The sequence below is a fragment of the Nanorana parkeri genome, unplaced genomic scaffold (genome assembly GCF_000935625.1).
Source record: "Nanorana parkeri isolate BGI_ZX_2015 unplaced genomic scaffold, ASM93562v1 scaffold1207, whole genome shotgun sequence".
In the NCBI taxonomy this organism is placed as follows: Eukaryota; Metazoa; Chordata; class Amphibia; order Anura; family Dicroglossidae; genus Nanorana; species Nanorana parkeri.
In genome coordinates this window covers 127,463-199,551 of record NW_017307475.1, presented here as the reverse complement: position 1 = coordinate 199,551, position 72,089 = coordinate 127,463, and the positions used below count along the sequence as shown (strand labels likewise).

Below are 72,089 nucleotides of genomic sequence, written 5' to 3'. Positions count from 1 at the left end.
GTTCTATGTACAATCCTTGTTTTATTGATTGCATGTAATATTCTAAATTTTCTGAGATTGGTGATTTGGGGTTTTCATGAGCTGTAAGCCATAATCATCACAATGATGACAAATCACGGCTTGAACTATCTTGCTTTGCATGTAATGAGTCTATCTCATATATTAGTTTCACCTTTTAAGTTGCATTAGTGAAATAAATGAACTTTGCACGATATTCTAATTATTCGAGTTTCACCTGTAGAATGATGGTGGCACCCGTACGAGGGGAGGGGGGAAGATTCCTGCGGGGACCCACTAGAAAACAAGGAATTAACAACATTTACAGAAAAACAGCAACAGCCTCCAGCAAAGGTGGGTCTCCTTGTAGGACACATTTTTTTTTTTAAAAGGAGGCTTTAATATCACTTTGAAGTATTATTAGACTCTCAAGCTTATTTTGATAATTAATCAAGATCAAACAAACATACATTGCCCAGCAAAGTATTTCTTTACATTTTTGTCAGAGCACTTACAGTCATCATTAGTCCAAACTGCTCCAATTCTCTCAGCTCCACTTTCCTGAACTTCCTGTACAAGACAGAGCAGTCTGCAGCAGCCACACCAATCATCTACTAGCTTGGAGAAGGAAGGAGGAGCAGGGGGAAGGGAGTCTCTTTGTTTGCTGTGCTTGTGTGTTTGTGGAGACAAAGAAAGCTAATTAGTACAAACAAGTGTGGCTCCATAGGATCCTACAAGGGAAAGGAGCCACTCTAAAACAGGATATCAGGGCCAGTGCTCAGGGAACCAGCTGATTCCACAGGAAACTAAAACTTTTAAACATCAGGAGGACGCCAGCATCCTATAAGGGTACCTCTCGTATCAGACATTTCGGTGCACAGTCAGGGGACCCCTGACTCAAGAAGAAAAAAACCGGCAACGATCAAACAAGCGCTGCCTGTATTGCGCTGCTTAATCTAACCCTGGTATATAATTAATCTCCGCAGCTGAGATCCACCGTCATAACCCGTCGGATCGTTACACATCCATTGCAAGTGATTTCATCAGCATTTGAAATGGCTAAAAAAACATTTAACTTTAATACCTCCCTAAAGAGGAACTTTACCCACCAAATTAATGGTCTCTCAAAACAGTTACTTGAATATATGCCAACTGTCAAGGTTGTCTGTGTACTTTCTCTGTAGAATAAAATTGTGTGAGTTGCATTTTGTTAGGTCACATGATATTAGCACAAATGTTTATCAAGCCCAAAGTTTCAGTAAAAAATACTTTTAAATTAATTTTTGTACACATAAACGCAATGGGTGTAATTTATCAGAATCTGGAGAAGTTGCCCATGGCAACCAATCAGCTTCTCTCTTCAGTTTGTTCAGTTGAGCTTTGAATATGAAACAGAGAAGCTGACTGGTTTCTTTGGGCAACTGCTCTAGTTTTTATGAATTCCCCCCAAAAATGTTTACCCAATGTAAAAAATGAGATTGGTTTGAGTAAATAGATATCAAACATGCCAAGCTTCAGAACTGTGTGCACCCAAGAAATGGTGCAAAACTAACATACCCAAATTTACCCATAGGTGACATTTTAAAAACCTTCAGAGCTCATGAGTTTAGTGTTAATCATAAATTATGGCCCTAGAATTATTGCTCCCGCTCTGGCATGCACGTGCAATATGTAGTGCATGGCACACTAAACAATGTAGGATGTAAATTAAATTAAGTTATGAGTTACACTTTTTTACATTTTTAATTCAGTGCACCACAATGTACAGTGTCTGCATTATAGTTTGCTGCAGAGCGGTTGCGTTGACACCTACTATACTTGTGCTTCTAAGTGAATGGCAGCACAACACTCCCCGCAGTCATTTGCAGTAGTGTGTGCTTCTTAGCAATAAGAAAAAAGGAGAAAGAGGGAGAAGTCAATCTTCACTCTACTGTAATATACAGGGGTACAGGTACTCCTAGAATGAGATCCTAATAGGTTGGACTTGATGGACGTATGTCTTTATTCAACCTCAAATACTATGTAACTATGTAAGATGCGCACACCTGAATGGGGATGACTGAAGCATGTAAGATATTGTACAGGAGTGTGAACTGATCCTTCCCCTAACCTCAGGATGTGGGTTTCTCCTGGAAAACGAGCTTGCTTGGGCTGGACTGCTGCAGTAAGGCCTGATGAGTGCTTGAGTTAGATCACTGGTGTATAGTAGTTAGACCAGGCCTGTGTTTTGAGGTGGGTTCCGCCATTAAAGGGGCAAGGTACAGTACAGTGATTCTGCCCTAGGCCTTGAGTACCCCGAGAGCCCCATCCCATAGTATCTCAGGGTTCTGTGCAACAATAGCGGCAGCCAGGCAGGAATGGGTAAATAGGTAACCAAAGAAAAGCCTGGCGTCGCACAGGTGGCGCACGTGCAGAGCATGCAGTCCGGCACCAGCCCGTTACACTACAATATAACTGCCTGCTTAGATCTGAACTTTAAAGTACAGACAAGAAAGATACCTCATACTATGTCTGCAATAGAAACATTGAACGATGATTAGTCTGCTTTCAAAGTAACAAAATCTAAAGTGGGTACAATGGTTTGCTGTGTATTCACTCCTTGGATATACTGTACCCTTTTACTATCAGATCACAATGTCAAATTAATTGTAAATTAAACAGGCCATGCTGATAAAGTAGTGAAGCTACAGAGTTTTTAAAAGTATTTACAAATGAAAAACTGGAAAAAGTCCTAGTACACATATTGGCCCCCAATTTTTGGTGGAACACCTATTTCACCAAATAGGCTGCCAACACACTAGAATGCTTAAAGAAGGACTCCATCTTACAAAATTAGCCCTTGCAGTTGGGCTACACCCCCTTCACTGCAAGGGTTAATTGCTCATTTTGGTCTAGGGGCCCAAATAACCAAAATATACTCACCTGATCCTCGATCCCACTTGGTTGCTAGACCTGTCCCCACAGCCTCTTCATCTCTGTACTCTATGATGCCATCATTTCTTATGCAGTCCATTCATCTGCGTTAGAAGTGAGAGACATACCACAGCTGTGCTCCCAGATTTTGCCATATTGAATATTCAACTGGACTATTTATGTGGTGTCTTTCCACGCTACACGTATGTATCTATGGATGGTAAAGCTCTTCATGAACTCATGAAGTCCCATTAAGGAAGCCATTAAGGCAGCATATAATGACTTGCCACCTGGCTTCCTAATTAGCCGGAATCCCAGTCGGCGTGTAAAGCCTCACCACCCGGTTCCCGATTAGCAGGGAAGCCGTCTCCATGCTCCCTCGTCACCTGGTGACGAGGGAGCATGAAGCCAGCTTTCTGGCCAATCAGAAAGCCGGGGGCAGGTACTGACTCGCTAGCTAAGTGGCGAGTCATTACACGCTGCCCGGCTACCTGATACCAGAAGCTTCGGTATCGGGCTGGCTAGGCATCGGAGCATTTGGGCGAGTATGAATACTCACCCAAATACTTGGCATTGCCACCGATACTGATACTAGTATCGGTGCATCCCTACTCTAAACCATAAGGACGGTGAGGAATTACAAGGAGGATGACATGATAACATTATTGGAATCCTGTTATGCTGGACACCTGTCTAGCCTCACAAAGAATTGAAAAGTGGCGATACAACCTTTCCTTGTTTAAATGAGTTTGACTTTCAGACATTATACTGCAACATACGGTATAAATAAATGAACTTTGCACGATATTCTAATTATTCGAGTTTCACCTGTATGTTCAGTATATGCTATATTAGAGAAGACATGAGTAGTTATCCCCAGACAAAAATGCTATTTGTTGAGTGAGGTTCCGCTATAGTTTTAAATGTGTTTCCCTGTTGAACTGTATGTATAGAGCAATTCAGAATTATTTTCTTTTTTGGTATATAAATCAGGGGTGTAACTAGAAATCACACGGCCCCATAGCAAAACCGCCCCCCACCAAAAAAAACCAGAACATGTTCCCATGCCTGCTCCATCTGCATCTCTTTAGCTCTGACATCAGAGCCAAAGAAGAGATCACTCCGCCGCTCACTGCTGCAGAGCCCACTATAAACCATGCACAGCCCACCAGAGACTCTGCAGAGCCCACCTGACACCCAACAGAGCCTACCATAGACCCCGCACAGCCCACATGAGACCAGCACATACCAGAGACCCTGTAGCCCATCTGAAACCCCACACAGCCCAACTGAGAGCGACCCTGCACAGCTCAACTGAGACCCTGCAGAGCCCACCAAAGACCCCGCAGAGCCCGCCTGAGTCTGCGTCAAGAAGCCGATTCATTTTAAATGGCCCACAACCCACTGAATATGCTGTGTAGCACACTATTAGCGTAACGCACTGCAGCACACTGATCGGTCACACCCATACACGGTTGTGTGTTATAACACATGTGCACTGCGTTATGTTATGTGCTGAGGTACTTGTCAAAATTAATAGCAATGCACTGCAGTACATACATTGCCGTGCATTTATAGAAATGCGAAGTAAAATGCACATTTTACACGGTGCTGCGGCAATGCACACGTGTGTATGGGCCCTAAGTGAAAACTCACTTTGCAAAGTACAACAAATCACTTGGCCACAATGTGACTTCAATCAGCCAATCACATATGAGCAGCAAGGGGTTTGGGCGAGTGGGATTGCTTATTTATTTTCCTTGCATGTGATCGGTTATTGCCCTCCAGCTGTGGTGAGACTACAAATTCCATCATGCCTCTGTCTCTGGAAGGCAAGCCTTCAGCTGTCAGAGCCTTGCAGTGCCTCATGGGACTTGTAGTCCCATCACAGCAGAAGCGCCAAGGTCGCCTACCCCTGAGGTATTCTTTGCAAAGTGAATTGCATTACATGTTCTATTTCAGGGGTATCCAAACCTGGGCACTCCAGCTGTTGTGGAACTACAAGTCCCATGAGGCATTGCAAGACTACAGCTGCAGGCATGACTCCCAGAGGCATGCTGGGATTTGTAGTTTTACCACAGTTGTAGGGTCAAGATTTGGCTACACCTGCTCCTTTTAGTAAACAAACCCCAGTGAGTGTCATTGTATTTAGTAACAGCAGGAGAGATGAAAGCTTTGTCTTCAGTTGCTCTAAATTAGCCCATCATCCAGTATATCTTTTGCCCTGCTCCCTTTAATCCAATGATATCAGTGTACGGTATACTGATCAGCCCCTATGCACCATACCTGTATGTTTCCAGCACACAGCTCTGCTCCTTCCGGTTCCCAGGCTCAGCGTCCTTGTCTCCTAGCAACAGGCTCAAACAATTGAGACTAGGCCCACACAGGCATTCTCCTCTCCGAGCCGCCCGCTCCTGTGCCCTGGCCTCCTCTGCCGCCAGGTCCTAGCCGCCGCCTTCTTTGCTGCCGTGCCAGACCGGCGCTGCTGGGCCCCGGTAAACACCGGCCTACTCCACCTCCACTGCCGGGCCCCGGCCTCCTGACCGGGCCCCCCTCTACCCTGGGCCCCATAGCAACAGCGTGGGTCGCTATGGTGGTAGTTGCGCCACTGATATAAATCAGTAATAAAGGGTTTTGTGTTTATATTTGTATTTATATTTTGTACAATCATTTTGTACAATCATTGTGTAAAGACCCTTCTTTTCCACCGCTATGATTTATATTTACTGGTCTAACTTGACAAATATGTATATTAAGGGTATTTCCACCTTGCGGAGGTATTTAAAAAAAACATATGCCAGCAATGTACACCGAGTGTACATGAAGCAGGCATATGCAGTTGCTGCCCTCTTCATGGCTACTTTGGAAATGGCCTCCTCTGTGCTCTACAAGTAGACTCTGTAAATTAACACCCTTTCTCTGTGCTTTGTCCCCCCATTCATTAATATTCATAATGGCAATCACCCTGGACAGTGTATTGTGACCTGGAAAGGCAGAGCTGGTATGCACTGACCTTGTTACATTAACTCACAGGGAGAGGGTCAGCTGGTTTACAATCTGACTCCAGTGTCAGACTGAGTTTCCTTTGGAGAAAATGTTCAATTTGTAGGACTCGGGCCTACTAAAAAGTCCATAACAATTTTAAAAAGCCAGCAATGAGAGTCATGACAACATGCACACATATACATCATTACGACACCTCTACATTTCCACAATAAATGCTAATCACTTACAAAGGTGGAAATGGGCTAAGTGAAGGCACAGGCAAATATCCAATACTATTATATCTGCTTTTAACTCTGTCTATATGTACATTCATTGTTTTACAAATAATCATATCTTACTTGGCAAAGGAATCCTAGAGCACTATAGTTTAGCTAAAAAGATCACACAGAAGTAGTTATCGTCTTTCAGGCTGGCCCTGTCTGGTTGCAACCTGGGACTAAGCCATCAAGTACAAGTTCACTTTTCTGATTTACTTATTCAGGTTAAACTATTAATCTTTGTGAACAACAGGCTGTGCAACAACTTGGTTACAGTGAACTAATAAACTGTACAGTAACCTCCCTGAAATAAGGTTTTGCAGGTTGGGATGTCTGTGTATGCAATGCAGCGTGTAGAGGCTAATTGGCTAACTACCTATTGGCTAATTTTGTAGTCCTCACCATCTTTAAAGCAGACTTTTATATTAGTGGTCAGTGTAGAATCCCCTATTACATTGGTGGTCAGTGTGGAATGCTCCCTTACATTGGTGACCAGTGTGGAATCTCCCCTACATTGGTGGTCAGTGTGGAATCTCCCCTACATTGGTGGGCAGTGTAAAATCCCCCTTACATTGAAGGCCAATGTAGAATTCCACATTTCATTGGTGGTCAGTGTAGAATTCCCCCTTGCATTGGTGGTCAGTGTAGGATCCCTCTTACATTGGTGATCAGTGTAGGATCCCCTTTACATTGGTGGTCAGTGTAGAATCCCCCTTTACATTGAAGGCCAATGAATTCCACATTATATTGGTGGTCAGTGTAGAATCCCCACTTATATTGGCACTAGATGATTGCACAGGTGAGCACAGCCCTTAAGGGAAGGATGCTGGCTAGGGGAATTAGCTCCTGCTGGGAAATAGGAACAGACCGTGTTCAGGGGTCAGGAGGACTCCCCCAGAAGTCAGAGAGGAGTCAGGTGAGCTCCTACTGGGATAGGAACAGACGGTGTTCAGGGGTCAGGAGGACTCCCCCAGAATTTAGAGTTGTGCAACATAAAAATTTGCAACTGCCACCATTTTATTCTATACGGTCTTGGCTTTCAGGAAATATATAATGTTTGGGGGTTTTAAGTAATTTACAGGCCTAAAATGTGGATTATAACATGGGTGCAAAAAATGAAAACATTTCCTTAAGGGGTTATACAGAAGATATTGCGAGTGGACTGCATCCTTAAAGGAGAACTATGGGGTTAGGGCTTTTCCCCATAGTTCTCCTTAGGGTAACGGGAGGACACAAACTAGCGTCCTCCCGTCACCCTAAGCTCGGTATACCGCGAGCTGCTGCTCGCGGTATACTGAGGCGCTGAAGCGGATCCCGCACAACTATGTCTGGATCCGCTCAGCTGCGTGAGTGACAGCTGGCTCTGCCTATCTAGAGGCAGAGCCAGCTGTACCCGCCCCATCCCCCGTCCGATCCGCCAGTCAGCGCTGGCGGATCGGAGCGGGGAGGGGGTAATCCAGCCCCTCACCTGTCACGGCAGAGAGCTGTGACAGGATCGAGAGGTCAGCGAACACCGGTATGTGTTCGCTCACTTCCCGATCTACTGAGCCGACCTGTGACAGTCTCATTGTCACAGGTCGGCTAGAACTATGAGGTGAGTGAAAAACACTCACCTCATAGTTCTTCTTTAAGCGCTCTCCATATGTGCTAATATCCCCATACATCACAATATTTTATTCCAGATGTGCAGTGTAATTGGTGATTTTTATCACGGGGAGCTGTATGGACTAAGGCCGGCCATACACATGTAGAAGCAAATATGCACAAAACGACTATACAGTGATTTAAAAAAATTGAAAACATATAGTTCAACTATGACTATGTCTACCAAAGCTCATGGTAGACATAGTCTACCATGTCATACTCATACTCAGTATATAGCGGTGCAGCCGGGACGGGTTCCGAAAATATTGTCGGGATCCACCCCGCTACCTGATTGGCAGCTGGCTCTGCCTCTCTTGCTGTGCCCACTCGCTCCCCCATACGTCCGTCCCTCCAGTCAGCGCTTATACCTGCCCTTATAGACTATTAACAGATCAGTACATCCAAACGTACATTTCCATAACATGTTGTTGAGAAGAATAAATGAAACAGTTACACTGATCACTGCCAGAAGTCTCAAGAGCAATGATAGGGTGGCAGATGATTCTGTATTTAAGCATCCACACACAACTTCAATATCTGTTTTGCACGGGCTTGTTATTTAACTGACACGTTTTACAACTATGGTTCACTTTCTTTTAGAGCTCATAAGCACATAGATATAGAGGCCTATAGGAAGGCACAGCCCGATGTCCAGTGCTCCATGGCCATGTACACAAGTCAAATTTCATTAAAATATTTATGCCAGGATAGTAAATGCAGATTTATATTTCTAAGATCATAATATTATGAAGTACGATATTTGAAATAGTAAGAACACAGGTTTTCTGTATGATTAATGGAATCAAAGCTATCACAACAACTCTCAGCACACACAGTACTCTGTAGAAATGTTCAGCTCCAAGTGAAATCATCCCTAAGCCAGGCTCATCTAAACATTATTAATAGTGTTCTAGAAATTGCAGTGTTTATATCGATGGATAGCCTGACCTGGAATGCTCTTTTTAGAGCATTTATAGCTGCAATCTGAAATGTTCCTATGCTGTAACAGGATACAAATATAATGTGGAATTAGCTATCTTCTAAAATGGTGAGTACATTTTTCAAAAGTTTAATCTGCTTCTTATCACCTTGAACCTGGAAAGTACTGTGCACTATTTTTTTTTAACAGAAGTACATCCCATTTGCCCCTGGCCAGCTTTAAATATTTGGGTTAAGCTTTGCAAACAAAGGATCACTATTCCATGTTTAATCCAGCAAGAATGTGCTGCTAAATTTGCATATGAAATGTGAGATTGGATTAACTGTGTATTTAACCACCTAACAGATCTCATTATTTTAGACTAGCAAAAGTGTGCCCGTTGCAGAACAATGTTGGGGATATTGCAAGCAATGATAATAAAAATGTCTTCATTAACAGTATGGAGGGCATGACAGTGAGAAATATGTGCAGGAGACCAGTATGAAGCATATGATGAAAGGCAGTATGTGCAGGGGAGGGGTGTGGAGCATAAGATAGCCGGCAGCATGTGCAGGAGGGAGTGCACAAGATATGACAGTGGTTGTAAATGCAGGAGAGGGATGCAGAAGGTATGACGATGGTATTATGTGCAGGAGAGGAGTGCAGAGAGTATGACAATAGTAGTATGTGCAGGAGAAGGGTGCATAGAGTACAATGATGGTAGTATGTGCAGGAGAGGGGTGCAGAGGGCATGACAATGGTAGTATGTGCTGGAGAAAAGTGCAGAGAATATGGTGATGGTAGTATGTGTAGGAGAGGAGTGCAGAGAGTATGACGATGGTAGTATGTGCAAGAGAGTGATGCAGAGTGTTTGACGATGGTAGTATGTGCAGGAGAGGGGAGCAGAGGGCATGACAATGGTAGTATGTGCAGGAGAAGAGTGCAGAGAGTAAGACAGTTGTAGTATGTGCAGGAGAGGGGTGCAGAGGGTATGAAAATGGTAGTGTGTGCAGGAGAGGAGTGCACAGAGTATTATGATGGTAGTATGTGCAGGAGAGGGGTGCAGAGAGTATGACGATGGTAGTATGTGCAAGAGAGGGGTGCAAAGAGTACCATGATGGTAGTATGTGCAAGAGAGGGGTGCAAAGAGTACCATGATGGTAGTATGTGCAAGAGAGGGGTGCAAAGAGTACCATGATGGTAGTATGTGCAAGAGAGGGGTGCAAAGAGTACCATGATGGTAGTATGTGCAAGAGAGGGGTGCAAAGAGTACCATGATGGTAGTATGTGCAAGAGAGGGGTGCAAAGAGTACCATGATGGTAGTATGTGCAAGAGAGGGGTGCAAAGAGTACCATGATGGTAGTATGTGCAAGAGAGGGGTGCAAAGAGTACCATGATGGTAGTATGTGCAAGAGAGGGGTGCAAAGAGTACCATGATGGTAGTATGTGCAAGAGAGGGGTGCAAAGAGTACCATGATGGTAGTATGTGCAAGAGAGGGGTGCAAAGAGTACCATGATGGTAGTATGTGCAAGAGAGGGGTGCAAAGAGTACCATGATGGTAGTATGTGCAAGAGAGGGGTGCAAAGAGTACCATGATGGTAGTATGTGCAAGAGAGGGGTGCAAAGAGTACCATGATGGTAGTATGTGCAAGAGAGGGGTGCAAAGAGTACCATGATGGTAGTATGTGCAAGAGAGGGGTGCAAAGAGTACCATGATGGTAGTATGTGCAAGAGAGGGGTGCAAAGAGTACCATGATGGTAGTATGTGCAGGAGAGGAGTGCAGAGAGTATGAAGATGGTAGTATGTGCAGGAGAGGGATGCAGAGGGTATATTGGCAGTAGCTTGTGCAGGAAAAGAGTGCGGAAGGTATGACAGCTGTAGTATATGCAGGAGAGGAATGCAGAGAGTATGTTGGTGGAGAGTATGTACAGGGAAAGAGTGCAGAGGGTATGGCAATGTGTAGTATGTGCAGGAGAGGAGTGTAATGGATATGACTGAAGATGTTATATGTAGGAGAGAAGTGTGGAAGATATGACAGAAGACAGTATGTGCATGAGGGGGGTGCAGAGGGTATGACATAAGGCAGTATGTTTATGAGGGAAGTGCAGAGGGTCTGACATAGGGCAGTATGTGTATGAGGGGAGTGCAGAGGGTATGACCAGGACCGGATTCCCCACAATCCGGTCCTGGTCTGGGCGGCAGAGAGCTGATGGGGCGGCAGCGGTGTGGAATCCCCGATGCCCGGAACATGTAGTTCCGGGTGTCGCTGGGCGGTAAGTTGTTTTCTACATTTAGGCCTTGTTCACACCAAATGCAGAGCAGATCCGGTCAGGTTTCTGCACAGGACGCTAGTCTTTTAGATGCGTTTTAGATGCGCTTTTTAGTTTAACATGGGCTTTCAGTGCGTTCTAGGCATTTGCATGCGTTTTTGATGCGTTTGCAGATCCAGAGCAGGTAAAATAGGGCCTGCTGCAGTTTTTTTACCTGTTCTGGATCTGCACGCTGCGATGTGAACTGGAGCTCAAAATACCATAGGAATACATTGGACGCAGTTTTGATCCGGTCTGCACCTGCTCTGCTCTGGATCTGCTCCGCGCTTGGTGTGAACTAGCCCTTACTATGCAGGGTGGGTTGATCATGTGCAGGTAATCACATCATGTGCGATTACATGTGAACAGCTACGGGTGGTAATAGCTGTCAATGTATTGTACAGCATCTCCTACCTGCAACAGATTGCTTGAGTCTTCCAGAGTTATTAGTGAGACGTGTGTGATCAGCCACAGGTAATCGCAGCTGTGTGGTAACAGGCGAATGCCCTGTGAACAGCTACGGGCGATGGCAGCAGTCTTTGAATTGTACAAATCACGTGTCTCACAGAGGAATTCATGATACTCAGTGATCCAGCTCCATCCACAAGGGTGAATGGGGTCTAACAGTTTACTCCTGGACCTGTGACCACACTCTCAAAGCACAAGGAGAGATACAAAAAACAATGAATGTGTGTTGAAAGTACAACTTTAAGGCCTGGTTCACACCTGTGCATTTTACAGCGCTGATCTACGCGTTGTAAAACGCCCAACAAGTGAAATCCCATTATTTCCTATGGGCATGGTTCCCACCTCGGCGCATTTCAGCGCGTAGGAACGCGTTGAAAAATGCCCTGTGCCCAAAGAAGTACAGGAGCTTCTTTGGGGCGTATTTTCCGCGCGTATCTATTAGGATACAGCTGGATAGCCCTCGTAAACGCGCATCTGTCGCGCGTTGTGTTGACCGCAAATCGCGGTAAAAACGTGCGGTCCGAAACGCGCGTCAAACACGCATATTACGAACGCCCAAGTGTGAACCCAGCCTAAGGTTAAATTTTTAAGTTGAATCATGGCCAGGCTAAAGACATTCAAATACTTACGGATTCTTAACAAGCCGTACACAAGCCCTCACTGACCTCTGTAGTTACAACCAATATGAAGCAATTCATCCTTAGAGTAAACAACAGAATCCCTGAGGATAGCTCTCAACACTTTTCTCTCTCCTTCTAACCTGTGAGATTTACTGCATGCGCCCCCACATGTGGAAAGACAAGGCATTCCACAGGGATGGTGAACGCGTCAGGGGAAAGGTGTCTACAATGCAGAGGATGGGCTGATACTGTATGGGTTCATTCTAATTAAACTGAATATATTTTGGCTCAGTTTTCTTCTATAGACAAAGCTTGCATTCCAAAATATATTCAGTTAGCCAGTGAATATATGAAGTGCCATAGAGCTGTATAAGATGTACCCACACGTAGGAAACAATGTAGTAATACCTGGAGAGTAATGCTGGGCACACACCTTACAACCATCGCAAGACTTTTGTCTTGTGATGGTTGTAAGGTAGTTTACAAAACGTACGGTCTGCCTATCTCGGACAGGCAGATCGTACTTGCGATGATCGCAAGCCGCGCCCCCCTGAGGGGCGGGCTTCCGATGACCTCAATGACGAACGGGTAGTGTGCGCTTGCGCATACCGGCCCGTCCGGCTTTTATCTTACGAACATGCTACACACCCGCCGAACATGGTACGATGCTCGGCGGGTTTTCGAACATGTTCGTAAGTTAAAAGTCGTGCGACCTTACAGTAGTAGAGGTCGCAGGGCTTCCACACACCTTACGGGATTTCCCGCGATTATCGTATGATTATCCTAAGGTGTGTGGGCACACTAATGAATATACTGATCTTGAATGTATCTATTTTGCTGTATTCATTGTAACATTTGAATGTCATTGTATTTTTACTTTTTAGTACGGGGACACTGGTGAATGCAACGCATTCATTTTCTCTGTGATACTACGTCAAAATAATTATATAACTATTTATAGGGCACCGTGTGTGGGAAATGTTCTCTGTGAGGGAAATGTACTGTTTCAGTGATTGTGTGCTTGGCCGGCTAGGGCATACGAGGTGATTATCCTGAAGTTCATTCATCTGTGAAGCATAGAAATAAGAGATCCTTCCCATGTTCACTCACTACTCTGCAACTAAGCCTGAGCGACCATCAGGCAGGAAACACAAGATTGGAGTTGACAGGACTTTACAAATAAAGAAGTTCTGCGTGAAGATTGAGAGTGTGAGGCTGTCTTTTTGGATTGGCTTTGCTCTGGCGTATGGCCAGTTCTTCGGACGGCACCTGCGATGAACCCAAGCAATGGAACTGTGATGTGGAGGGAGCGGCGGAGGTCTCTCTTTGTAGCCTAAAGTGAGATTTACAAAGCTGTTTGGACATTTATTAGGAAACTGGAGTCTGGTTTGACCAACATGAGCCTGTGATAACACACAGCCACGCTTACCAGCTTAATGTAGTAATTACAAAGTGAATATTGAACTTTGAAAGATGAATATGAACATGCTGGCTTTGTTTAATGCTTCATTTGTAATAATTTGGTTCTACAACTTGTTATAAAATCACATATTTCTTTATGTTCTACATTTTATCAAATCCTTTGTCCTGACAATTATAAAACAATTTTTGTAACGGGACTATTTTATATGCAGATATCCCACTTTTATTTGTAACTAGTTGCACCAGTTCGGTCCATTTCAGACAGCCTGACAAAGGTCATGAATCTGGGGCTCTGTACTCCACTTGTCAGAGATCTAAGAAAAGTCTTCCTGTAAAGCTTAGCCCCAGTCTTTATGAGTGTGTTATTGTTATTGGATGATGCTGCCCCCTGCTAGTCATAAAGTAACTTTACACTCACAGAAATCCAGACAGAAAAAAAAGCCCACTTTAAAAGAACAAAACACATCCCAAATGCTTTGATGTTTATATCAATAGCGCACATAATGTATTGTTGTATAATAAGAGACTGAAAGACTTGACATCCTACGAGCCAGGATTCTTCATGAGATGACGGAACTATGAGCTTATAACTCTCCTGGGACCTCCATCGAATCGGACAGATAAAACTACATCTCCCAGCATGCACAGTGCGGTGATGTCTCTTGTCATGTGACCAGGAAGTGATGGTGGAGGAACACGTGTGCAGCAGTATATGGTATGCTAGAGCTGATTTAACGCTTCTCTAGGCTTATAAACAGTGATTTGCTTATAACATCTTTATGTTGACCTCAGCTCAATGCAGGGTGTCATTGTTGTGCTTTTTATAGAATTGGCAGGCCCCTCCTAGTTGCAGCATGTACACAGTGGCAGGAAAAAAGGTACAGAGCTTCACAACTTAAAGAAGAACTCCAGTTATTTAAAAAGCCCCCATGCTGCAAGGGTTAACTGGTCGTTTTGGTCTAGGGCAAGGTTGGGCAACTCTGGCCCATTTTGCTCCCTAAAGGTATACACTTTGAAGTAGCAGTATGTAGTGTGTTTTTAAAACAATCCCATGTCATGTATTTTATTGTCTGTCTTGCAATGTCTTGCAATGCCTCAAGGGACTTGTAGTTCCAAAACAGCTGGAGGGTGGAGTTGCCCACCACTGGTCTAGGGAGTGCAATAAAGAAGATACACTCACTTGATCCTCTGCCCTGTGGCAGCTGGCACTCGCCTCTCTGCCCCCTCTGCTCTGGCATGTTCCCCAAAGTCCTCATGTCTGTTGCAGGTGAATGGACCTGCATATGACAAAAGTGGGGCTTAAGCCGCTGGAGACCCGGGTGGACCGGTCAGGCAGCCAGATGGGACCGAGGATCAGGTAAGTATATATTTCTTTTTCATTTGCGCCCCTGGACCTAAATGTGATAAGTCAGTGTATCTTGCTGCACTCCTTTCCGGATCTGTAGTTATCCTGTAAATACAGGTGGGTGCTTGTAGTGACCACGGATGGCGCTGTGAAAAGTATACAGATGTAAAGGATGTCGTCAGCACACCCTTCAAGTTATCAGCAAAAGTCAATTTAATGAAGACTTGAAATTCCATTGCAAGTGCTTTTGGGGCCTCGCAGGGTTCCCTTCATCAGGCTCAGAATGACAGAACACAAAAGTACAAACACCATTAAATAGACATACAATGGAAATGTGACTCTCCGCAACTGATTGGGTTGGGAGGGAGGTGTAGTTAGTGGTCACAGTTTTGAGCAGACATGGGTGGACTGGGTTTGCACCAAGCCCAGCCTCATCATGCTGGTGACATAAATAGAAATGGTGGTGCAGGACTGGATGGATCCGCAGATTAGAGCGGAACAACGCTGGATTCACTGGTGTGTTTGCATGTTTATTGAGCATTAGCCGTCATTCACACTAGAAACAGCCGGCACGTACAGCTCCGTGCTGCGTGCACGGCCGCATCGGGTAGCTCCCGGGAAGGACAGGTGCTGCGTGTGATTAATATGCAGCCCCTGTCCTTCTCTATGGGACTACGCTGCCCTATGCTCACCCGCCCTGCACGTCCATGCGGGTGAGCGTACTCGTACGCTGACAGGATGGATCCTGTCTGCGTCCAAGCCAGGAAACACGCACCTGCACGGAGCTGTACTTGAAGTGAGCACAGGGGCGTATGGCCGCGTAGTCCCAAGGGGGTTGCGTACTAATCACACGCAGCACCTGTCCTTCCCGGGAGCTGCCCGATGCGGCTGTGCACGCAGCATTGAGCTGTACGTGCCCGGCTGTTTATAGTGTGAATGAGGGCTTAGGTCTTCTTGATATTGCTACAGCTTGCCAAACGTGCATGTGTTTATGTGCCCCGGAGTTGCAGCTGTGGCCAGCAGTGGCAATGACAGGCTGGCAGATGCAGTGGCTGTTCACATGCACTTGCGGGATGCAGATTCATACTTTAAATCTGAACAGGGATGGATGCACGACCTCAGATGCAATCTGTTTAGCAATCAAAAACAGAGCGAGGTTCTAACCCTTTGCCACTTTATCCAAAAATATGGCTATACGTAGACTACAATCACACGCTGTTATCCATTTAATTGACTGTCATGTTGTTTTTGTTACAGATGGACACAGAGCTTAAGCTTTTGCCACTAAACTATGAAGACCATGGATCACAGAGATGTAGATTGGGACCTAAAGTTATGTCTCATCTAGGAGTTAAAATAGGTTACCCCATCCTGATATCATTACCAAGGGGTAACTGTCTGTGCACAGCTTGGCCAAGGAAGGACCTTTCTGATGGCTTTCTGCAAGCTGACGCCATGTGCTCTACAATGCCAAAACCTACCATAGACTATACAGATCCAGTTGTTTGTTTAAGTTGTTTGAAAGTTTTAAATCCTATCAAGTTGAAAAGGGTGACCGTAAAAGTGGTCCTGAAGGACATGGAAGTGAAGTCTGCTTTATCGGATACATTGCTCCATGAGGTAGTGAGAGACTTGCTAAGAAATGTGCATGTGTTACCTCATTATGTAGTAAGACTGACCAACGATTCACCGGTTGTGATTGTGGATATCATTGACATGGACCCTATAACTGGTAGTGCTGGTTTAATTACTGCAAAGACAAGCTTGAACATTAAAGAAGCCATAACACTGGAGTGGTACAAACACATAGCTGACAGCACTCCTCAGTACAAGGTTGCTGGTATGGATGAAGTATGTGCCTCTCTCTGTGAGATCATCAATCTACCTTTTCATTACCAAAAGACCTTAACTAAACTAGGTTTATCGTGTCCCAAAGGTCTTCTCTTAGTTGGTCCTCCTGGAGTTGGAAAAACGCTTCTAGTAAAAGCTGTCGCAAGACAAGTCGGTGCTTATCTAATTAGCCTGAGTGGGCCCGCAATTCATGGATCAAGACCCGGAGAGAGTGAGGAGAATTTAAGAAAGCATTTTGAGAAAGCCAGAGAGGTTTCTCGTGGCGGTCCATGCGTCCTGTTTATTGATGAAATTGAGTCCCTGTGTCCTAAACGTGGGGGCTCCAATAATGCTCCTGAAAACCGCATAGTTGCTCAGCTTTTGACACTCATGGACGGGATTCACAGTGATAACAAAATGGTTATTGTTGCTGCCTCTAACCATCCTGATGCCATAGATGCAGCGCTGAGACGACCAGGGAGATTTGACAGGGAGGTAAATACATTCATTATATAACTAATCATTAGGCATTTTTTACATACGATTTCAGTTTGTAAGTACTAGTCTGAAAAGTAGTGTGCACAGCAAGCCTGTACAAAGCATTTGCAAAGCTCTCTGTGACCTTCGAGTAGCTTTTTGAAATTTGTAGTTGACATGATTCAGAAAGGAGAACACAGGAGATACATCCTAGAAGACTTTGTTGAAGCTTTTTAGGATGTTTCTTCTATATTTTAAAGTCCTTAAGTGGTTAAAACAATGTTTGCATGTGGAGGGGAGGAATCAGGGAAGGTAAAAATTGAAGCAGATTAGACCTCGGCTTTTAAATCAGATAATCCAGCAGTGATAAATGTCATGGTAAAGTGGCAGTATTTAGTTACCTGGTGTTGACTTTGCACAGCTGTGCTCCACCATTTGGGTTTATTTAGGTTTTTTCTATATTACTTCTCATTGAGTGGTGTTAAATATTGTTTTTTTTCTGATCAATCCTTTTAACCTAACAGAGTTGTTTTTGCCCTGCAGGTTGTTATTGGAACCCCCACACTTTGCCAGAGAAGAGCTATTCTTGAAGTACTCATATCTAATATGCCTGTGAGCTGTGATGTGGATATTGGTGTCCTGGCTGACATGACGGTGGGTTATGTAGGGGCCGACCTCACTGCACTGTGCCGCGAAGCTGCTATGCAAGTTGTACTCCAGGTAAACCAGGTAAAAGAAGTGGCTACAAGATGTGTCTGGCTAGAATTACATTAAAAGCTGAAGTTTTCACAAAGCAGCTCAATTAGTTAGGCTCCTAGACTGGACGTTTTTAACTATCGTTCCATTTGTGTGGTAAAGGATTACAAAGATGAAAACTGAATTCTTACAGTAGTTATCTAATAAATTTACTCCCAGCAACATATTAGTTACACCTGCTTGTTCATGCAGTTTTCTAATTGTCCAATCGTGTCACAGCAGCGCAGTGTAGATACAGGTCAGGAGCTTAAGTTAATGTTCACATCGAACACAATGAGAAATAACGTGAACTCAGAGATTTTCACCATGGCATGATTGGTGCCAAACAGGCTGGTTTAGGTATTTCTGTAACTGGTCTCCTGAGATTTTCATGCACAATAAAGTTTGCTGACAAAGATCCAAGAAAACATCCATTAAGCGGTGGATTGTGGACAGAAACACCTTGTTGAGGCCAGAGGAGAGTGGCCAGATTGGTTCCAGCTGACATAAAAGCTACAGTAAGCCAGGTGTCCATTCTATATTATGGTGGTGAGCAGAAAAGTGTCTCAGAATGCAAGATGCATCCAACCTTGAGGCAGGTGAGCTACAACCTTGTTGAACCACAGGGTTACAAGGCCAATCGCCAGATCGGAGTCCGGCCTTTGGGATGATGTAGAAAGGGAGATGTGCAGCTGACAAATTTGTAAAGAAAATTGTGTACTAGGCAAGAATCTTAAAGGAATGGTTGTTTCCATCAATATTTAAGAGCAATGGGAGACCCTACCCAGTATTAGTTTAGTGTTAATAATAAATAGCATATAATTTATACAGAAGTCATGCGCGTAAATACAAAATACCCTGACCCCAGTTATGTGTGGCAACCATAGACTGCCCCAATACTAGCCTCATGTAGTTCCCTGTCTGATATCTTTAAAGTGCACAATTTTTAAAAAAAACTGTACATAATGAGCTGGCTGACGGGAGAAGAGGAATGACATAAGATGGCCATGCACGTACACTGCTAAACGGCATGAATGGAGCAATCTTCCTTGCCGGCTATTGAATTTGGATAGCCAGTACACACCAGCTGTCAGAATCCTCGAACAGTGACTTCAGCTAATTGAACATTTGAGGCGGGTGGTGCCAGCAGGGCCACCCGCAGAATTTCGAGCAGAGGTCAGAACCAAGTTGATTGGTTTAAAAATATAGCTGAACAAAATTACACATTTGTCAGGTAACATGATATTTCATCTGTGAATTTAGCGATTTCACTTGACTTCTGCTTTAAAGTGACATTAAAGTCAAAGATATTTTTCCCTCCCTCCAATGTTAGTGAAAGCACTTACCTTAAAGGAGAACTATGAGGTGAGTGCTTTTCACTCACCTCATAGTTCTAGCCGACCTGTGACAATGAGACTGTCACAGGTCGGCTCAGTAGATCGGGAGGTGAGGAACACATACCAGCGTTCGCTCACCTCTCGATCCTGTCACGGCTCTCTGCCCGTGACAGTTGAGGGGCTGGATTCCCCCCCTCCCCGATCCGCCAGCACTGACTGGCGGAACGGACAGGGAAGGGGGCGGGTACAGCTGGCTCTGCCTCTAGATAGGCAGAGCCAGCTGTCAGTCACGCAGCTGGGCGGATCCCGGCACAATTGTCTGGATCCGCTTCAGCTGCGGCGTCTCAGTATACCGCGAGCAGCAGCTAGCGGTATACCGCGAGCGGTATACTGAGCCTAGGGTGAGGAGAGGACGCTAGTTTGTGTACTCCCGTTACCCTAAGGAGAACTATGGGGAAAAGCCCTAACCCCATAGTTCTCCTTTTAAATTATGTTTCTTAATCCGATCTTCTTTCCTGTCCTTTTCATCTGTCCCTCCAGCACTGCTGAGGGTCTCCAATCCAGCGCTGACTCCTCTGTGCTTGCTGGCACTTCCTGTCCCACGGAGTCTGTGTGGGTGCACGCGTCCATAGACTTACCTTGTGCCTCTCCTCGTCTCCCGGCCGAAAATGTGAACTGAGCATGTGCCCGCCCCAAGATGCTTTGCAGCCGCCGGAGAATTTCACATTTTCGGACGGGAGCGCGCATGGAAGACACGGGTAAGTTTAAACTGCTTTTAAAGTGTTTTTTTTTTTTTGCATATATCTACTGCTTGCTAGCACTAGATATATGCAAAATCACCGGAGGGTTTAATAACACTTTAATGCTTTAATGTTAACGTTATACATACTATATGTTGTTATTGGTGATGTGATAGGAGCTACTTTATCAGTATTTCCTGCGCATTAATAGGGTTAATTTGATATGTGTGATTTTAATCTGCGAATTCCGCCACCATGTAGGTAAGGCAAAGAACAAAGTACACAGAGCTCACTGCTGTAAACTATTCTAGTTATATGAGGTTATTGAACTTGACACATTTTTATTATATTTGTTTGTAGACGACATTATCTATTTTCTTCAAATGTTTCTGCAATTGTGTCTGTGAAGGTTCTCATTCATCCAGGTCATGGTATATCTGTAAAAATTAAGGCTACTGGACTTGCTGTATTTTTTTTGAAGACGTTTCACTGGTCATCTAACCAGCTTTCTCAATTCAGAATGACTTGTACAAAACATAATCTGTGAATAAATATGGTGAATGTTGCTCCAATCCACATAACCTGTTAGTCGCAACCAGGTGTTCATTGGAGCTTGGTGTTAATAACCTGCCCAGAGAGAGGTGTTAAAACAGCATTGTATGTGACAGACAATAGATGGAATTGGTTTGATAATACTTCTTAGGCCAACACACAGTAAACATGCATACAAAGTAAATTAGTGCCTGTATTGTGTATAGATTCGATTTGTAGTATGGAGGATTTTGGGTTAAATAGGGTAGACATGTTATTAAAGGAACAATAGAGAGGCGAGGCAAGCTACGTGTTAGGGGCAGGGCCAACCTGGAATTATTTTTCTTTAGAAAATATGAAGATTTGCATATAAATATAACTGCCTATATCTTTGGATCTACTGGTCATTGTGACGTGAGTTTTAGTGAAGCTAACACCTGATTTACCGTATGTATTTTTTTCATCATACATCATTTTTTTTTTAAACAATATTTCTTTATTGATCGCATGGGGCAACAGGTATAAGCTGAGACAGTGTTGACGCATATAAGCAAAATAATACAGTAGATTGCCAGATAATGAAAGTACATCAAGGAACTGAGAAATGAATCCCAACAAAGGAGTAGTCTAAACAACTTGCAATCTCATAACTAAGGAGCTATGTGTCTATAGAAGCCTTGCAAACAAGACAACAGCAAAACAGAACAAAAACATTTATTGTAGAGTTTTGGGGATGTACAATGGGGCCAAGGATTGGGGACTAAGAACTAAGCATACTCTAATTGCTTAAGTTTTTAACAATTTTACTTTAAATAAAGTGCACCTGTGGAGTAATTTCTACGCAGAGTTCACTGCAGAAGCATTGAGGCTGTTCCAGTCTGTTTCTCTGCAGCTTAAAGTAAATTCTCTGTGTTTATATTGGAAGGCAAAGGGGCTGCCAAGGTGATGCTAAAGCAGCTAAACAGAGTGGAACTGACTTTAATGCATCTGTTGTGAACTTCGAGAATATATTTCTCTACAGTGTCTGCAACTGCAGAGGCCAGTGAGTGCTTGCTTAAAGTCACTTTAATGCTTGTTAAGCATGGTAACATTTGAATGTCTATAACCTGGTCACATATTCTCTTTAACGGTGTTAATTGATAAACCCCCTGCAGTAAAAGCTTTGTTTTGTGCATAAACTGATAAATAATAATAAAGAAGCCATTTTAATATATGATATTGTTTTTTTTCAGGACAGTCAGGAGCATCAAGTCACTAGAGCACATTTTTATGAAGCCTTTAAAAAGATTCGGCCTTCAACCGCTCGTAGTGCGATTGGAAAGGTGGAGTTTAGGCCAGTCTACTGGGAAAAAATAGGAGGCCTCGAGAATGTTAAAGTCTTACTGAAACAGGTAAAAAGCAGTGCAATACCTAAATGTATAAGATGTTTTGTATGAGGATTCCTTACGCCTGCAACAATAGAAATGTCATATATTCTGCAACTTATTGTAATTATTATAATACAGATGCTTACTTTACACATTGAAGATGCTTACTTTACACATTTTTTAAAATTACTTTTTTTTTTTATAATGATGATGTTAAAACAAATTGAGACATTAATAGGGATGCACCGATATATCGGCTGCCGAAACTTATCGCCTGAAAATGGCACTTTTGGCATAATGCCGAAAGTGCCATTTTCCTGCCTATACATCGGCGCATCCCAGGTTTCTTTCCTCCCTGCTGGGCGCTGCTCTGTGTCTCAACGAGGAGGAGAGAAAGTGGGTGACAGCCTGCCGAGCGCTGTGAGTGGCCGGCGTCTCTCCTCCCACACCACTCAGCCTCCTATCGCAGTCCGGCAGAGCGGTGTGTGGGCAGAGACAGGCCGCACTGTCACAGGAGGCTGGGCTCTCCTCCTACACTGCTCGCTCAACCTCCTGTGACAGCGTGTCACAGAGAGGAGAGCAAGTGTTTGCACATAATTGAGGACATGGTATGTTAACTATATCCTCAATTATGAATGAATGGGAAGTGATCTACCTCACTTCCTGTTCATTCATAGTTGTGGTTATAGTAAACATACCATATTCTCAAGTTATCAATGAACAGGAACACTCAGAGGATTGCTGTTCATTGATAACAGGGGCTACAGAAAAAGAGATTGAGGACTCTGTGTTCTCAATCTCTTTTTCTATTTTAAAAGGGAAATATCAGGGGTCTGACCCCCAATATTTCCCTGAAGCCCCTAAAAGTAATGTAAAAAATAAAAATATTTAATAAAAAATGAATAATTAAATAAAAATAATTATTTTTTTTTAAAGTTTATAAAAAATAAATAAAAATAAAATCTTTAAAAAATTTGAAAACATTAAAATAAAAAACATTTTCAGTATCGGTTTCAGCCTGACAATTTTATTTCGGTTTTGTTTCGGTTTTAAAATTTCCATTTCGGTGCACCTCTAGACATTAAAGAAGAGAACTGTTGTTGGAGTAGCATACAAGTATTGCAATGATGGGTAACACCAAGGTAAACTGTGCACAATGAATCGCAGTAAGAATACTCCAGTGGTCACTTTCATAAAAAGCAAGGTAATCTATTGCACGGATGGTGACATGTAGTATCCCTGCTTGTCTAATTGTAGATTATATATAACCTTTTTTTGTAGTGTGTTGAAACAACATTAAAGGACAGGTAGACAAAGTATTTGGGAGGCATGGACACAGAAGGGAATCGATAAAAAGGGAGAGGGGTGGAAGAGAATTTTCCAGTTAAGAGTTGACGAAAATTATTTATTCCCATCAAAAGCTCTGTTATCTATCCAGACCTATATCTGAAGTTAATTCAGATTTTCTAGATATTGCCAACAGCCAGTGTACTATGAAAGGGGAGTGGGGAGAAATATTTTTTGTATTTCAGAGATTTAGGACATTAGTTTTGTTAAAATAGCTTTGTCACCATTTTTAGAACTGAAATGCAGTCCTCTCTGAATAGAGGAAAAAAAAAAGCAATTAATACTTGCCTGTCCCACTGCCCGTGATGCCGAACTTCTGTGGGTTGTATGATGAAGCATGCTCAAAAATCTTCAGTATTCAACACTTCCAGGAGGGTCGGATGCTGCCATCTTCCTGTGCACTGTGGTTTCCCCCACCACCCCTTACATCATTTACTGTACACAGGGGCACTGTTCCTGATGTCAATACAGTACACAGGGGTTCTGTATTTTAGTACACAGGGACACTGTACCCTATGTCATTACAGTAAACAGTGACACTGTCCCCTATGTCATTATAGTATAAAGGGGTGCTTCCCCCTCGCATCATTACAGTACACAGGGGTGCTGCTCCCTACATCATTACATTACACAGGGGCTGGCAAAAGGATCCACAGCAGCAAGGAGGCAGGTATCAAACACACCCAGACGTGTGCGGGATGCTGAAGATCTTTGAGCAAACTTTGTTTTGCCATCCCAGAGATGTTTGGTAGTGCAGGTCATGGGAGATGTAAGTATTAATTGCTCTCTTTGTAGGGAAGGGTTATTCACGTAGGAGCCGAAGGATTCAGCCATAGCTTTGGCTGATACTTCGGCCGCCGAACCATTTGGTTCAGTGAAACCTAAGGGCTCCTGTACCGGCTATTCACTATAGCCCATGCAGCGGCCAAGCGGCTCGGTATATGCTTCAGCTCGACTGAGCCGAAGTGACACCCAAAGCAGGGCGAACGGCCTGCCAAAGGCCAGCCTTTCGCCACACAAATGACAGCTGGGCGGAGCCAGCCGTGATCTCACAGCTGGCTCCGCCCAGTTGTAATGACAGATCAGCGTCCCCACCTGGGGACACTGATCTGTCATTAAGGAATAACAACTGGGCGGAGCCGGTCGTGACATCATGGCCAGCTCCGCCCAGTTGTTCATTGGCCAGGACCTGCTAGATGACTCTAGCAGGTTCTGGCCAATAGGAAACTGTTGGGCGGAGCTAGCAGTGACAGCTAATTGTGTGGGGTTTTTTAAAAATATTGTTACATTTTAATATGTATTTACATTTATACAAATATTCAAGGCATTTGGCTATTCACTCACTGCCGTTTGGCCCCTATGAGAATAGGGGCGAACAGCACCAAGTGAGCTGCCGGAACTTCGGTTCAGCCGATCCAGCAGAGCATGTTCGGCTGAGCGAAGGCAGCTGATGTACTCCTGAAATCAGCCGGACTGAATATCCGCATGTAGTTTGGCTCACTTCACTTCGGCTGGTTTATTCACTCGGCTGCCTTTGGCAGCTTTGTGAATAACCCCCTTAGAGTTGATTTATCTAAATGGATAGTCAGTGATTTTTTTTTTTTCCTCTTGGTCATGAAAGTTTTGAATTGGATAGTAAATAGTTAAGATCAGGTTCTAGATGGTCTTTTAGAAAGCATAAGTGGTATGGTCCCTATTTCCTGGTGGCATTGCCTACAGAGCTCTGGAGATAATGGAAAGATCTTATGCAATATTAGTTACTATCAATATGCGATACTACTATCTGGCAAGATAGTCATTTGTAATTTGCCTTGTGAAAGTTATGCCTTTGTAGAACACTTTGCATATATTCTCTGAAGGAGTATGTAAAAATATAATGTTTAGTTCTCTTTTTCTATTTTACTCTGAAAGTTGGAGTGTTTGGCCATCAGAGTATATAACCATGGTCTTTCACTCTCCCTTGTTTTATTTTTATTTGATTTCTGGGAATTGGAGAATGGCAGCTGCTTTATAAAAACATTTTCTCTTTGTCTAGAGCATTGAGTGGCCTATGAAGTATCCTGAAGCTTTCCTGAGAATGGGCCTGACACTACCAAAAGGAGTGCTGCTCTATGGGCCACCAGGATGCGCTAAAACCACGTTGGTAAAAGCTTTAGCGACGAGCTGCCATTGTGCCTTCTTCTCAGTCAGTGGAGCTGATCTCTTCTCACCTTATGTGGGTGACTCAGAAAAGACATTGGCACAGGTAAATATTTATATTGGAGACTTCATTTGAGTTTAGATTTCATTTTCCTAATAAAGGTTAGAAAATTAAATCCAAATGGTTTACCCCTTGTTTTTTTTTTTTTTTTTTTTTTAACTTTACAGCTGTTCAGACAGGCAAGAGCCAGCACACCCGCAATTGTGTTTCTTGATGAGATTGATGCTATAGTAGGGTGTCGATCAGAGGGTCGGACAGGCTCTGGCATACCGGAGAGAATCCTTTCAGTTCTCCTAAATGAATTGGATGGAGTTGGGCTGAAGACTACAGAACGCAGAGGGAGCCAGAAATTGTTGGAAGGCGATTGTGATAACTCACACGATGAACCTGTAAGTTTTCCCTTTCAACTTGAATAGAAGCAGGACAGAGAGCTCCTTGAAAGTTTGATTAGAGACAATACATATTATGTTGTTTTTAAATAATATTTTTCTTTATATTGAGACAGTTCTTAGGATAGTTTTGCAACAGGGAGATGTAAAATGCCACTTCTGTTTTATTGTATAATAACAATTGCAAATGTAACACTGCAGATCAAACATATGGATTAGTGGAAATGATTTAATGCCATATGTGTGTTTAGTTATCATTTGGTATTGCTTAGAGAATTCATTCCATTAAAAGTCTTCTACAGTAAATTTAGATGTTTTTTTTAATGTGTTACTCCCAGGCCAAGTTCCAAGAGGTAGTTAATAAATCAGTAATGATCGTGGCAGCTACAAACAGGCCGGATGTTCTGGATGACGCTTTGATGCGACCAGGCCGACTGGATAAACTGCTCTATATTCCACCACCAGACGAAAAGGTAATTGTCAGTTTCTGGATTTGGCAGCTAATTAGTATTGCTCCGCTCTGGTCCTCAAGGTTCACTAAGTTTGCATTGATTTTTTTGTAAAAGGTGGACTTTGCCTTTAACATAAAAACAAATCTGATGCCAAGTCTGCTTACCAGGTTCCTTATCGGACTATTATAACCTATTTAAATATGATGGTCAAAAGCTGATGGTAATTCAGAATTCTATTCAGCATAGTTTTGTCATTCACATACTCTAGCCTTGAAGTCAAAGAATTGTCTGCTATGGGATAGAACTTGCCGATGGGCACTGACATTGATCTGTGGTTGTAACAGTTTAACCGTTTACAGGTGAAACTCGAAAAATTAGAATATCGTGCAAAAGTTAATTTATTTCACTAATGCAACTTAAAAGGTGAAACTAATATATGAGATAGACTCATTACATGCAAAGCAAGATAATTCAAGCCGTAATTTGTCATAATTGTGATGATTATGGCTTACAGCTCATGAAAACCCAGATCCACAATCTCAGAAATTTTTTGGCAGTGTGGGCAGGTGCCAAGTCCTACTGGAAAATGAAGTCAGCATCCCCATAGAGCTCGTCTGCGGAAGAAAGCATGAAGTGCTCCAAAATCTCCTGGTAGACGGCTAAGTTGCATTAGTGAAATAAATGAACTTTTGCACGATATTCTAATTTTTCGAGTTTCACCTGTATATATATTAAACACTTGAAGACCAGGTTGTTAAACCCCCTTCCCATCCAGGCCATTTTTCAGTATTCAGCGCTGCGGTACTTTGACTGACATTTATTCCGTCATGCAACGCTGTACTGAAATTAATTTTATACCATTTTTTGTGGGACAGATAGAGCTTTCTTTTGGTGGTATTTAATCACCACTGGGGTTTTTTACTTTTTACTATATAACAAAAAAAGCACCTTCAATTTTGAAAAAAAACCCCTGTTTCTCTATGAACTGTAATACAACATTTATCACCCCAATTTTTTTTGTAAAATATAAAAGACGGGGTCACGTCTGCTAAATAGACACTAAACATGTCAAGCCTTAAAATTGCGCGCGTCCACAAAATCGCAATAAACGGCCACACTGAAAATTGGCCATAGGCAACGCTTTTACTGCTCATCAGTTTAGTGTTCTCAGTGATTAATGACCCTAAAAGTATTGTTCGTACTCTGACGTTCGCGGTGATATGTTACATATGTGGCACAATAGTGGCAATCGTCGTTTTCGCTAAGAAGCCCCCTATGTGATAGCCAACTTACATGACAGGTCCTCTTTATGGAGACATCAGGGATCTCCTGTGACAGAGCAGCTGTGCCGGTCCCAGCCGCACCGGGCACAGCGGATCTCGGGACCGGCGACAGCGGGGGGGGGGGGGGGGTTTAAATCCGCACCTAATACAAGCGATCAGACGCCCGATCTCTTGAATGTAAACAGCCTTCGCTGGCTGTTTACATTTTTGACACTTACCCCACTCGTGTGCGCGCTGGGTGCCAAGCATGAGGGGGGAAGGGGAAGGACGTCTAAAGATGCCCACCCGCTCCTATAAGGTTCCCGTTTACCTAAGGCCAGCGGATGGGAGGTGGTTAAAAATAGCCTGGCATTGAATGATGAAAGTAGGGAACAAGGTGCAGTGAAAAGATACTTCAAGTTCTTTTATGTTTTATTTATTGTACTACTTTTGTCTCTCCTGCTTTGTTGGTTCTGTTTTGTTCATTGTCTTCTCTCTGTTATGTTTGACAGGCGCGGCTATGTATCCTGCAAATCTGCACGAACAATGTACCATTACATCCTGATGTGTGCCTAGAAAGCCTGGCAGCCGATACTCCATTTTACTCTGGTGCTGATCTTCACAATCTGTGTAAAGAGGTGAGAATCAGTTCAGTGTTGCAGTGATATTTTAGGTCAGTGAATGTGGAACCTATTTTGTGAATTCCAAATCTTACTGATGATTGTGAGGTTAATAAATGGCTGTTAGATCTTTTGTTACATACTAACTGTATTTAAAAATAAATAATATCTATCTAATATCTATCTATCCTTACTGCAGCTAAAAAAAAAATATTATTTTGTATACAATGTGGAAGGGTTAAAACCACTGTCAGGTTTTTGTTGCTGACTGTTTCCCAGTTGGTGAGATTTACCCTCACTTCCTGTCCTAAAGACTGTGTCACGAGGACAGGAAGTGATAGGATATCCCTCTAATGGGGACAGAGCTATCCTAGAGCATGGTTAGGCAACCTCAGCACTCCACACTCAGGGCTAAACCATAAACAGGGCTAAACCATAAATCCCATTTTGTGTCTGCCACTGTGCATCATGCCTGTGCTGTCAAGGGTCTTGCAGTGCCTCATGGGACTTGTAGTTCCACAAAAGCTAGAGTGCCAAGGTTGCCTACTGCTGTCCTAGAGTTTCTGACTCTACCAACAAAAAACCTTTAGCTAGAAATGAGCTTTACAATATAATGTACTCCCCTTGCTTCTTGTACCAAACCTATTACTGCTTTAGCAAGATGTGGTTGTATGAGATGGGCAAACAAACATAGAAGAGTAAATATGCAAACGTGTTATTCTGATATGTATATGTTATCTTTTGCCTGCAGGCTGCCCTGGTTGCGTTACAGGAAAGTGAATTACAAGCTACCTGTGTGAAACAAGAACATTTCCAAAAGGCTTTAGCATCTGTACCACCATCTTTGAATGCCAGAGACCTTTTAGCTTATAAGAAGTTACATGGATATACATAGATAATGAATAACTCTACTTTGATTGTTGAATGCAAGTTTCCCCAAATATGACTTAAATTGGAGATATGTGCGAAACGTGTACATATGTCACCAGTGTAATGTTTTGGTTTACTGAACTGGGCCACATCCATTAAATAATGTTGATGTCAAGTTGGCATTTAGATGATACCAACTGTTAGTAGCACCAAGTCATGGTGGACCTCCTACTATGCTAAATCTAGGCTTTTAGATGATAAGAACTGTTAGAGCCAAGTAGATTTAGGACCTACTATGCTAAATCTAGGCTTTTAGACAATACCATCTGTTAGTAGAGCCAAGTCATGGTGGACCTCCGACTATGCTAAATCTAGGCTTTTGGACAATACCAAATGTTAGCAAAGCTAAGTTGTAGCGGACCTACTACTATAACTTAATCTAGACTTTTAGACAATAACAACTGTTAGAAGAGCTAAGTCATAGTGGACCTTCTTGTATGCTAATCACATGATACACAAAGTCAATAACGTCCCTCTACCTCTAGATTATTGGCAACCTATTGCTGTAAAGACAAGACAAGCTCTTGCTGAACATTTTAAACTATGAAATGTAGGTGACTATTCTAAAATTTACAATGCTAGAGATAAACATAAATTTGAGGCTCAAAATTGGTATTATTTACACGTAGGTAAAAGGTAATACTGTAAGGTCTTATCAATAGTAGGGGTCTATGTTTCAACAAGGGATTACACCATCCACAAAGATGTTAGTAGAGGACTGTTTAAGACCTGTGTCCTGCAAGCCTTTGTTTAGCTCAGAACTACTTAAAGGAGAACTATGGGTCTAGGGCTTTTCCCCATAGTTCTCCTAAGGGTAACGGGAGGACACAAACTAGCGTCCTCCCGTCACCCTAAGCTCAGTAGCTCGCGGTATACTGAGACGCCACAGCTCGCAGTATACTGAGACGCCGCAGCGGATCCCGACAATTATGCCTGGATCCGCCCAGCTGCGTGAGTGACAGCTGGCTCTGCCTATCTAGAGACAGAGCCAGCTGTACCCTCCCCCGTCCGTTCCGCCAGTCAGCGCTGGAGGATCGGAGGGGGGAAATCCAGTCCCTCCCGTCACGGCAGAGAGCCGTGACAGGATCGAGAGGTGAGCGAACGCCGGTATGTGTTTGCTCCCTTCCCGATCTACTGAGCCGACCTGTGACAGTCTGATTGTCACAGGTCGGCTAGAACTAGGAGGTGAGTGAGAAGCGCTCACCTCATAGTTCTCCTTTAATTACCCATAGAAGTCTATGAGAATTTATATGGGGAGTGAAGGTAAAGGTAAAAAGTGCCTGTCAAGCGCGGTAAGTTTTAACTCGTTTGAAAAGTTTTTTGTTTTTTTTTAAATGTCTTTGCATATATCTAGTGCTTGCTAGAAGTAGATATATGCAGAAAACGCTGAGGGTTTAATAACAATTTTACTATGAAAGATTGTGCGTAGTTTCTAATCCTGGTCTATTCTAGTTTCTAATTGTAAACTAGAATAGGCCATGTAGTTTATAATCCAGTATTTAGTCCTGAGTCTGGAGTAACACTTTCAGTCTCTTTGAAAATTTTATTGCAGTAATACATTTTTGATCAACAATTTATTAGTTGATTCAGCAAATAAATATTTTCTTACAACCGTACTGTGCAGATTCAGTACCATTCCCTGCTATAAAAATAATATGCTAGCAGTGTGATTATTTTGGAAAGTTATACATTTTATTTGAAGGAAAAAAAATTAATGTAATTACTAAAACAATTCGATAACACAGGAAACCAATTTCAGTACATCTTTTCACTCGTGTTTCCAGTTTAGTTATACATGTACAGTGCATACCGGGATCTGTGCCTAATATGTATATTTACAAGTCTCATAGCCACCCATACCATCGGTGATGTGTCCAATGATTGTTGTGACATTGGCAAGGTCCTTTTTATATTCCTTGGCTTTATAAAAATTTGGAGCAATCGAATTCATAAAGAACAAATGTGAAGGCTTAAAGTATGTGTCTAGCTAAACACTTTTACTTTTGAAAAGGTGAGGAAGGGTTATAATCTGTCAGACTTTACTGCTATCTGGGGCTCCGTTAGAGAGATTTACCCTCATCTCCTGTCTGGTAAATCCTTGCCAGCAGGACAGGAAATGATGGTAAATCTCTCGAAGAGCAGCACAGGTAGTAATAAAAAAAACATGTTTTTCTTTCGTTGTCAGCAGGGCAAGATGTGAAGAGAAATCTCTAAAATAAAGCTGTAAAAACCTAACAGTTCTAATCCTTCTCCACTCCATCCAAGCCTAGAAAAAACAACTGTTAAACCAGAAAGCACACAGGTTACTCTGAACCCGCTCACTCTCCTCCTGGTATTTACATTTATTTGTAGAAAGAAGCCCATCCATTCAGCTAGCATGGCACCCAAAGTGCGTCGTCATTGTCTGAATGGCAAAGCTGAAATCCAGTATCCGGAAAACCGATCTGTGTTAGTGACTCAGAGGTATCCGAATCATGTCTGGGTTGGAGCACAAGATCATCTTTCTGAAGCAGGGCGGTGATATCATGGACTCTGTATAAAATGAATTATACTGTTACAGGCTCAATTCACCAACAGGGTCTTAAGAGGAAAGGAATGCAGAAACACTAAATGTTCTCCCAAACACCAGTTTGTTTACTTTGGCAATAATCAAAGGTTTATTGTTCTGTTTAGGCTTGTGTGATTTCTTTTTATAGAAGTCCTGAGACTTACCATAGGAGAATGTTAAAAATACATTACTTTGTGGTCAGTTTTGGATAGAGGGGGAAAAAAAAAAATACACCATGCAATTTGTATTTCTTCACAGTAACACATTAATGGCCCAATAGACAGTAATGCTAACTCACAAATCCTCACCTGCCCGATAGGGGTCTATTTATAAACAACTGGCAGAGCTTTTCACTCTATGAACGTTCATTCTGTGCAAACAGGCAAAAAAAACAACAGTCTTGGTATATTTTCTTTTCAGGTCAAATGTAATACCAAATTATGGCCTCTAGATGGAGCTCATTTTTGCCCCTCCCAGCACAGAACATACATACTCAGAGATTTGCAGGGCGAATGGCTCTGCGAATTGTTAATAAATAGACTCTATAGTGTTGTACAACTTTTGTGGCAGCCTAGTGCACTGTTTACACGTTTACTACTACTGCACTAGCGAATTTTAATCGGATGTTTCTTGTATGACTGAAGAAGACAGCAGGAATTGTATGTCTACTTTTAAGCATAAACAAAGTCTACCTCCTGCTCAGGACTTCAGCCGAGTTATTAGAAGACAAATCCACTGCAGATGTCTTGCTGCCACTCAAAGACAGAAAGCCTAATGTAAAAAATGTCAGTCCTAAGAAGTTTTTGGAACTGGATTGTCCCACTCTACATGGGAGAAGCTCTGTAAACTCTAGCTTCAGTGGATTACATGGATCTCAGATAATGGCACTTGCAGACTTTAGCACAACTGCAATACTAACCGGATATCGTTAGCACTGAAAGGATTGATCTTACTTGTTATCTAGAGATAGAATATCCCTGCAAGGTGAGCTGGTAAAAGGGTTATTTGGACCCCTGTGGTTTAGCTATAATACTGCATAGGTTAAAAAAAAAAGCATTACTGCACATAGAGTGAACACAAACGAATGTTGCAGAGTAGGCATAGCTCCGACAGGTCGTATTGTGTACTGAAATGAGATTCTTCAAGTATCTGTACAATAAAAGTAAGATGGGTATATGTTCAATAGTATTTACAAAAGAGCATAACCCTACTACAGCTATGAGATTTATCAGAGATCCGGCTTGAATATCTATAAACATATTTACTCTCATCTTCAGTAGCACTGGAGAAAACACTGTCTGAGTTGACTTCTCTTCACTTCTTAACACATCCGGTGTGGAAGAATAATTAAAATAGGATATCTAATTTTTTGTGTGTGACAGTTAAGCAACTATAAAGCCAACCAGGTCTGTCCAGTTTGGGAAATGAGGCAGCAGGAGGCACAGGGGCAGTGCAGAGGGTCTTACAGGGGAATCTCAGTGCTGAAGAAACTAGTGGATGACAGCCCAGCGGTGTCCACTCCTTAAATGACCCTTTAAATATTGTGCCATTTTCCCAGTGCAAGATATGGAATAGAACCTTTGTCAGATATATATTTATTGTAAATCTGGTTCTTCCATTCATGAATTAACACTGCTCATATGGAGTCTGACCCAATCAAGGATGGCTATCGTCATATACGCTGACGCAATAAAGGTGAACAGTCCCTTTCTGAAATAGTGTTCACATTCTATAAGCAGGGTTAGGTGAATCGGCTAGTTATAAATACCAGCAGGAGCGGTCATATGGTGTCTAACTTTTAGGACCACAAAAAAAAAACTGATCTGTAGGCAAATGCAGTTATGCGTTCATTAATAAAAATGTAGCTAGATTAGAAACCTAAATAGGTCTTAGTAACAGCCTCATGTAACCCCCTGCCTTGCAGCCTGGGAGATGGATGGCTAGCACTAGGATCCAATCTGGCTCTGCAGTAGTGCTCATGTGTTGGATGTGAACATACTGGCAGGATAATGAGTTCATTAATTAACCAATCAACAGGCCAGGGTGTTTTGACAAGTGTACTTGACTGTGCCTGTGACTCCAGTGGAGGAAGAAAAAGGCTGGACTGCCTAGACCACATAACTGACTTCACAGAATACATCAATTTGCCGGTATAACATCTCACACTTCTGGTTTTACCGACATATGTATTTAGCTGCTTGCCTAGAATTCAGTTTTAAATATTTATCAACACTACCGTGCCAAACAATTTACACAAAACTAACTGACCACCTCTCCGTTATAAAAATATAATTGTTTGTCAGCACAGCACACGGATTAAAATGTATATTTCAAGATTAAAAAATAAGTACAACACTGGCGTAGCTGTGCAGGAAGTTAAAAGGTAATCTGCGAGGCATATTGTACATACAACACTGTTTCTTTAAACACTTATTACTTGGAGAGCAGGGCTGTCAAGGTGAATTTTAACAGCACAAAAAGGTTGAATAAACACTATTTAAGACCATCATTAAACCTTCAGGTCATTGTATAAACCTGAGTGAATGTTCCCTTATAAGTGATCAGGACAGTGCGAGACGAAGGAGGCATTGCAGCTGGGAGACCCTATGAACAGAAAAGTGGAAGAATCGAATCCATGAAGCATGTTCTATGGTCCCGCTGAGGCTGCCTTGTAAACCTGCTGTGTGTGTGTGATAACAGTGATGGTTTATGGAGACTGTGCTTCATCTGGATTTAAATATAACTGAACTGCTTAACCTTTGGAACAGAAAGCCAATAAAACTGGCCCGTGACGGAAGTTCATTTTATGGAGAATTGTAACTCTTTCGGAATGTGAAAAGAATTGCCAGGCAATAGGTCTCTTGTCAGCCAAATGATAAATGCTGATACACCTGTTTAATCAAAACGTGTCGTGTCCTATCAAATAAAGATTCAAACCGCCATAAATCGGCAAAACAAGTCATTAGATATGATCACCAAAATAGTGTTCTTTGGATCCTCGTGTCAGGGCTTCATTTCTTCACCCCAGGTTGGAGGTATGTGCAAAACTTGCTTATATCTGTAAACTGCATTTTAAAATTGGTCTATATGTATAAGTTCACAATGGTGCAATACAGGCTGCCATAAAAAGTATGCTTCCCGGCAGATGGCACCACCTCCACTTCAGAAAGAGTTCAAGGTGAATGTATATATTGCTGTACTCTGCTGGGTCTGTGGTAAGGCAGAATCAGTCCATAGGACTTAGGCACTGGAACAGGTGGCGCAGGCTGTGCTATCTTCCTCTCTGTAACTTTGCATCTGAATATAGCACTTGTACATTCCATATGTGTTTGATAATATCTGCCTGGCTTTGCTTTGTACCTCTTCCCACTTTGATGTTGAGCCAGGGCCTGAAAAAGAATATTAGTGAAAGATGATATTCAGCATTGCGCCATATTTAATCCACACTGAGATCCTGAATAATCCAGACAACAAAGCACTATGTTATAGGAAGACAAAAGAACAATACACCATGATAAGAGGCTAACTCATGGCATCAGAAACAAATACCCACAGCATTAGAACTCTCCCCCTGCCAGGAGGAACTCGGCCAGGGCTAACACTACAGCAGAGGCAATCTTGTCAGCTCACATGCCAGGATCGAATGGTAGTCTTATGTACTTGCAGAGTTTTTAAAGAAACAAAACATGGGGAATTGGGAATGTACTGCATTTGTTTTAACCAAAGACTTTAATGCTTAGTAAAGGGAGCACACAAGGCAAACCTAGAATGCAGTCTGTACCATTCGTTTTCCACTGCTCTTAAAATTCTGTGTACACTAAAGCTTCATTTTACAATATTTCATAATATTCTTACTTTCAGAACACACTTATATTCAGTCTAAAACAGAAAGACTGAATTACAAACTGCTTGCTCCAGCTGACTGATCAGATACATATACTCCATCATAAACTCCTGTTAGGCAAGCTTTGTAGTGATTTAACGCTGCATTGTGGAATCTATTTTAGAAATACATTCAAAGTTAAGCGCCAACTTACTAAGCTGTAAATTGATTATGGCAGCAGATTTTCCTGTAGTCAGTGACCAGACATTAACGTCTTTTACGGAGTACACATCCTCTATTTTCATTAGTTCAGCTTTGATTTGATCCACATTCACATGACTTGGAACTCCTGCAATAAAAGTAGAATTTCATAAGATGGGACAGTCATGTCTTAAAGTGTTCCACATCCACATTGCTTTCCTAAAATTTTAATGCTATTTTCAGCCGACACTCCCTAAAGAGCTATTGCACAATAGCCAGCCAGTGCAAGATGATTAATGCAAACCACAATCACACAGAGGAACTGGATTCATGCATACTAACAATTTATTTCAGGTCACTCCAGCAGTCTATGGCAAGCTTTGCCCAATCACAGGCTTGAGTGATTTTCAGATTACTTACATTTTGAATAGCAGGTTATACACTTTATATGTCCAGACTACATCTCTTCATATATGCAAGGTTTAAGGGCCCAGTCACACCATATCCAGTGTGTTCCAATACGGTTCGAGCCTGGAACGCAGTAGATTGCATACATCAAGCCGGGCCGCGTTCTGGAGAAGGAGGGGGCGTGGTGGTTCCATTCATAGTGGTGCACCGTAGACACCCCCCCCCAATAGTTTGATCGCCGGCACAAGAACTCGTGATACAGTAATGCCCTGCGTTTTGGTGCAGTACAATCAGAAAAAATAGTGCAGGCAACAAAGGGCATTCCAGTACCATGCATTCTGGTACGAGCAATCGCACAGCGGGGGGATGGGGTTCTCTGCGGTGCCATTGATATGAATGCCACCACCATGCCTCCTCCAGATCAAGGCTGGGCTTGATTTATGCGATCCAGTATGTTCCAAGCTCGAACCGTGTCGGAACGCACTGGATATTGTGTGACTGGGCCCTTAAACCTTGCATATATGAAGAGATATAGTCTGGACATACACTGAGTGGCCAGATTATTATGACCACCCCATCAGTACTTCGTTGGCCCGCCTTGTGACTCCACGAGATGTTGAAAGGTGATGCGAGGAATCTGACACTGCACTGTCGCCCCTTCTCTTGTCTTGTACCAGTCTTGCCGCTCTCCGTTCTGCCCTAACATTGACTAGTCGCTGACGGCCACAATTCGCACGTTCAGACACAGATTTTCGGCTGACAGTCCAGTCTTTAAACACTTTAACAACAGCTGCTCTTGAACATTTAACGAATTCTGCTGTTTTGCTGATACTCGCTCCATGGCTCCGAGCGCCAACAATCATCCCACGTTCAAAGGCTGTTAAATCGCGTTGTTTACCCATATCTTCAGAAACAAATCACTTCTACTGTCGTGGTAAACAACCTGCTTCCCTATTTATAATGGTCTGGCCCTCTAGCAACTTCAGCGCATTTTACAAACGTCAGGTGGTCATAATAATCTGGCCACTCAGTGTATAACCTGCTATTCAAAATGTAAGGACCCCACAAAATATGGAAATGACTCAAGCCTGTGGTGATTTGGCAAGGCTTGCCATAGACTGCTCTGAACATGTCTGTATTTACAGATAAGCCTGGAATTACTAATCAGCAATGAAGAGTCTGCAATATAAGCAGCACAGTAACCTGTTCATTGCTATGTTAAATGGGCAGCTGCAATTTTCTCAATAACAGCATAAGGTTAGAAGCCAACCAATGGATGTTAAAAAAAATATAAAAGTAATAAAAGCAGGACTTTCACTAAAGCAAATTTAAATATTTGAGTGATTACCCGATAAAAAGGGAATCTATAATAGAATATAATTTTTAACGTCAGAAAAGGAAGCAGTGGTGCTGGGGTTTCTTAGTACAAAGCACAGTAAGCTCTAAAAAAAAAATCAAACAAAACACGGTTTTATAGAAGTAACCAAAACTGAATATTTATCTGTAAAACTTTTATGCAGATCATGAGTAAATATATATACAAAATCAGTTAATAAACATTTTTAAAAAAATAACGTTGACCCAAACCTATTAGAGTTTCTGTTTATATTAGGCTGGAGCTGGATATACTAATCGTTACTGATAATTATACAGTGCATATCACTCAGATGTATGTTAGTAAAGTGTTTTGTGGGCCTCCCCACTACAGCACTGTGCTCAGCTTGGATGTGGTGATATTTTACATGGGGCCACATGTGTAGTGCAAACATATACATTTAATCTGGCCACACAGGCAGATTTGATTTTTCAGGTGACATTTACCAGCAGCAATGGGCATTGAGCAGACACTTTTTTCCCCTCTGCTCAGCAAGTTGCTAAATATCAGATAACAAACATTTCCAACGTTTAGTAGTTATTATTATCACCGCCTAAGGTACTTCTACATCACTGATCCTTCCATAAGCATCACATTTTTATGTCCTTTTTGGGGCAGCATCAGGCCATGTATGGTCACTCATACTGGTGTCAACTTCTAAAATAGATCTGGTCACAGGACTGTTTTGTAAATGCTCAGGTAAAGGAGGACAGGGAATGTTAAACTGTCCATAAGAAAAGAACACCGCTCTTTCCTCCCTTTCCTGTCCCCCTCCCCTCCAAGATCTCTACTTCCTTGTTCCCTCTTTCTTTCCTCCACTTCTCTTCAGGGTACCTCTGCACTTAAAATCTTACTTACTTCATGCCAAGTCCTGTCACCTACAACTGTTTAAGTCGTACTTTGGTGCAACAAACACTGACCTCCCGGCGCCCCCCCACTCTTTTTTTTTTGGCTACTGTTGAAGCCAACTTCTTCCTCGCATTATAGCACTGGGCTCCTACTTGTCTCCCTTTCTCCACTTACTTCTTTTCCTAATGCTGACTTCAATGGCTGGATTTCTAAAAACCAACTGTACCCTAATTACCACTGGGCAGCCTTGTACTTTCAATCTGTTTTTAATTCTGTTACATTGTATCTTTTGATACGCAATTGCACTTTGTTTATTGTTCCAAGTTTTTCTTTCGTTCACTTTACTTAAACAAAAACTACTTGAAATAAAAAAAACACAAGGAAAAGAACAGCACTGCTAAATTCAACTTCACATCAGTAAACCAAGAAAGTACAGTACCGTCTATAGGAATATGCTCACCTTCAAGTATTATAAGTACGGTGTCCCATATAAGCCTTATGGTAGTAAAAACAACAAGTACCGAAAATACATAGGTACATATTGGGTCAGCAATTTTGTATTCTGGCTGGAAAGATAAAAGTATTTATTACATGCTTTGTGATTTTGCTTTACAGAATATGTAACTTATACAATCCTGTCCTACAATCAAGATCCAATTTATATGATACCCTGTCAACTAGTCAAGGCCTCCTCTCCTTTCTTTTGTAGTTTTTGAAGTAGGACAGAAGCTGAAAATAACATCAGTCACCTTTTTCTGTAAAACTGTGCAAAATTCTTAACCCTTTTGGGAAGTCAGGGCACTGCTCAGGGACAATACACATATCTAGACGTTTCCTATAACATAAAAGAGCCTTACTTTAAGAGTTTGGGTCCACTTTAATAAAAACACTGTTTTGTTTCTCATTAATGACTGACTAATGTGAAAAATGTTTAAAAAAATAAAAAAAATATTTCTAACCTAATTTTTTTTTACAGTATTTAACAGATAAACACTTCAACCTCAGGGTGCAGTGGCATTTACAGGCCAACGGCTTATTTGGTCTCCAGCCAGCATGTGACTAATGTCAGAAGGCAGGTGAAGGGTTTTACTGCAGTACTTCTGATGTATCACTGACTCTTTATGATGCAGAGAGAAGGGAGGGCTGTGTAAAGTTTAAACCCAAGGACACAATGCAATGAAAAGATACAGTTGCATAAGTCATGGAATGGTTATCCAAGGGACACCTTCCTTTAACTGATCCATGTCACCAAAGCAGGCTGCAGTGAGGGTACGGGCCTTATATGGTCCAAACAGAAATGTTAAATGCATATTAGTTTTGTTACTCCAATCAAAGAGGCAGCTCATGTCATGTCAGTAGTACCCGTTTCCAGAGCAGAAAACTAACGTAGTAATGCTCTGTAGAACTGTTTAGTTAAAGGAATAGCTTTATGGCTACAATGTTAGCAGCCATGTTACTGAGACTTGCATCCTCAGGTGCATTTTTAGAAAACAGTTATGCAACAGCTCACATCATTTTACGAAGGCACACAAGAGAATCAAGCCATCAGCTAGCTGTACTATAGTGTCAGTGCATGTGCAGGGATGTACTCAGGACCTTCTCCCCTTCCCTGCCAACAGTACAGGCAGCGCATATCTCAGGTTTGAGGTCTAAACATCAGCAAGTTTCTCTGATGGCCAGCTCTTCTCATTCTGGAATAAACCCTAAAAGATGTAATGGCTCCATGGGGTTCTGCTGGTCAGATGATGTTAATTTAAATATGCACATAAAACCTCACATAAAATACTAAGCAGAAAAGATGAAAGATGCTTATAGTCAAAGTCAATCTTTAATAAAAACATAATTGCAAACATTCATAAAAGAAAAGAAAAAAAGTGCATTTCTTTATTTATGTTGCATTGGAGCCAGTAAAGCATTGCAACTGCAATTGGTAGTTTGCAGGTGCAATTCTCTGGCTCCTGCAGATTGTTCCTCCAATCCCGCTCCGTACCAAGGTATGGACTTTCAGTTACAGTGACAGGGACGTCACCATACTTTTATTCCCATGAGAGTCCCTTTGCTGCGGTGGCAGATGGAGCTTGTAGTTTCTCTATCCTTTAACAGGGTCTGTGAATAAATGACAAAGCTGTGCGGGTTGAGCCACATGAAGCCAAGCCAGATTAAAAAACGGTCAGCAGCCTTTAAGGAGCAACCCCCCCTTCCCCACACAATTCAGGTAGTTGGTGGGCTTGGGATGTAACACTGAATAAGGGTCTAACATGAAACATGGTATTAAAAGTAAACTTGACTTTGTTTACAATTAACAATGTACGTAAAGTAGAGCTTTTCTATAAATCGTATGAGACCTGTAAATGTTTTCTGCGATCCCAAATTTTATAAGGTCACAGTGACCCCGATTTTCATTGTTTTGCCATAATCCCATTTATTGATATATCCCAAAACTCATTATAACCTGTGCTACCAACCAGAAAAAAGATCCTATGCACACAATATAAAATATGCCAGAGCTACTATCTCGATGTATATTATTTTTGCGTATGCTGTATATGTTTCTGTATGTATAACTGGAATGAGAAAAAAGACCCAAAACCTAATATGCACAGCCCCCACCTTAATTTAAACAAGTAGCAATTTAATCCTGGAAATACAGTAAAGACTTGCTAGTCAAATGTACAAAAGTATGCAATGTCCTCATTTGAATGTGTAAATATGGAAGGCACCCTCGCAATGGGCCAATACCTTGAATCGAATGATGTATGCAGCGATCAGAACACCAACGCTTTGAGCAAGATCTCCAAGTGCATGTACAAATGCTGCTCGCACTGCCAGGCTACCGTGGCTGTGGCCATGAGGGCTGGGAGAAGAACCTGTTGGCGCACTGTGAGAATGCGAGTGGGAATGAGGATGACCGGCCTGATTTAACAGAAACCCCATTCTGTAGACAAAAGAAAAAAAAAATTAGGTCAGGTACTAAACAAGGAAATAGTTTCTAGTTTCACCTTGGCTTAAAGTGTATTTCCACTTTTGCAGTCATATTTGAAAAAAACTTTGATACATATGTTTGTTATGTGTTCCCATTCATACAACATACCAAAAAATGATTTAAAACTATATTGTTTAACTTTTAGCTGTTTCTTGGGTGAAGGCATTTGCGCAGATTCCAGGCTACTCTGAGCAGTTTGAAAGTAAAAGTAGAGGAACAGAATAAGCTTCCTCTCATTAACATACAATGCTTCTAAGACTTTAACCCTTTGTTAGGACAGACAGTGTTCACAACAGATAATGGAATCTGCTAACACATTAAGATAAACATAACTTTCCACAGCCCCCACCTTAATATTACATAGGGGGAGGCTAGGTAGGATTGGTAAAATACTTTGCGACAGGAACAATATTTTATTTTTTGCAAACACATTGGCTAGAAAATTGCTTAAAACCCCCAAACATTTAAATATTTTCCAAAAAAAATGGCCCTGTAGAATAATAATAATTAAAAAAAAAAGTGCTAGTTGCAAATTTATGTAGATCATACGATATCTGCGCAAATGGATATTTGTAGGAAAAAAAAATACACAAAAATAACTGTGCAAACAAGATCATGCTCAGTTTTTTTTTAGTCAAATATTAAAGATGGGGTTGCATCAGGTAAATAGATCCCAAACGTGTCAGGTACATAGGCAAAAGCAACAATTTTTTTAGTCACTATTTTCTTTTACACTTTAGAACAAGCATGCTATGTGATAGCATAATGGAAGGGACAAGTCCTCTTTATGTCGCCTATGGATGGAAGCTAATGAAGCTTCTTCGCTGCCCACAGCAGCAGGAGTTATGACATGTGAATGGGAACACGTAAATATAAAGCAGGTGTTATCCCAACTTGGCATCAATAGTGGTAATACACTTTAAATGTGACACAGTGAATAGTGGCGCACATTCAAAGTCAAGTATGTGGCGTTTACAGGATCAATGCCAACAGATTAAATCTAAACACAACAAAAGGTTATTTTTACCTCTGAGCACACCCATATAAAAACAATGTTGAAGAAAATGATAGGACTTTTATTTAAGGTAACAACCCACATGGAAGCAGATGTTTATTCAGGCTATATATGCTGGTGACGTAGTGTTCATATTTAAGTTAGGTTTCTGACTGAGATCTCAGCCAGCACTACCTAGAACTTTAGAACAACGGGGGCATACAATTAAATAATACTCAATAAGGGCTGTCCTCGCTTTGCCGTCTTATTGTTGCATGCTTTTCCAAAGCTCACCTTTTCACCAAGTACTGGGAAAGGGAACTGGGTCACCTGATTACTGATAGTGCCAGGGATAAGTCTTCGCTCTTGACATTTAAATCAAGCATAGCGAGTTAGCCTCAAGAAAGGAACTTTAGGGCCTTTATCAGCATGGGGGTGTGAGGTTTTTGTACTATTCTAATCTAGAAGTAAATATGCAATTACAAGGTGGCAGGGGACGTGCCTTCTGCTGACAATAATAAATGCAGACAGAAGGTGGGATTTTCAGCCATGCTGACACATTCAAATGAGAGGTTCCATTAGTTTGATAAATTGCCTCTGAAGCAGCTTTACTAAAAGTGTCTTCCTGGCTCCCAGGGCAGTATGCCATGTTGAAGGGAGGCACAAGTATCACCCAGATGGAGAATGCAGGGGAATATGATTACACTTTATGCCCACGTAAATACAATGCATTTAGGAACTTTCGTTTTAGCAATATTAGTTGGTGAAATCTATTTTTCAGCATAAATGTGCTTTAAAGGAGGTGGTCATATCTATATTGGTCACCAAATGAGTATAGTATTATTGTTAAACATTGTGAAAATTATTTTTAGGTGCTGATGAATGCAGATATGCTCATACAGTTAAAGCTGAAGTTTAATCTGCTTGTATTTTGCCTTCCCTGGTTGCTCCTCCCCCCTCATTTACATGGTAATGACCTTTTAAAATAAAACCTTTCCATTTCATTACCCTGATTTTAGACCTTGTGGCATCATCAGTAGTTCTGTGCTTTTCTATGCAATCAGAGATCATGGCTGGGGGTGTGGGGTGCTGTACATACCTTCCTAAAAACATCACAGCAACCTTCCTCAGTACTCAAGACCCCTCAGTCCTGGTGCAAGCAGAAGGCTGGCTCATGGGAGGAGTTGAGCAAATAAAAAAAGATGTCATCATAGGTGGCTGTTAGTCTAGATTAGTGAGCATTCCTAGGCAGGTTTCATTTTCATGCAGACTGCCCTAGGTAATGTCCACATATGATGTTAAGCTTCCATGATTTAAATAACTGAAATCCAATGAATGAAAGGGGCAGGCCAGATATTCTGGCTGGGTGATGCGGCATGTCCTCCCAGCCAGAAAATGAGGCAGGCTCCATTTGACTTGCTGCAGCTTCTAATACACACTGCGAGAACCTCATTGTATGCGGTGAAATTTAAGTACAGGAGAGGAGCCTGTAGTGCACCTTTAATGCATGATTTAATCATTGCAAGTATATACCTCTGCTCCACCGATCCATTATAAATCAACAGCTGCGGTTATCAACATTACATCTCCATTAATAGTATAGTCCATATGAATAGTCCTCTGTACTGCTTCATAGAGCAAAAACCCTGTGAGAATGTACACCAGTAATACACTAATAATGGCAGACAGGACCTCTGCAACAGAAAGAAAAAATAAATAATTAAGTAAATAAACATAAAAAGGGGGGAAAAAAGACGCACACTTGAGAACTCAAATTTCAAAAGACCTCACTACAAAGGGTTAAGAGAACTATGGCCATATTTTTTTTTTAGGGTCACAGGAGGACATTCACTAATGTCCTCCTGTGACCCCAAACTCAGCATATAGTGGGCTACTGCACTGCAGCCGGGAAGGATCCCGACAACAATGTTGGGATCCATCCCGCTGCCTGATTGACAGCTGGCTCTTCCTCTGTAGAGGCAGACCTAGCTGTGCCCACTCCCCCTCCCCTCTCTGTCCCTCCAATGAGTGCTGGAGGAACAGAGAGAGGGGAGGGGGGAATCCAAGCAGGGAGCAATAACTGATAAGTCACCACTCTCTGCAGGGAGAAGCCATGAGCTGAGTAATCAGCGGTTTGTGATCCCTCAGTTCTCGAGCTATAGAGCCAGCGTGTGGTAGCTGCAGAGTCACACGTCTGCTCTGACTTTTGGGATGAGTGTATGACACTCAACCCACAGTTTTCCTTAAACACACAGCTGTAAACATTTATAATAAAGCACCCAACGGTCCGCTATGTGGTCCGTCCAAATCTGCCGAAAGCCGTGGGTTGGGGGGGGGATTTCACAAGGAATCAGACACTCCCGAAAGTGGGTCAAATTAAATAAATTCTCCAGGCACCATAGCTCTTGAAGGGAGTGAAGATTGGCCATGCAGGCGGGACAGGCACGCAATATGAGCTATGGGTACGGTTAGCTGTGGGGAGGCTCATAAACGTCTGCATGCACACTGTGAAGCAATTTATGACACCCAGGACATGCAGTTCCAGGCGCATGTTTTTTTTCTAAATTCAGCCCTGCTTTGGCCAAGCAGGGCTAAATGAAGAGCAGGGTAAGCCGCCACTTGTTTTGTACAAGTGATCTGGGTGGCTGTACAGACACATAGATCGCTTGTGACAGCCTGTGCTGGTCCATCCCCCCCAATGGCTGCCTCTCTCCCCGCTGTGGTTTTTGGGGTCCCTCTGTCTTCTGGGGGACCTGGGACCACGGCAAATTACATCAGGATGGAGAGCGTGGAGCAGAGCGGAGAACGTAGTAGCCGGTCAGCAGCGCTCTCCAACACGCACAATGTGCATTAAAAGGGTAAGTTCACTTTCCCCAAGGAATTTGGGAAAATGGAATTACCCCCTCAAATCTGGCCCCCTTTCCCCTCCCGTACTTAACTTTCGGCGAACAGTCCTTCCGCTCTGCGTGTACTATCTGTGCCCCATACTGCCGTCCAGCGTAGCCCTGCACTATGGATTTGGAATTTCGATTGCAAATTGCGAGCACTCCTGGTTCAATGCGGTCACCTGACCACACTAATCAATGAGAAGCATGGGTGAATATAGTTATAGTTAAAATTATTTTTTGTATCAGGACAAGTAGATTGGGCCCCCGCTTTGGTCCTTGGACAAGTAGTTTTTTTAAAAAAAATATCCACACCCCTGATAATTATTTTTTTCTCTAAAGGGGAACTTTCTTTTCTAGTTTTTAAATGTTGTGACGGGGCATTCTGAGCATATTTCAACAGAGATCACAACAGATTATCTTGATCTTGGAATCAGGGTTTTGAAACGTATATCCTGTTTTTAAGAACAATTAAAAACATATCGTATACTGCAGCCAAAGTAAGTGAAAAATCACCAAAAATTAGGCCTGCAAGTCACACATATAAGCACATTAAAAACATATGATGTTACAGTCTGTTAACATGCAACCTGACACATGCAGTTTTTTTTTATTAAACTGTAAAAGGTGATACACACCTAAGCGATGGAATCCAAAGGTGAAATGTTTGTTGGGAGACTTTGCAGAAAGCCACAGAGCGAGCAAGGTCAAAATAATACTGCTGAGATCGGTTAGCATGTGAAGTGCATCAGTCATAATCGCAAGGCTGTTGGAAAAATATCCACCTGTAATAAAATCATTAGAGTCAAATAACCAGGAAAGAATTTCACTTTAAAGCTGTAAACAGACACTTCTGAACACAATGCTTCAGGGAATGGGATACAGTATAGACCACATGTGGGAAACAAGCTAAGCTATGGATAATATTATACAAGATATAAACATCATTATTCCACTTTCAGTACGAGATACTAACTTAATTGAAGTATTTTATTTTAATAATCATCATAACAGCAATGGGTATTTTAATGGCATCCAATCATATTCCATCTGCTAAAGTTTACTACAGATTGAAAAGTTAAAGCCATCAACAGTCATTTTCATTTTCTGCAGTTTGCACATAAACCACACACACACACACACACACACACACACTTCATTGGTTGCATTTGTTTACAGCATTGATACTTTTTCTTTTTAAGGCGACATAAAATTGATTTAAAAAAAAAAAAATCAAAAAAAATCAAGAGCTAACTAATCTTACAAAAGGGCTAACACTAAAGGTTAACTCACTTAACTTATGCTGAAATAAATAACCATTTAACACAGAAGACTTTGTAAGGGCTTGCATCAACAGGCACATGCAGAATGCTTTCAGGTGCATTCCAATTGCATAGGAGAGCAGTTTGAGATGCTCTAAAGGTGCCCATACACCTTACGATTTTCGTATGCGATCGCATTTTCGTCCGATAATCGCAATGTGTATGGGCAGTGTACAACCGCAAATACTGTACAATCGTATGACTTTTGACTTTCAAGCATGTTTGAAAACTTTGGTCGATCGTACGATTTTTGCAAAGTTGGTGGAGTTTCCGTACGTAAAAAATCATACGATCTACACTGCTCATGCGCAAACGAAAATACGTGCGGTCGATTACCGCAATTCGTCCAGGTGCTTTTCTTTAAAGGAGAACTATGACATGAGTGATTTCCACTCACCTCATAGTTCTAAGCCGACCTGTGACAATGAGACTGTCACAGGTCGGCTCAGTAGATCGGGAGGTGAGGGAAAACATACCGGGTTCCCTCACCTCTCGATCCTGTCACGGCTCTCTGCCCGTGACAGTTGAGGGGCTGGATTCCCCTCTCCGATCCGCCAGCACTGACTGGCGGAACGGACAGGGAAGGGGGCGGGTACAGCTGGCTCTGCCTCTAGATAGGCAGAGCCAGCTGTCAGTCACGCAGCTGGGCGGATCCCGGCACAATTGTCGGGATCCGCTTCAGCTGCGGCAGAGAGCCGTGACAGGGGGAGGGGCTGGATTCCCCTCTCCCCATCTGCCAGCGCTGACTGGCGGAACGGACAGGGGAGGGGGCGGGTACAGCTGGCTCTGCCTCTAGATAGGCAGAGCCAGCTGTCACTCACTCAGCTGGGCGGATCCCGTCATCTAAGTCGGGATCCGCTCCAGGTGCGGCGTGAGACGTACTGAGAGTATACCGCGAGCTGTAGCTCGCGGTATACCGAGCTTAGGGTGACGGGAGGACGCTAGTTTGTGTCCTCCCGTTACCCTAAGGAGAACTATGGGGAAAAACACTGACCCCATAGTTCTCCTTTAAATCACAGCTAATTGAACCTTGCAATAATCAGGGCATGATGGGGCTGCCGTACGACGGTTCGATCATCGGACGAAAAGTTTTGTCCGATAATCGTAAGGTGTATGGCCAACGTAAGATCATTAACAGATGGAGCAACCAGCTTCAAGTTGTACCAGTACCAATGCAACAATGAAAAGATGACACCAGGATGCGGTCATTGTAGGCAGAGTTTCAAAGGAAAATCCATATCTTAAACGGACAATAAGTTATATAATGGGAAAAAGAAGACAGACATTGGATGACAGGGGAAAGCACATTAATCGGAGGACATGAGGCATTTGGAACAAGGAAGGAGGAGAATACACCAAATTTAAGGAACAGTGACCAGAAAGGTTAGCCCTCTTGTCTTTTGTCATGTGAGAGCCTGTGGACAGATCTTGAATGGTTCATATTAAATCATGCAGTGGGAAAAGAATCCAAAACATAATTCTAAGCCATGCAAAACCAATTTGGTGAGGAAACAGAAGGCCTTTGAAGGATTAGCTGGCACAATCACCAGATCTCTACCATATGAACCTCTTGTGGAAAGAGCTTTGCCATAAGGTCAGAGCAAAATGTCATACAGGCTAGTCGCACCTCTGGGAAAAGTTACACCATGGACTGAAACATCCCCTTACTATCTTGGAAAGCTGACAACAAATGCGCGTGCGCACACCGGCCCGTTCGGCAGTTGTCGAACAAGCACGGCACTAACCAGCTGAGAATCGTACGATTCTCGGCAGGTTTTCCAGCCTGCTTGTTCGACGGAAGACGTGCGATCGTACAGTAGAAACGGTCGCACGCCTTCCATACACTTTGCGATTCTCGTACGATCGCGGGATTTCCCGCGATTCTCGTACGATAATCGTACAGTGTATGGGCACCTTAATTCAGGTTCTCACATGGCTTGCATTTTTTTAAAAAACTCAATTAAAGATATATTAATGAATACAGAGCTGCATTCTATATCTGCCTAGAGTTCAACTTAAAATTTTGAAAGAGCGATGAAAGAGTTATATTATCAGTCAGGTTATTGTTGTTGTCTGTGTCTTTGTGGAGATTCTCCCCTTCGGTTTTCCCAGTTATCATTGTCACTGGAACAGAAAGTGACGGGAAATCCAAAATGTTACAGCTGTCACCATAACAGGTGAGGGGAAATCCTCCAGTTGGAAACAACTGGTCCGGTGACAACTGTTTAAGAGCGAATTTCCACCTCTCAGGCAGGAAGTGGAATAAAAATCCCCTACTGTGACACAGAACCAATAAAAACCTGATAGATATTCCAACTCTCCGCCAGTTCTTCCAAACCTGAAAAAAAAAAAAAAGGTTTTGGCTTTTGATGTACTTTAAAGTAGTACTGTTATGTAGGCCGATTTTACCTTAATACATTCTATGCATTAAGGCAAAAAACACCCAGCACCTTTTTGAAGGCTGAAGGTTTAATATCACGTCAAAGCCTTTTATTCATTTAGAAAAAAAAGAAAAGTAGAAAATAGTAACACACTCTTTTTTTGCCTTCTGTGTCTCAGGGAGACTTCCCATCACTCGTGAACTCAACAAGCATTCAGAGGATTTTTTTGTTTTCCAATGTAAAGAAAATGCCCTCATGAGCAGCTGTCACAGGGACAAGTGTCCCCATTTGAAAATTCTCCCTCTATTTCTCTTCTGGTGGCAACAAAAACATTTTGGATTTGCCCTCACTTTCATTCCTGGTGATATCTGTGATCAGGACAATTCGAGAGAGAGAACCTCCCTAGCTGGTAAAGCAAAACAACCTCCCTAGCTGGGACACAAACAGCAGTAAAAACTTGGCAGTGGCTCTAACCCCTCACTGATCTATCCCACCCCCCCCAAAAAAAGGTTGGTCTCTCTACCCTTGCTGTAGGGACCCCATGTTTCAGGATTCTAGGAAAAACTATTCTTGCCATGGAGCTCCCCTCGCTCTACAAAGATGAAATGCATGTTAAGGCTGTATTATTTACATTATTCCTCACTCTGGCACTCTAATGCACTGGGTCATGGGCTCTCAATGTACACGTACAATACAGAATATTATCCTACTACATCCCCTAGGCTGTACTTGATGTCATCGCATCGCTGTGCGTGTGAGCACAGGAGGGTCCAAGAGCCTGCCGGAGTGAGGTATCAAGGAAAGTATTAAACCCATTTCCCCTACACCATAGACATAACCAGTAGTTAAAGGAGAAGTACTGGGAAAGAAAAATGTACTCTTCCTAATACTTAGAGCCGGGATGGGACACTGCAGCTGTCACACGCTGCTTCTATAGTTGGAGAACTGAGTGATAACAAACCGCTGATTACTCAGTTCATGGCTTCTCCCTGTACAGAGTAATGACTGTCAGTCACAGCACCATGTAGGGATTCCCCTCTCTGTTCCTCCAGCGCTCATTGGATGGACAGACAGGGGAGGGGGCAGGCACAGCTACCTCTGGCTCTAGAGAGGCAAAGCCAGCTGTCAATCAGGCAGCGGGGGGTGGGGGGGGGATGGATCCAGACAATATTGTTGGGATCCGTCCCGGCTGCAGCACTTCTCTGCGCTGTCAGCATATAGGTAGAATAGTCTGCTTTATGTTGAGTTTTGGGTCAGAGGAGGATATTGGTAAATATACTCCTTTGACCAAAAGGAGGACCAAAGCCAAAAAAAAAAAAAGCTTGGCTTTAGTTCCCTTTTAACCCTTGCAGTGCTGAGAGGGGAGCGGGCACTGCACGGGTATTTTTCTTTAATCTCCCAGAGTTCAGCTTTAAGATCTAGTCATACTGTGTCCCTGGAGGTCTCATGCAGAGGATAGTTAGGTTCAGGTCCTCACCCAGCAGCTCGGCCACCATGAAGAGTAAATAGAGCAGAGCGGCCAGCCCCAGCCTCTTCTTCACCGTCCTCTCCTTTATCCTGTCCCGCTGCTGCCGGCAGCTATCACACGGCTCTGACCGGGGAGGAGGAGTCGGGTCGTCCCGTTCCAACAAGGAGTCATCATCAGAGGAGAAGGCCAGAGCACCCCCATTAATGGTCGGGGTGTCATCCGCCACCAGCACCCTCAGCTTATTGAAGGCGGGCAGCTCGCCGTCCACCGCCTCCGCTTCATCTGGGTAGTCGAAGCCCGTATCATCGCTCAGGTAAGGAGGCTGCTGGTCTCTGCGAAGCTTCAGCTGCAGAGAGCTCCACCAGGCTGGAGGCCGCCGCCACATGGCAGCCCCGCACAGCTCGGAGCTTCGTTCCTGACAGCAGACGACTGTCACTCTGCCACTTCCGGATTTCAGCCGCTAGCACTAAAATAATTCGTCACATGACATCGGGGCGCTCGAGGCAAACAGAGGATCACGTGACTGTTCTCAAGCTTGTCACGTGAAACTTTCCTCAGTCTCCGATTTGTCAGGCTTTCTCTCCTTACTTTCTTGATATTTTTTATTGGCAAAAGAGAGACCTCTAGCGGTAAAAGCGCACATCTTTAGAACGATTGTAAACTCTTTTTTTTCTTCATAAAACTTTATTGACATCAACGTTAACGCGACCAGGATTGTTTCCAAACAAGTAAATTAGCTACTTCCGGGTTCCTATAGCCGAGGGTCACGCTGAAGTCAGCTGAATGTGCCCACAGGAGAGGGGGAAAGCTGGATTTCATGGAGGAAGAAGGCAGCGGTGATGGACACACGGTAGACAGCACGTTACCCCGGGGGCAAAATGCTGCAGCAGGTGGGTTGGCGTATTAGGCAGATCATTCTGTCACATTCTTTTTATATTGTGGAAGTTAAATGCGATCATCTGATTGGTTATGAGAGAAATAGGACTGCCAGTGCTGACCTCCTTAAAATTCTGCCTGGCTGACATACTAATCGTTCTGTCATAGTAATGATTTGGTCAGCCGTCTGAAACAGTTATATAGGAAGTGGTCAGAACTTCCTTCTGAACCAGATCAATTGTTTAGTAGGCTGAAACGAATTACACATAGGAGTTTATGACTGGGACAGTGCAAAGGAGTATATAAACCTGTCAATAGAATTCCATTAGAATCTTCACATCCAACACTCTTCCAGAAGTGTCAGATGCCTGCACCCCCTCTAGACACTGTGGTTCAGTCTGCCGGCCTCTGTGTTACTAGGCTAGTGGATGGAACCACAGCTCAGAGAGGGGGATGTAGCTTCCAGTTGTGGATGGATATATATATATATATCTCCAGAGACATAACAGGAAATGAGAGTAAATCTCACCTATGACAGTTGTCATGAGAACAAATTTTCCCATTCAAACATTCAAAGATATCCTCTACTTTGGTTTTAGTGATAACTCTAATATTAAAGATTTCCCCTCATTTTTTCAACAGGACTAGTGTGACTCTCCCCAGTGGGGTGACAGGCAGCAATAACTACCTGACTTGAGTTTCACCTTAAAGTAGAACTGAAGCTAAAACTAGAGTGGAGAGGGATTAGAACCCCTGTGAGACTGTATTGCTGTCTGTGTCACCCATTATAGAAGTTCACCTTCTCAATTTGTCCTGGTGACCATTATCACTGAGCGTGAAATCAAATCCCAAGTAGACACCAGAACAAGAATAGATGGAAAATCTTCCAATGGGGACACTAGTTCTGGTGACGACCAGGGATTTCCCTCACTTTGGAGGGATTTGCTCTCACTCCCTGTTCTGGCTATTGGACAGGAAGTGAAGGGGAATATCCCCAGTGGGACCCAGATTACACACGTGTAAGTACCTGAATGTATCCTGGTATCAGGCTCTCATGATAAATGTTCTCTAAGTGATGCATTCTTTTCTCATATTATTTTCATATCCTTCAGGGCCAAGCAATGACACAATTGATGAAGGACTGCCAGAAGATCAGTTTCCTCGTGACGTAAAGTCTGTGGAGCAACTCAGTGAAGGACTTATTGCTCATTACGTACCCAATCTTCAGAACTCCAAGCTCGCCTTACAGGAACTCACGTATGTAGGACACATGCAGTATTATTCATAACAGAGGACAAATTTCTGTTCTCTTTATACTTTATATTATCAAACTCATCTGCACGTCCAGTACACAGTGTATTGGACGTGATGACTTGAGAATCCTTAGAATGCTGCAGTGGAGGGTGAGCGAGGCTGGGAGCAGTCTAAGAGCCAGCCATCTCCAAGGATCAGATGTGTACAATCTCATGAGTACAACAAGCAGTTTGCCCTTACAGTGAGGGGTTAATAAAAGTTTTCCAGAGTTTTTCTTTCATACAGAACAGAATTAATAAGTATAATACTGTATTATGACCGCTAGATGGAGCTAAAGATCACAGGAAATAAATACATGTTAGGAGATACAAAGTGACAATTTGAGAGAAGACTGGAGAGAATGATCATTTAAACGAGAACTATGGGGTAAGTGATTTTCCCCATAGTTCTCCTTAGGGTAACGGGGGTGCGGGGAGGGGGGAATCCAGTCCCTCCCCTGTCACGGCAGAGAGCTGTGACAGGATCGAGAGGTGAGCGAACGCTGGTATGTGTTCGCTCACCTCCCGATCTACTGAGCCGACCTGTGACAGTCTCATTGTCACAGGTCGGCTAGAACTATGAGGTGAGTGGAAATCACTCATCTCATAGTTCTCCTTTAAGGGTCACAGGAGGACATATACTAACCTCCTCCCATGACCCAAAGCTCAGTATATTGCGAGCTACAGCTCACAGTATACTGAGATCGCCGCAGCCGGGATGGATCCCAACAATGCTGTCGAGATCCACCCAGCTGCGTGAGTGACAGCTGGCTCTGCCCATCTAGAGGCAGAGCCAGCTGTACCCGCCCCCCTCCCTCATCCGTTCTTCCACTCAGTGCTGGAGGATCAGAGCGGGGAGTGGAAAATCCCTATGAGGAGTGGTGACTGACAGTCACGGCTTTCTGCAGGGAGAAGATCCAGAAGTGAGCGAGCGATGGTATGTGTTCGCTCACTTCCCAATCTATTGAGCCGACGTGTCACAGTTTCATTGTCACATGTTGGGCATCGCACTTCAATAGCTTATAGCTGGGCTTCAGGAGCCCAGCACTGACAGCTACGGGCCCGGAGGAGGGGCAACCGAGCCCGGGAAGCACGGCGTGGGTGTCGGGCGGGGACCCCTTCACCAGGCCATAGAATCGATCTGGCGACAGCTGAGTCGCCAGAATCGCTTCTATTGTAAAGCCGACAGTCGGCTTTACAAGTTTAAACAGAGTCCCGATGGTAAAAGCCGCCGGGAGTCTGTTTAAACAGCCCGATGCTAGCGACGTACACTGTACGTCAGTCGTGAAGGGGTTAAAGAACTCCGGGTTTTGAAAAGTTTACCCTTGCAGTGTGGCTACCCTGTACTGCAAGGGTTAACTGCTCGTTTTGTTCTACGGGCGGAAATAAAGCAGAAATACTCAACCAGTCCTTGGTCCTGCGGCAGTGACCGCTCACCTCTCTTCCACTCTGCTCCGACGGTGGTATGTCCCCCGGCATCTAAACGTCAAATAGACTGTATTAGACAAGATGACGTCATAGGTCCTTAGACTACCGGAGCCTGAGAGAGAAGAGGCTGCGGGGACCGGTCTATCAGCCAGGTGGGTCTGAGAATCGGGTGAGTATTTCTTCTTTACTTTCACCTGCAAGATAAAAATGAGCACTTAACCCTTCCAGTGTGGGGGTGGCCTGGAGTTCCGCTGTAAGTGTAACGATTGCTGTAATGGTGACATTTACAGGTGAAACTCTAAAAATTAGAGTATCGTGCAAAAGTTCATTTATTTCACTAATGCAACTTAAAAGGTGAAACTAATATATGAGATAGACTCATTACATGCAAAGCAAGATAGTTCAAGCCGTGATTTGTCATAATTGTGATGATTATGGCTTACAGCTCATGAAAACCACAAATCCACAATCTCAGAAAATTAGAATATTACATGCAATCAATAAAACAAGGATTGTACATAGAACAATATCGGACCTCTGAAAAGTATAAGCATGCATATGTACTCAGTACTTGGTTTGGGCCCCTTTTGCAGCAATTACTGCCTCAATGCGGCGTGGCATGGAAGCTATCAGCCTGTGGCACTGCTGAGGTGTTATGGAAGACCAGGATGCTTCAACAGCGGCCCTCAGCTCTTCTGCATTGTTCGGTCTCTCATCTTTCTCTCAGCAATGCCCCATAGATTCTCTATGGGGTTCAGGTCAGGCGAGTTTGCTGGCCAATCAAGCACAGTAATCCCGCGGTCATTGAACCAGGTTTTGGTGCTTTTGGCAGTGTGGGCAGGTGCCAAGTCCTGCTGGAAAATGAAGTCAGCATCCTCATAGAGCTCGTCTGCGGAAGGAAGCATGAAGTGCTCCAAAATCTCCTGGTAGACGGCTGCCTTGACCCTGGACTTAATGAAGCACAGTGGACCAACACCAGCAGATGACTTGTCTCCTCAAATCAACACAGACTGTGATAACTTCACACTGGACTTCAAGCATCTTGCAGTGTCTGCCTCCATGATTGTGATTTCTACTGAACCAGACTGGGAGACCATTTAGAGGCTCAGCAACCCTTTGCAGGTGTTATGGCTTAATTAGCTGATTCTAATTTTTTGAGATTGTGGATTTGGGGTTTTCATGAGCTGTAAGCCATAATCATCACAATTATGACAAATCACGGCTTGAACTATCTTGCTTTGCATGTAATGAGTCTATCTCATATATTAGTTTCATATTTTAAGTTGCATTAGTGAAATATTCTAATTATTCGAGTTTCACCTGTATATGCTCATTCTCTCTTGAATTGGATCTCATTACTAGCATGTATTTCCTCTGCTCAGCTCCATCTAGTGGCCATAATCTGGTATTGTCCTTCTTCTCTCTGTTCTGTATGAACATACCTATTGAAGAACATTTGACCAAAAGAGAAATTACACTAAGAACATTTGTTTGTTTCCCCCATTTTCACAACATCTGGACGCTCACACAGAGTGAATGTACCTGCATTTTTACTGGATAAACAAGCTATGTGATTTTCTTATAAATACGCCCGATAATCTTCCATGGAGATCTTGTGCATCTTTCACCTGCTTTGAGGTGGCAGCTACACCAGGAAGCACAAATAGAGAGGAGCAGGATGTATGACACTCAGCAGTTGTTGGACTGGGGTACAGAAACCGGTTTACACTGATTACGCCTTTGGCCTGCACTTTCATCAGATATTTGTTTATACTGAATTTCTCCCTTATCTAAAACTAAAGCACTTCATTCACTGGATATGTCTAAAGAAAGTCATATGTCATAATAATTGCATGATCTAATTTACTTAAAGAAGAACTCAGGGATGACATTTTGTTAACCCTTGCAGTGGGGCTACTCCTGCACTGCAAGGGTTAAGTGCTCGTTTTCATCTAGGTGCAAAAATAAAAAAAGTTATCCTCGCCAATCCTCTGAGCCAGCTGGCTGTTAGACTGGTCCTTCCAGCCTCTCTCCTCCCTCTGCTCCAGCGATCTAAGGTCCCATGAGTCACAATGCCCTGTACACTGTGTATTGGATGTGAAGACACCGAGGAACATTCCATCGTTGCAGTGGTGAGGTTCAGGTAACTATAACTTGCACCTAGACAAGAATGAGCACTTAACTGATGCAGTGCAGTGGGAGCCCCACTGCAGGGGTTAATAAAAAAATGTTCCTGGAGTTTTTCTTTAAAGCTGAACTCCAGGCAGATCTATAAAACACAAATGAATGCAGTCGTATAATCAATAATATTTCATTAAAAGAGAACTATGGGGTAAACTTTTTATCACGGGAGGACACATACTAACATCCTCCCGTGACCCAAAGCTCAGTATATAGAGCTACAGTTCGCTGTATACTGAGAGCGCCGCAGCCGGGACAGATCCCGACATTGCTGTACAGATCCACCCAGCTAGCTGAGTGACAGTGGGATCTGCCTATCTAGAGGAAGAGCCACCTGTGCCCGACCCTCCCACGTTCGTTCCTCTGGTCAGCGCTGAAGGATCGGGGAGGGGGGAATCCCTGCAGAGAGCGGTGACTGACAGTCACTGCTCTCTGCAGGGAGATGATCAGGAAGTGAGTGAGCGAAGGTATGTGTTCACTGACTTCCTGATCAATGGAGCAGACCTGTGACAGCTTCATTGTCGCACGTGGGCTCGAACTATAAAGATGAGTGGAAATTACTCACCTCATAGTTCTCCTTTTTTAAATACATTTTGTAAATAGCAGTGTAAGTACCTGAATATGACCTGGTATCTTCCTCTTGCAGTCCTTGTACAACAGAGTGTTAGTGTGAGGGGAAGAAGCAGTAAAAGGAGCCAATCACTTCATGCGCTGACCTGACGAGAAGCATGCTGATAGGAGGAGAAAGTATAGTGACAGAGAGACACGCGTATCATTGTGTTTCTTCTCCTTTCATTGTGCAGTAACAGGCTGGGGGTGGGTATAGGATGTCCTGGGCTCAGAGGAAGTGGGCTGAATGATGCAGGACATCTAAAGTCAGAAACAAAATACTGCAGCGGGTTTTTATTTTGCTATTTGTGTCTGGAGTTCTAAGTATGGGCAATGAAGGATGAAAGAGATTTAATGTAAAGGTTGTAAAATATGAAATGGTTATGTCCACCGCCCCCTACCATCCACTGCCAAATGATTGCTTGTCCTGGAGTTCCCCTTTAAATTATTATTTTTCCATTTCCCATGAAGGAGATTGCCAGTTACATATTTTCAAGTTTGTGTGCACTGGAGATGATCTGTCATCGAATGTTTTCTAATCACTGACAAGTGTTGCAACGTAACCATGAGTCTGCGATATTAAAAGCCCCTGCATTATATTAACGCCTCTAGTTTGAGGATCAGTGATCTCTGTTAAATCTGACATCAAAATTGTATCATTTCTCCTTGAACATTTTTCTGATTTTTATATAGAACATTGAATCACATTGGATTCACTGCAAACTGATTTAATTACAATACAAAACCTAAAGTAACTGATTGCACAAGTATACACCTCTTCTTATAATATGAGTCACTGGGGGCAGCCAGTCACATAGTTAAATGGGGATCACTGGTATGTAGTCAAGTGATTTGAATGGATTGTACTATAAATACTACTTGCCACATACGTCTATGACTTGAGTTGTTATGAATAGGAATGTTATCATTGTTATTACATTGAAGGAAAGTCCTGTTCTTGAATATGCTGTATGTTTTCTTATAGGCAGAACCAAGTGGTATTACTAGACACTCTAGATCAAGAAATCTCCAAATTTAAAGAGTGTAATTCAGTTCTCAACATCAACGCCCTGGTGAGTGATATGTTACTGCATATTTATGTAAAGCCTAACTCAGGGCATCTTCTTTTTTTTTTTTTTGGACTAAAATGGTTCCCCAGCAGCAGCTTAAAATAAAGCAATATCTGCTAACGCTGCAATACTTATCTGCAATTTAAGGTTGCCCCCCACAGTGCTTCCTCTTTTTCTACAAGATACCCTTAGTATTAGGTTTAGTGACACTAAGTGTCTGAGGACACACTGTGAATTGTTATTTACCAAGTATTGATGCTATCATGTCACCACCACTCTCTGCATCAATAAAAGGACCACTAGTTGCTGCAAGAAAACCAAAGAGTACGGCCCCATTCACACACGAATCGGCCTGCACGTACAGCTCCGTGCTGCGTGCGGGGCCGTACCAAGTAGCTGCCGGGAAGGACAGGTGCTGCGTGTGATTAGAACCTACGCGGCCGTATGCCCCCCTACGCTCACCTCATTTGCAGGTCCGTAGGGGTGCAGGTTTTCTGGCCGGGACGCATACATGTTCCATTCCGGCGGCGTATGAATACGATCACCCGCACCCCTACGGACCTGCAAATGAGGTGAGTGTAGGGGGGCGTAAGGCCGCGTAGCCCCATAGAGAAGGACGGGGGCTGCTACTTGGTACGGCCCCGCACGCAGCACGGAGCTGTACGTGCAGGCCGATTTGTGTGTGAATGAGGCCTAAGGGGACCCAGTGCGTTATGTGGTCAGCCTTAAGACTCCTAAAAAAGTGAAGTATAAAAAAAAAAAAATAAGCAAAACATTTTGCCAGAGGGGCCTCCAGGGTGAGAGGTGTGATTGGTGGGCGGAGGGCTGAGCCAGCAGTTGGGCTTTTAGGCCCAAGTCTGTAGATAAATGGAGGATGTAGCAAAGCACTCATTTGTAAATGTCTTATGTTTCCTTTTTAATGCAATCCCATCAGAAGTAGAAAAGTCTGTGTCCTAGCAGTAGGCTGCAGATAAAGAGCATTTGACTGAAATCACCAGTCTATCTGCAGTGGTCTGGCATGCCTCCTTGCCATGGTCACAACTAGAGATGAGCCTGGCTTGGTGCAAACACAGTTTGCCTGAGTTAACCCAAGCCTGCTCAATGCGCCTCTCTGTGACTGATTGGGCCAAGAGTTGGGGATGTCAATCACATACTAGAGCAGGCTTGGGGGAACTGGGTTCACACCAAGCCCAGGCTCATCACTACTAAAGGCCTGCATAAGAGCGTTGGGTTAGAATCTTTGCCTCTGGTTTTATTACTCCCCATCAAGCAGAAATTATTGCACATAAAGTTCCCAGGGACACAACAGGAAGAAAGTGGAAAACTCCTCAAAATGAGAAGAAATCCCAGCTATGACAGCTGTCCCTTGAACAAGTATTTCTCTTGGTGGATATCCCCTCTACTCCTGCTCCAGTACTAATAATTGGCAAAGGGGGGTGGAGACCAGACACCCTGAACAAGAAAAGAGAGCAGCAGTGACTGGTCTTTATTACAGGAAGCTCCTGCACAGAGATAAAGTTTCACACTGGATTACTACACAGATCTGAAAGAAATACACAGAGCACGCCAAGACTGAAGTAAGAATATACATCTCATTTAGTTAGACAATATTTCCTTATTCCGGCGTTCACCTATAATTATAGATATTTACAATAAACATGACATAAAGTTGCTACTGTGGATTCCCAAAATTGGATTTGTACTTGTTATCGGGAAGTACCCCATTATGTTGTTGCATTTGTAATCATTTACTAATGGATTGCTATGCCTTCCCCCTCCATTAGGCCATTACTGTAAGCTTTATGGCCATCCATCTGTAAAAGATCTACCTTCAGTATTACAGAGGTTGCCTATTGTCCCAGACTCTACAAATATCTTGTAACAAGGCTGTGCCACAGGATATGGTATGTAGATCCAGTTCAGGGTTTCAAGCAAAAGCTGTTTTTTTTTTTTTAATGCTTAAAATGTATCTAAATCTAAAAACAATAATGTAATATATTGCAGCTTTCCAGTCCTTAGATGTGGCGGCTGCATTAGTTTTCTTTTGTTAGACTTTTTTCCCCTTTATTTTTTTCTGGTGATCTGGGCAGTAACACACTTCCAGCCTTACGGTGACTATACTCTATGTAGGAGCAATGGAACCACCCTTGGACAGCAGCATTGTCAGCCTGCGGAGAGGGTAGTGATAGATGTACTAGGCGGTTTAGATGATCTTGACTAACAAATTAAATCTGAACTCCACTAACAATTTTCAAGCAGTTAGAGCAAATAGCTTTACTTTTTTTCCCCTTTCACATAAATGTACACTTTCCTCTACATAAATTAATGAAATCTGACCATTGTAAGCATCCCTGTCATTGTTAAATGGTTTGCCTCAACACTCACCTTTGCTGGACAGCTTGGCCTGTAAAAGTGGACCTTTACCCCCTTTACCTATAAATCACATCAGCACACAGCTCAGCATGCTGATACGAAATCATCTTAGATTCATTAGCTAAACAAACATTTTTTTTTTTTTTATTTTCCCTACAATTTCCTTTTCCCCCCCACTTTCCACTTCCTGGTCCATTTTGGCACAAATGATATAATCGAGCCCAAGTGTCGCATCCTGGGAAGGTTACATCAGCAGAGCATTGCTGGGAAATCTCATCTGTAATCTCATGAGATCTCAGGGAAAGGCAATTCCCTCCCCTGAGATGATGTGCATGGTCACATGTCCTAGTCACATGTGCCAGAGTTCCAGGAAGTAAAGGGAGATCTATTAATCTGCCCTTAGTAAAAAAAATGGCCACTGTAAGAAGACTGGGGAAGGAAAGAGAAATAAGGTATGTAAAGAATACAAAGCCGGCAATTATCTAGAACAGTGGTGGCAAACCTTGGCACTCCAGCTGTGCCAAAACTACAAATCCCAAGATGCATCTGCCTCTGGGAGTTATGTCTGTGGCTGTCAGAGCCTTGCAATGCCTCATGGGACTTGTAGTTCCAAAACAGCTGGAGTGCCAAGGTTTGCCATCACTGATCTAGAAGTATGTGTGTGTAGATTTCCATTACTAAGGCTTTCTAAAGGTGTGTTTGTTGTCATTTTGAAGATATGCGTAAAGTTCCTCTTTAAAGGAAGTTGAAAAATCAAAGACTTACTTACTGGATCACCAGCCAGATGAAATCAAAAGAATAAAAGCCTAAAAAAAGAAAACTAATGCAGCCCCCATGTGTAAGAATTGTTGAGCTGCAATATATTACGTTATTTGTTTTTAGATAGAATGTAAGATGAGTGGACTCTTTGTCAAGCTTAGAAAATGAACATTGGTGAATGACATGATTTCTTTTGTTCTGTGTTTTATTTGTAGTTTTCAGAAGCCAAGTATTACCATAACAAGCTGGTGAATATCAGAAAGGAAATGATACTTCTTCATGAAAAAACCTCGAAATTAAAAGTGAGCTGTTTTTTTTTGTTTTGTTTTTTTATACAATTAAACAATATTTTATTTCTGGTGTTGATATTTGACATATTGCAGATATTGTTTTGTCTTTGGAGCCCTGAGACTTGCTTATATGATGGTGGAATAGCTCTTATATAATAAAGTTTACATAAGTTCACATGTAGGGTTACCGGGAACGCACGTTGCTTATGTTCAGGTTTTTTCCCGCATTTGCAGCGTGTACCCGTTTATTTCAATAAGTGCCTGCACGCACAACAAACGCAGGAAAGTAGCTCATTTAGCAAATTCGCCTACATGAGGGAAATCCCCATGTTTTCCAGGCTGGCGTTTGGGGTTCCATTAACCAGTAAGGCACCGCAAGCGTGGTGCATATTTGATGCATTCAAAGTGTGCATTTTTTCCCACGTTCACGAAATGCCTAGGTGTAAACAGGGATTTAGGAATCTTAGAGCCAGTGAGATGTAGGACTGGGGGCAGATTATTCAGTCCTAAAAAGTCATCATATTCTGGTGGGATGTATTCAGGCCCTGTGTACCGATATGGTTATAATGTAGCCATCAGAAATGCTGGGGTCTCATGATTTTGGTACATTGGAGAGTGCTAGGTGTGTGTTTTTGCTATAGGCCCCATCGCCGAACCTGAAATGGATATTGTTCCACGAAGCAACAAGAAAGTGAAAGATGTTGTCGCTAAATTCTAAGGATCAGCAGTGAAGAGTAGATCCATTGTTCATCTATAGAGAACGCTTCCCCTGCTAGACTTCTCTTCCTTCCAGTGGTTATGAAGATCTTGCATGAGAATGCAACAGTTTTGCGGCTATTTACCAAAGTATTTTCTTCCTTTTTCAGGGAGCTGCAGGTGCTGCGCATAACATCCACTACAAGTAAATGGCTGTACACCAGTATATACAAGTACTTGCATTCAGCCTCATTTGCATAAGTACGTAAATCTCTGAATGCAGGATAAGTGTGTCCAAGGATTTGCATCCATACATATACACGACTGTAAGCAAGTACCAGCGTATACCCGCGTACCGCTGCATGCAAGCCATTGACTACAATGTGAGGCTACAATGTGAGGCACCTGTGGCTCCCGGGGGGAAAAAAAATACACTGGTTTTTACACTGTACGGGCTCAGCCAACCGTGTGCATGAGTCCTTGCTCGTATGTTAAAAGTGACCCTGGAGAATTTGGTTTTCAGCTTTAGTCTTTCTCAATGGATAGTTGGTGCCATCTGCCTCTGTGACAGGATCTTCTGTATCAGGGATGCAGTCTACATCCTTACCTGGAGACTTTAAAACTAACCACCTGGGTCCTTGTCCAAGGATTTTTAGAAAAGTATTTTCTACCTAAATAAAGAGAGCAGTGACGACAAAGATATACAACAAATTCTGTAAGGTACCAGTCTGAGAAAAGAATGAGTAAAGCCTTAGGAATTGTTTCATAAATAGCTTATATAATTGGATTATTATCTAAATCATAAAAGAGAAATTCGAGTTTTATGTGAAGTGAATGTCCGGGCAAAATGAAAAACAATACGTACAGTATGTCTCTGCAATGCATGTACCTTTTACTATGTGTCTATTTAACAATACAGCTGACTGGTCCAGCCAGTAATTCAATTAGCGTCAAACTTTCTGTTGTGGGCTGACAACACGGCCTCTGCTACACTAAAATCCCAGGCCTGTCACAGGTATCCCCCAACTGAACTACAGAACACTTTGCCCCTCTCTAACTCTCCAAGTTCTGTAGTCTTAACAGGGGAGAACTCAGGAAGGGTCAGTAACACTGCTTGGGATTTCAGTGGAGCATAGGAAGTGATGTCAGTCCTCTACAGAAAGTTAACTCAGTGGATTTCTGGAAGGATCATCGGGTATTTTTCTTTACTTGCAGCAGGATAAAATATGGGAAATGTTCATGTATTGCAGAGATGTACTGCATGTAGTTTTTTTTTTATGCCCTGAAATACACTTTAACAAGCATGTACTTCATTTTATAGCACCATGTTTTTATTGATGGTTTAAACATTTACAGGAGTAAACCGGGAACAAAGGTTCTCTAGCAGGTAAAATAAAATCCTGAGACCTTGAAGATGACCTATAGCATTTTTATGCATGTTAGGTTTACATGTAAAGAGACTGACTAATTGTGATTGATCTTGTATATTAAACAATTCTATTGCAATGTTAAAGAAATAACAATTCTCTCTGTTGGAAACCGCTTACCGTTTTTGGGTCTACATGGTTCTAACAGTCCCGGAGATATAGAAGATGTTAAACATGTGGCTCTCCTGTTCATGTTGCTTCAAGTTGCTCTGAGATGTACAGAAACAGAATACAATTGGTATCTCTTACATCCCTACCAGCCCCTTTCATTCTTCCCTTTGCCAGTAGATGGCGCTGTGCATATAGAAAGTATATGATCTGCCGCACGACTGGAAAAAAAAGAGATGCTGGGATGAATGGCATGAATGCAGGCAACTCCATTCCCTAGGAATGCATGGTCATGCAGATTTAAACCGATCAGCCACCTAATATTAGGTAGGTCCACCTTTTTCCACCAAAATAGCCCAGACCTGTTGAGGCATGGACTTCACAAGATTCTGGCACCAACCAGTCAGTAGCAGATCCCTTAAGTCCTGTAAGTTGAGAGGTGGGGCCTCCATGGATAGGACTTGTTTTTCCAGCACATCCCATACATCATGGGTAGCCAAACTCTGGCCCTCAGGCTGTGGTGGAACTACAAATCCAATGAGGCATTGCAAGATTCTCACAGACTTGACTCCCGGAGAGAGATGCATCATGGGATTTGTAATTTCACCACAGCTGGAGAGCCGGAGTTTGGCTACCCCTGCCATACATGCTCGACTGGATTGAGGTCTGGACAATTTGGAGGCCATATAAAAAAAAAAACTTGCTGTGTTCCTCAAACCATTCTTAAGCCATCTTTGCAGTGTGGCAGGGCGCATTATCCTGCTGAAAGAGGCCAATGACATCAGGGAATATTGTTTCCATGAAGGGGTGTATTTGGTCAGCATCAATGATTAGGTAGGTGGTACGTGTCAAAGTAACATCCTCTCCAATGGCAGGACCCAAGGTTTCCCAACAGAACATTGCCCAAAGCATCATATTGCTTCCACCGGCTTGCCTTCTTCTCATAGTGCATCCTGGTGCTATCTCTTCCCCAGGTAAGAAACACACATGCCCAGCCATCCACATGATGTAAAAGAAAACTTCTTCCACTGCTCCATAGTCCAGTTCTGATGCTCACGTGACCATTGTAGGCGCTTTTGGCGGTGGACACGGGTCAGCATGGGCACACTGACTGGCCTGTGGCTATGCAGCCCCATACGCAACAAACTGTGATGCATTGTGTGTTCAGACACCTTTCTATCAGAACCAGCAGAACCTTTTCAGCCATGGGAGCTACAGTAGCTCTTCTATTGGACCACACCGGCCAGCCTTCGCTCCCGCGTTTATCAATGAGCCTTGGCCGCTCATGACCCTGTCGCCAGTTCACCAGTTTATCCTTCCTTGGACCACTTTTGGTAAGTCCACTACAGACTGGGAACATCCCACAAGAGCTGCAGTTTTGGAGTTGCTCTAAACCAGTGGTCTAGCCATCACAATTTCGCCCTTGTCCGTTGCTGAATTCCTTACGCTTGCCCATTTTTTTCTCCTTCCAACATATCAACTTCAAATGTTCACTTGATGCCTAATTTATCCCAGCCACTGCCAGGTGCCATTGTAATGAGATAGTCAATGGTATTCACTTCACCTCTCAGTGGTCATAATGTTATGGCTGATCAGTGTATATTGCTGTTTGTCTGAATCTGAAGTTCCTTAATGTTTTAATGTATACTGTGTAATTCTTTTTTGCTCATTACGTAAGTGTGCTGTGCTTGTTGACTCTCTTATCTTACTAATAAAGTTGGTGAGATCAAAAATAAAAATAATATACTCTACCTATTCTATAAGTATGTAAAACACCAACATTGCACTTGATAGCCAGAGATGTTATCTTTGGCTAGGTTGTAAGTGACATTTGGAAGCTTGAAGCTGCGTTTTTAATTTATCATTATTATACAGGATTTATATAGCACCAAAAGCAGTTTGTGCAGTACTTTACAAAGTACAGTTACAGTACACTTTAAGAGGGTTAGGAGGACCCTGCTTGCAAGAGCTTACAATCCAAATGAGAGGTGCAAGTAATCCAAAGGGGGTGAGTTTGGGGGTGAGGGTGAGTTGATGGAACAGGTAACATTTCAGTTGTTAGGTGGAGGCGGGATAGCCTTCCCTGAAGAAATACGTTTTCAGGGATCAAAGTAGAAGAAAGCTGGAGAGATTGTGGTAGGGAGTTCCAGAGGAAGGAAGAGACTCTGGAGAAGTCCTGGATGCTGGCATTGGACAAGGTGATGGGGAAGCTAGAGAGCAGGAGGTCCTGGGAGGAACGAAGAGGATGGTCGGTTTGAGTGGCATTTTGAGATGAGGTTGGTGATGTAATTGGGGGAAGGTGAAGACGATTTTGTATGTTGTTAGTATTTTGGATTTTATGTTGTGCTAGCAAAAGCCAGTGAAGAGATTGGCAGAGAGAAGTTGCAGACATTGAGTGGTTTGCAAGGTTATTGAGTGGTTTGCAAGGGTATTGAGTCTGGCAGCAGAATTAATGGATTCAAGTCTGAAGGGGGGTAGCCTGTGTAAAGAGAAGCCAACCAGGAGGGAGTTGCAATAGTCAAAGCGAGATATACAAGTCAGTATCTTGTATGTACTCGCTTGTTAGTATCTTGGTGGCGTAATTGAAAGATGTCCACTTTTCGCTAAAAAATATGTTTTTGGGTAATGTTGCTGTGTGCCTTTTGATTTGTGTGTAGTGTGATTATTAATGTTGAACTGAAACTATGTGCAGAAATGGTCTATAGCCCCATTTATCCTTCCCAACACTGCATGAAAAAATGCCAGCCCCCATTCAGATGTGTCACTTCAGGAGCCCTCGGGAGCACACACTCCAACTGTGCTTGCATCTTTTACTAAACTGTCTGAGTGAAGTATGGCGTCTGTGTCACTGAGCTGCCTGGACGTTTCTCAGCTCCTTGAACATTAGTCATTAATTCAGAGTATATGTGAGCACATCTAGCGTGCTGTGCTTTTGGGGGCTCCTGAAGAGACATCTAATCTTAGGTCTACTTATTTCCCAAGCTCTAAGGATTAAATTGCTGCTACTTTTGTGATTTCTTCAGTACGGAGTTGATAAAGGTCTTGCTGTCAGCATACTCAAGTTAAGGTCAATAGGGGGAGGGCAAAAAGAGTAAGTATAAATTGTTTGAAATTGTACTTGCCCTTTAACTACCTCCGGCTGTATTGTAAAAAAAAAAAAAATGGTGGGGAGGTGGATGTGTATTTCTGGAGTGCAGTTTAAAAGGGGTGCTTCAGAAAACACACTTGGGCAGCCAGTGCACCCATGAATGGCTGTGATCTAAGCTGTCATTGGACACCTCGGATCACAGTGCAAGAGTATCTCTGTACCTTGTGATCACTGTGAACCAATCACAGCCATCACAAGTGTAAACAATAGTACTGTTTACAAACATTGAACCCTTTCATGATGGAGGAAGCTTCCCTTACTCCATTATGAATGGGCTGAATACTTATAACACAGGAAAGAGGACCGGCAGATCAAAAGTAACGGTGTGTGGTGCCACTAACCACTAATGGTGATGGTTTTGCTTTTTTTTAAAAAAGGTATAAGTTAAAGTGCTATTGACCGCCAATGATTGTGGAATTTGTTTTGGGGAAGAAAGTGGGGAGTAAAGTGCTATTGGCCACAAATGATTGTGGGATTGTTTTGTAAAAGGAAGAGGGGGGGTGGGGGGGGGCGAAGAGGGCGTTTGACCACACCAGTAATTGTGGGGTCTTTTTTTTTAAGTAAAGAAAGTTAAATGTAAGCAAACCCCAAATTGTGCTCTTTGTTTTGCTTTAACTAGTAAAATATCAAATAAAAAAACCCAATGGTTTTTCTTATCTCTATAGGTTAATCTCGATGGACTTGTGTCTTTTTTTTCAACCTGGATAACTATGTAACTATTAAATACCACCTAAAGAAAGAGCTTCAGCTCCATATAAACGTTACTTGGGGACAGTGTTGCATGATCAAGTAATTGTCAGTCAAACTATCACAGCACTGAAAAATGCCCTGTTAATGAAGGGGTAAATTCCGGCTGGTACTCAGGTGGTTAACGAAGATTCCCAAAAGAGGACCTAACTTTGCTTGGGGACACCACTGGCAATATTTCTTCACCTGTCTGCCCATGTCTACCCATCTACCACACCAGTACTGCAAATACAGTATGAGACCCCTTTGTGTGGTTTTGTAGTGGTTTTGTAGTGGGTGCAGTGATGGGGGAGGGTTTGTAAATTTTCACAGGATCATGTCATTGCTAAAGTCTCTGAGAAGTATAACAAGGGCAAGCCAATGATTCAGTACACGTGTTCACATATGTTTGCAGTATCCCTTTACACCAGGGATGGGCAACTCCGACCCTCCACCTGTTGTTGAACTACAAGTCCCATGAAGCATTGCAAGACTGACAGTTACAGACATGACTCCCAGATAATAATAATAATAATTTTGTATTATTAAAGTAGATAAAGCACAGCTGGAGGGTTGGAGTTTCCCACCTCTGCTTTAGACTGTGATAGCCTCTGTTTTCATGTAACAGTTACTGATGTGTTTCTTCTTTTGTTTTTAGAGGCGAGCACTAAAGTTGCAGCAGAAAAAACAGGAGGAAAATCTTAAGCAAGAACAGCAACGTGAGCGCGAGCTTGAGAGAGAAAAGCAATTAACAGCCAAGCCGGCTAAAAGGACATGAAATGCATGGCATGGCTCCGCCCATCCATGAACTCCACTAGTCCTATTCATTTCCATTACATTAAGGAAAATCCGGGCTGATACATGGTTAGGAACAAAATGCACTGCCTCCTGATTATATGCTCATGTTCAAGCTGATGGCAGTTATCACAAATTCTAGTCTGCAGTTTTTATGCTTTTAACCATCCCATCTAGTTTCTTGCTTGCTCTGATTGAGCACAAATTTCAAATGCATTTCAAGATTGTGTGGGTGCAGTCATTGTGTATGATATACATGTGCAGAAAGTCTGTTCAAGCAGTGTACGAAATGAATGTACAAATCTACAAGCTGGAGCATGAAAGTGTTTCTTTGTGTACTAAAGCACTGGCTACTTTGTCATCTAAGTATGATTTTATACTTATTATAGGAAGCCTAGTACTAAAGCAAAGGCCATGAATTTTGTATTATTAAAGAACAAAGCAGAAAAAAAAAGTATGGTAGGGGCAGCACCGTGGCTCAGTTTTTAGCACCTCTGCGCCTCTGGTCTCTCTTTAAATCTTCACCAGGAGACTATTTGCATGGAGTTTGCATGTCCTCCCTGTGCTTACGTGGGTTTCTTCTGAGCACTCTGGTTTCCCTCCACACTCCAAATACATGCAGGTAGGTTGATTGGCTCAACTGAGCATGCCCAAGATGGATGCCCAAGTAGCATTGAACTCATGTTTCTGAACACATGTCCGAGCGCCAGAAGCTGTCTATCTATCTACTAGCTTGGAGAATAGAAGAGTGGGGAAGGGTAGAGTGACTTTGTGGAGAAGCACACGCCTTACTTTACAGAAGGGTGGCTCCATACAGCCCTGCAAAGGAAAGGAGCCACCCTAAATTAGGATATCATGGCCAGTGCTCAGGGGACCAGCTGATTCTGAAGGAAACTAAAACTTTTAAACATCAAGGAGCAGCATCCATTGTGAGTGATTTTCATCCGCATTTGAAATAGCTTAAAAATCGTTTGACTTTAATATAACGTTCAGTCCCCAGGGAGAAGTGTGCTATAGAAATAGAAGATTATTTCTCCACCTAATCTTGGAATTCTGCAGTTATCGTCTAGCTAACGTCAGATGCATCAGGAAGGCATCTCACAGGTTCTGTGTAACTATATGACCTTGTTAATCAAGATTCAGCCCAATTCCACTTTAATTTAAATTAGGAAAAAAAATTGCAGGGTAAAACAAACCATTCATATTTTTTTTTTATACCTTATAAAAGTATACCATCGATGGTGTCTGTACATTGCTTGCTGCTGAACGCATGCTGTATGATGGCCAGTATTTTTCTATGTAAGACGCTTTGCACTATTTTTCTCTGTTATATGATTTGTCTTGTGAAAAGTTTTAAAGTTCTAGCGAAAATTAACAAAAAAAAAAATGAAGACCATATCTATGTAAGAAACTCTTCGATATCTTTACTCCATTATCCATGGTCACGGGCTATAGCTGCCACAGCTGTAATTGGCGGCAGTGGGAACACACTTCCACAGCCCCCAAAGATTTCCAGTAATCACTTGTCAGTCATGAAGGCCATCTAAAAATACTACAAGTATAACATTCAGAATGTAGACATATGATGATATGGGGATTATGCAGTGGAGATGTTCATTGCAGTGATTGATCAATAGCAGTGTGCAGGAGGAAGCAGGACAGAACTTGCGTTTTCTTTTACACTGCTGTATCATCTGCATTCTCTTCAGTCTTCTTTCACAAAATAAGGTCACAGCAGAAGCTAATTGCATGAAATGGGAGCAGAATGTACAATACAGCAATATAACAACAGAATTGAGGGGCATGGCAGATTTGTGATGGTACAAAAGATGATGTAAGCCTTGGGAGACGCAGAAGCCACAGAGGACTACACAACTAAAACAGAACCTGATTTTAGAAACTAAAATTGGTATTTACATAATAGGGGTGCCCCTGCTGCCAGCTCTTAGATAGGTGATCCACTATGTTGATTTAGGGGGCCCCAAGTGTGGCTCCTGACATCAACGCATGACCACACATAATATTCAGTAAATGTAATAATACAGAAAAATGCCAGAGACTGCAGACATGATGCAGGAGATGATCAGAGACTGTGACCATGCTATCATGTAGACTGGGGAAACACTTAAATTAGAAGTATTGGGAGAGTAAAATGTACTCTTCATGATGCGTAGAGCCGGCGTGTGACACTATAGATCAAGAACTGAGTGATCACAAACCACTGATCACTCAGGTCATGGCTTCTCCATGCATAGGGTAGTGACTGTCAGTCTCTTTCTGTTCCCCCGGTGCTTATTGGAAGGACAGACAGTGGGGGTGGGCACAGCTGGCTCTTCCTCTAGAGAGGCAGAGTGAGTTGTCAATCAGGCAATGGGTTGGATCCATCGGGATCTTTCCCAGCTGTCACATATTGCAAGGCGGTAGCCCTCTATCAGCTAACTTAGTAAATGTAACTGCCCAAAAAAAAGAAAAGGTTTGGCTTTAGTTCTCTTTTAAGAGACTGTCATTGACTGCAGCCACGTTACATGAGACTGCTAGAGATCCCTTCTTTTACAGCCCCTTTATAAAAATCCATGCTTCCACTTTTGTGTTCCATACAGTCCACTTGAAAAAATATTTATGCCACAACAAGATCAATCATAAAAGTTTAGAGGCAAAAAAACAGCACAGAACAAAGAGAGAGCGTGTGAAATATGTAAACCAAATCATTTAACTACTAGAACCCAGTCTAAGGGATAACTCACACCGGCCACAGTGCGTTTCCGGCCCGATCGGCAATCTGGTGCGGGCGCTGCATTGCGGCTGGAGGGTGCGGCTGTGGTGCTATTGACTTCAATGCACCGCCACGCCCCTTCCTGCCCCAAAGCAAAGTGAGCAGACCGGAATGCAATCCAGTGCAATTCACTGTGGCTGGTGTGAACTAGCCCTAAAGGATATTTATTTTTCCTTCTTTAGCCTGAGTAATCTCAGGGGTAAGGAAACACTGACTACTGCATGCAAGGGTTCGGCAAAGGGCTGTTGGCTGGCACCAGCATCCAAGAGTGCCTATATTGCAGAAAGTTCAGCTCTGGAATCTTTCTTATAACACAGCACTGGTCTCATGACTTGTGCTGAAGTGGAGAATAGAGTTCATATACAGAGGGGTGGGCAACTCTAGCCCTCCAGCTGTGCTTTAACTACAAATCCCAATATGCCTCTTGGAGTCATGTCTGTAACTGTCAGGCTTGCAATGCCTCATTAGATATGTAGTTCCACAACAGCTGAGGGGCAGAGTTGCCCACCTTGATATAGGGCTTTTGTGTGTCTCTGTCTGAACATCTGTCCCCTATGACCAGGCAGAGAACTATTATTGAATGGAGCCCCTGTTTCTGCAGCACTTTTCAGGTTGCAGAGTTGTAGTGGGGAAAGGGGGGTTCCTTTAAAGCTGATCTCCAGGCACAAAAACCTTCATATAAATATATTCCTTAATAGCCACTTTGTGTGCGCCAAATTCCTTTTCAAATACAGTTATTACCTTGGAAAATTGGCATTGACATCATCTCTGGGCTACACTTTGGACTGTGGGACACAGCAGGCTCCACCAACTACAGGCTGCCTGCAGAAAACTACAGGAGGGGGCGGAGACGAGGCCAGTCACCCTGCACAAGAAGAGAGAGAGAGCAGCAGTCACCGTTTCTTTTTCCAGGAAGCTCCTGCATAGAGGCAAAGTTTCACTCTGGATTACTGCACAGATCTGGAAGAAATACACAAAGCACACCAAGATTCAACTAAGAATACACGTTTCTTGTATTTAGACAATATTTGCTTATCTTGGAGTTCAGCTTTAAGGATACCTGTGCTGAGAAAAATATGGGTCTCCCACTTATGGCTTGATCTTCACCAGAGCTGAACACTACTTAGTCTGACTTAACAGAGGTAAAGACATTGACTTATGTTCGATCTGCTAGGTAAATC

General features: G+C 42.8%; 3 protein-coding genes across 3 annotated transcripts; 2 read left to right on the top strand and 1 right to left on the bottom strand.

The window, feature by feature from the left end:
* The first annotated feature begins 14,233 nt into the window (after window positions 1-14,233).
* On the top strand, window positions 14,234-29,104 carry SPATA5L1 (spermatogenesis associated 5 like 1). Its single transcript, XM_018568561.1, has 9 exons — window positions 14,234-14,273; window positions 16,161-17,228; window positions 17,754-17,939; window positions 21,786-21,944; window positions 25,303-25,512; window positions 25,635-25,856; window positions 26,195-26,329; window positions 28,083-28,208; window positions 28,942-29,104. The coding sequence occupies exons 1-9, from the start codon at window positions 14,271-14,273 to the stop codon at window positions 29,083-29,085; spliced, it is 2,253 nt and encodes a 750-aa protein (XP_018424063.1). The 5' UTR covers window positions 14,234-14,270; the 3' UTR covers window positions 29,086-29,104.
* A 4,868-nt stretch (window positions 29,105-33,972) lies between these two features.
* On the bottom strand, window positions 33,973-50,862 carry SLC30A4 (solute carrier family 30 member 4). The gene is made up of 8 exons (XM_018568554.1): window positions 50,367-50,862; window positions 45,825-45,971; window positions 43,865-43,995; window positions 42,596-42,609; window positions 41,064-41,259; window positions 38,785-38,890; window positions 35,706-35,840; window positions 33,973-35,057 (listed from the first exon to the last, which is right to left on the bottom strand). Exons 1-8 carry the CDS (start codon window positions 50,740-50,742, stop codon window positions 34,909-34,911), a joined length of 1,254 nt encoding a protein of 417 aa, XP_018424056.1. The 5' UTR covers window positions 50,743-50,862; the 3' UTR covers window positions 33,973-34,908.
* Window positions 50,863-51,008: 146 nt separating this feature from the next.
* On the top strand, window positions 51,009-68,360 carry BLOC1S6 (biogenesis of lysosomal organelles complex 1 subunit 6). The gene is made up of 5 exons (XM_018568556.1): window positions 51,009-51,247; window positions 52,346-52,490; window positions 57,729-57,816; window positions 61,161-61,247; window positions 67,999-68,360. Exons 1-5 carry the CDS (start codon window positions 51,175-51,177, stop codon window positions 68,116-68,118), a joined length of 513 nt encoding a protein of 170 aa, XP_018424058.1. The 5' UTR covers window positions 51,009-51,174; the 3' UTR covers window positions 68,119-68,360.
* Window positions 68,361-72,089: the final 3,729 nt, after the last annotated feature.

Coding starts and splice junctions, on each gene's coding strand:
- SPATA5L1 (XM_018568561.1), top strand. Junction 17,229..17,753: donor CAGGGAGATTTGACAGGGAG/GTAAATACATTC, acceptor TTTGCCCTGCAG/GTTGTTATTGGAACCCCCAC. Junction 25,513..25,634: donor CAGAAAAGACATTGGCACAG/GTAAATATTTAT, acceptor TTAACTTTACAG/CTGTTCAGACAGGCAAGAGC.
- SLC30A4 (XM_018568554.1), bottom strand. CDS start 50,742: ATGTGGCGGCGGCCTCCAGCCTGGTGGAGCTCTCTGCAGCTGAAGCTT. Junction 43,996..45,824: donor CTTTGGATTCCATCGCTTAG/GTGTGTATCACC, acceptor TTTCTGTTGCAG/AGGTCCTGTCTGCCATTATT. Junction 35,841..38,784: donor CGTACTTATAATACTTGAAG/GTGAGCATATTC, acceptor CTTTTATTGCAG/GAGTTCCAAGTCATGTGAAT.
- BLOC1S6 (XM_018568556.1), top strand. CDS start 51,175: ATGGAGGAAGAAGGCAGCGGTGATGGACACACGGTAGACAGCACGTTA. Junction 52,491..57,728: donor CTCGCCTTACAGGAACTCAC/GTATGTAGGACA, acceptor GTTTTCTTATAG/GCAGAACCAAGTGGTATTAC. Junction 61,248..67,998: donor AAAAAACCTCGAAATTAAAA/GTGAGCTGTTTT, acceptor TTTTGTTTTTAG/AGGCGAGCACTAAAGTTGCA.